We start from the raw sequence: 72,089 nt of genomic DNA on the forward strand, positions 1-72,089 counted from the left end.
AATGGCAGGCGAGGAAGGTGGAAGGTGTGTACTGGGAACCTCCCCCAGCAAGGCTCACACCTGACAGCCGGATAATGCAGGAACGCTATGCACCCGGGAATGCGCGCACAGCCTGCGTACTGCGCATGCGCACACGCCGCGCACCCGCACCTCGGGCACCAGGTGTTCTACCGAGCTGAAGGAGAACCCGTGCCCTGCGCCGTGCCCGCGGTCCCCGAGTAGGGGTAACACCCCCTGCTTCTTGACATAGATAGAGAAGGGCATACCAGGTTAGCTGCACCTGTGCAGGGATCTAAAGATCATAGAAAGAACATGGGTCAAGCGAAGCACTATGTTCTCCTCTACCAGGTTGTTATGGGTGTGGTATTGTTAACATGCATCAAAAGGGGTCCCATATTAATCTTTCTATGGGACCTGCTTGACTCTGAGGTTATTGTCATTAACAAAAATTTGCATATTTAGCAGGCAAGTTTTACTGCAAAATACATTTAACTGTTGCTATTTATGGATTTATTGAAGATAGAGATCAATTCGTTATTACTTTCTAGGATGTACAAACTGGCCAGTGGTGGTCCGGGTACTAGGTATCATTCCTTTTATGAACCATACATGACCAACTTATGGTAGATGGCAATGTGGAAGTTTCTTCTATCACAGATGGCAATGTGGAAGTTTCTTCTATTCACTTATTATTCATAGCACACATGTTTTCAACAGGTGAGTGCATATGCATCGAAGAACGCGCAAGATTTATGACTTCACCGTCACATTCTGGAAAGAATTGCCTTTGCCTGTTAGCAGTAGAGGAAAGAGTAGGCTTAACTCGGCTTCTCCTCATCTCATTGCTGCTTACTTGGTCTGCAGCTACTGTAGTATGTTGCCAAATGGGACATGAAGAATGAGACATTTATCTCTGCAGGAAAGAATAATTAAGTACTTTTCCTCAATTGGGGGTGATGAACATTAATTTGATTTTGTTTTCTTGAGTATCTGCCAGAAGCTTAAATCTCCATGGGCTTTTCACATCTGTCTGTTAAATCAAATCTGAGAATTTAAGCACAGGTTTGTCTTTATGTACCCATCTGTTGGTAAACTATAGGACAACAAGAATGGAAGGAATTAAATGGAAAATTGCTGTTATGTAGTATTAAATGAAAGTCTATCTCATGTACCAATATATCCAATTATTATTGACATGGTTGTCGATAGGGCTGTATGTCTTCCATAGTACATTACTCACTCCAGCCCTCAGACATAACTCTCTGGAACATTTCTATGATCCTTATTAAGTTTTTAATAGTAAATACAGATACACAACAAACTTAAAAGAGACAGAGTGACCTGGAACCGCTATTTTGATATTCCATTTTTGCCACCAAGGACAGAAGGGCTCAGTGTTTGCTTACCCCTCCATGCGTTTTTCATGACCCTGGGGCCAATTTTCCAGTGCAATGTAGAAAAAAAAACTGCACAAGTTCACACCACACAATAGCAAAGGCAATGAAGCCAATCACTTAGTCTTAGGGCTCTATTTTAACCACCTGTATGTTACAACCAAGGGTAGACTAACAGAGTATTTATTAAACTAGCATATACAGTGCCTTGTAAAAGTATTCACCCCCCTTGACTTTTTTTTATATTTTGGTGCCTCACATCTTGGAATTAACAGCTCCTTCAAGTTGGATGGTTTGCGCTTGTGAACAGCAATCTTTAAGTCTGACCACAGATTTTCTATTGGATTGAGATCTGGTCTTTGACTAGGCCATTCCAACCCATTTACATGTTTCAATAAACATCCAGCAAATTGAGATAGGGGTTATAGTGATGGGTTAAGTATTCAAAATTAGTCAAGTCCAGCTAAGGCCTAACCCTAACAAAAATATAAATGATTAAAGTTTAATATTACTTATAACAAACACATTGTCCACATAATGTCCAGGCCCACACCAGACCACCCAGATAACCAAGCTTTTGGGGATGTTGGAGAGAGCCCTAGGCTATAATCCCTAATACTAGGCCCTGAGCCCAGGGGCGACTCCTGATGGTGGAGGCCCCCTGTCCTCGAACCTAACTGGACACTCCTGATGTGCCCTAACAAGTAAGGTGGTTAAGAGTCAGGGTCAAAATGTGGCGGGCTGGTGTGGGCGTGGACAAGGAGGATCAATAACACGCAATGCACGGTGTATACAGCCCTGTTGATGCAGAGGACCAACAGGTACACGGTGCAATAAACTAAACTACAATTACAAAAGGACACCGAATGAAGGATAATCAATTATGTCACAGAACTAGTCTGTGTAAAGCCCCGACGCGTTTCCCCCACAGTATGGGATCATCAGGGGGTGGATACATATAAGATAAATCACCAATAAGGATAAAGCAAAGACCATGTCAGACGGGTGGAGACCCAAACAATGTTGGCATCCCTATAAAATAGCCGTCTAGCAGGCGGTGTCACACGACATATATAGTTAAAAAAAAAAAAAAAAAAACTATATAATAACTATATATGTCGTGTGACACCGCCTGCTAGACGGCTATTTTATAGGGATGCCAACATTGTTTGGGTCTCCACCCGTCTGACATGATCTTTGCTTTATCCTTATTGGTGATTTATCTTATATGTATCCACCCCCTGATGATCCCATACGGTGGGGGAAACGCGTCGGGGCTTTACACAGACTAGTTCTGTGACATAATTGATTATCCTTCATTCGGTGTCCTTTTGTAATTGTAGTTTAGTTTATTGCACCGTGTACCTGTTGGTCCTCTGCATCAACAGGGCTGTATACACCGTGCATTGCGTGTTATTGATCCTCCTTGTCCACGCCCACACCAGCCCGCCACATTTTGACCCTGACTCTTAACCACCTTACTTGTTAGGGCACATCAGGAGTGTCCAGTTAGGTTCGAGGACAGGGGGCCTCCACCATCAGGAGTCGCCCCTGGGCTCAGGGCCTAGTATTAGGGATTATAGCCTAGGGCTCTCTCCAACATCCCCAAAAGCTTGGTTATCTGGGTGGTCTGGTGTGGGCCTGGACATTATGTGGACAATGTGTTTGTTATAAGTAATATTAAACTTTAATCATTTATATTTTTGTTAGGGTTAGGCCTTAGCTGGACTTGACCCATTTACATGTTTCCCCTTAAACCCTCAAGTGTTGATTTAGCAGTGTGTTTGGGGTCATTGTCTTGCTGGAAGGTGAACCTCCGTCCTAGCCTCAAATCACGCGCAGAGTGGTACAGGTTTTGCTCAAGAATATCCCTGTATTTAGCACCATCCATCTTTCCCTCAACTCTGACCAGTTTCCCAGTCCCGGCTGCTGAAAAACATTCCCACAGCATAATGCTGCCACCACCATGTTTCACTGTGGGGATGGTGTTCTTTGGGTTTTGTGATGTGTTGGGTTTGCACCAGACATAGCGTTTTCCTTGATGGCCAAAAAGTAACATTTTAGTCTTAGCAGACCAGAGCACCTTTCTCCATACATTTTTGGAGTCTTCCACATGCCTTTTGGCAAACTCACAACGTGCCTTATTGTTTTTAGCTGAAAGTAATTGCTTTCTTCTGGCCACTCTGCCATAAAGCCCAACTCTATGGAGCGTATGGCTTATTGTCACCCTATGTACAGTCTCTGCTGTGGAACTCTGCAGCTCCTCCAGGGTTACCTTAGGTCTCTGTGCTGCCTCTCTGATTAATGCCCTCCTTGCCCGGTCCGTGAGTTTTGGTGGGCGGCTGTCTCTTGGCAGGTTTGCTGTTGTGCCATGTTCTTTCCATTTGGTTATGATAGATTTGATGGTGCTCCTGGGGATCATCAAAGATTTGGATATTTTTTTATAACCTAACCCTGACTTGTACTTACCAACAACATTGCCCCTTACTTGTTTGGAGAGTTCCTTGATCTTCATGGCAGTGTTGATGCCTCTTGCTTAGGTGTTGCAGCCTCTGTGGCCTTTCAAAAAAGATGTGTATATGTAATGACAGATCATGTGACACTTAGATTGCACACAGGTGGACATCATTTCACAAATTATGTGACTTCTGAAGGCAATTGGTTGCACCAGAGCTTTTTATGGGCTTCCTAACATACGCACATGCTAATTTTCTGTTTTCTATTTCTAAACAATAGTTTTATTTACCGTATATACTTTTCTCATTTCACTTCACCAATTTAGACTATTGTGTTCTGATCCATCACATAAAATTCAGATTAACAAAACATTGAACTTAAGGCTGTAATGTAACAAAATATGAAAAAAGTCAAGTGAATACTTTTACAAGGCACTGTACAGTCACTCATCTGGATTTCAGAACGTCCATCATTTTTATGGTGTTGACAGCCAAAACCCATATCTTGCTATAGATTTATGAAGGGTAATTCTCATGATAATCGTAATTGTAGAATTGGGAAAGCAATATGATAGTATATAGTAGTATAGTATAGTAGTATGGTATAGTATAGTAGTATTGTATATAGTAGCATAGTTCTCTTGATAGGCTTAGATAAAGTATAGTGTGATGCTCTGAGTTACTCACCCCCCTCCTCTCTCTTGCCTCAGTGAATGGTCATATGGATGAGTGCAGGAGATGAAGAAAAAGCTGAATGCAATTAGTCCGAGGGATCTGACATTTCATTTTTTGTCAAACAAGGACAGTGCCAGAAAATAAACAACCAATCATTTAACCATGACAATTAGGGAGCACTATAGTGGTTGTCTGGATTAGATAAAATATTGGCAATGCCATATTGGGGTATTCTGAGTTAATTAGAAAGGAAAATCTCATGCATGACCTCACACTTTTTTAGCTTTTAAAATGACCCATTGATCTTAATGGGTGTCATGCATATTGAGTGTTTTAACCTACAAAAAAAAAAAAATTAAACAGACAATCAAGAATTGAACTTGATGAACGGGAATTCTTGTTGCAGCACAGAAGGAATAAATTCCGTTTTTTTTTTTTACCTTCTTGAGATCAAACCAAATAATGAGAAAAAATCCCTATTAATGTGTGTTGTATATGCAGAGTACAGATTAGTGTTCTCAAAAACACTTGAACAATTTTCCCAGATGTATAGCTCAATAAAAGTAAACCAGTACACTAGATCTGGTTACAAATGGTGTTTGGTAGCTTTCTTGCCAACATGAAGAAGGCCAGGCTGGGGAGGTCACAGAGAGCACAGCGTGTATTGCCAGGAAAAAGGAGTGTCAGTAAAATACAGAGCCACACAGATGATCTGGGGATTAGCGACTTAGTAGAGATGCGTCAGCATGGTTCTGATTCATATACTGGATCCACAATTTATTGCCCTCTCTTTACCTCTGGTTGGTCCTGCCATGTCATTGCTCCCATTTGCTATTAACCCTATCGCTGCTGTAGGAAGTTTTTTTTTTTTTTCCTTTGTATATATCTTTATTTTCATCTATACAAGAAGAAACGTATACATTCCAATCACATCATAGGTATAAATATCTTCAAATCACATCTTAAACAGTACGTTTCCAATTTTCCTAAACAATTGTTTTAAACTATTTTTCTCCCCCTCCCTCATTAGCCCCAATCTTTTCCCCCCCTTTTTTTTTTTCCCCTCTTTTTTTTCTTTCTTTACCTTTGCCCTCCCCCCAGCCTTATGAGATGGGGGGAGGGGGACGTGTATAATAAAAAAAAAAAAAATTTAAGTTACTCCTGCCCTAAAGCATCAATTTTTTCCAGAGATCCTCAATATTTTTTTTTCCATGGCGCTCCATCATTCGTTCTTCCTTAATAAAATTATCCACCATTTTCCTCCATTGTCTCACCATCGGGGGATCTGCCCCCACCCATTTCTTAAGTATAAGGAGTCTAGCTTGAAATAGCACTTTACAGAGAACCACACGTGTATCTCTATTTAAATTTAGATGTTTAGTTGCCCCTAAAATGCAGATCGCCGGGTCTTCTGGTATATAAACCTTCAAAATTACTTGTACTGTCTCCAGGATTTCCCTCCAATATCTAATCAACCTTGGGCATCTCCAGAAACAGTGTATTAGATCAGCATTTTCTCCCCCACATTTTGAACATGCTCCCATTTGCTATTAACCCTATCGCTGCTGTAGGAAGTTAGATGAGTTTACACTTAAGGCCCCTTTACACTGGTCAAGCATTGGCCAGTTACTCTCTAACAAGCGTTCGTAGTAACGCTTGTTAGCTATGATCAGCTGGCAAAAGGTTCCTCTGATTACTCTATGAACAAGCAAAACACAAGTTTATCGGGTAATATGATCATTTGTGCAGTCGCCTGACAGGGGCGCACCAACGGGGGGGGGGGGGGTCCAGACCCATTGAAAATGATCATATTACCCCTAGAACCATTCATATAATATTTTTTTTATCCCTAAGATCTAATTGCGGGTGGTGATGGTGGCGGGCAGTAGGAGATGAGCACTTCCATTGTGGAAAAGCTCATCTCCACATTCATCTCTATTGCCTGATAGCACTAATGGGGCATTTTTTTGCTGGCCCATTTTTTGGGGGGCATCTGGGGGCATATCTTACTGGCCTATTTTGGGGGGCACTATGGGGGCATTTCTTTTTGTCCCATTTGGGGGGCCACTATGTGGGCATTTCTTACTGGCCCATTTTGGGGGGCACTATGGGGGTATCTGGGGGCATTTTTTGCTGGCTCATTTTTTGGGGGGAATTTATTACTGGCACATTATGGGGGAAAGGAGTACTATGGGGGCATCTGGGGACTCTAAAGGACCATTTTTTTATTGGCACATTTTGAGAGCACTATGGCATCTGGTGGCACTAAGGGGGCATTTTTTACTGGCACATTATGGGAGGCACTAAAGGGAAGCGCGGCACTATGGGGCATCTGGTGGCACTATAAGGGCATTATTTAGGGGCACTATGGGGGAAAGAAGCACTATGGGGGCATTTGGTGGCTCAAAAGGGGCCTTTTTTTTACTGGCTCCTTATAGGGGAGAGTGGCACTATGGGGCATCTTGTGGCACTATAGGGTCATTATTTACTGGCACATTATGGGAGGCACAATGGGGCATCTGGTGACACTATAGGGGCATAATTTACTGGCACATTATGGGGGTCACTATGCTGGAGAGGAGCACTGGTGGCACTAAAGGGGCATTTTTTTTACTGCAAACAAAAGTGAATATTCAGAGAAGCTCCACCAGCAAGCTACTGGAGCCCAGCCTTTCAGTTACCAGCTGACAAACAAATAAATTATTAATGAATCAAACAGGCTGGCTCACAGTATTTTTGCATAAATATAATTTATTTCCCTACTAAAATATTAAAATATAGACATACCCTAATTACATGTCATATTATCAGCATAAATATATAGATAAATACAATGCGGAGCTCACGCATACATCTATATAATAGGAGTACTCCAAATGAATGAGACCTCTTAGTTTGCTATATGGGCATCTATTTGCAAAAAATCGTTCGATTATATGCTATATAACTATACGAAACATCCGAGTGATATAATCGAACGATTTTTTGCAAATAGACGCCCATATAGCAAACTAAGAGGTCTCATTCATTTGGAGTACTCCTATTATATAGATGTATGCGTGAGCTCCGCATTGTATTTATCTATATATTTATGCTGATAATATGACATGTAATTAGGGTATGTCTATATTTTAATATTTTAGTAGGGAAATAAATTATATTTATGCAAAAATACTGTGAGCCAGCCTGTTTGATTCATTTTTTTACTGGCACATTATGGGGCCACTATGGTCATATCTCGTGGCACATTATGGGAGGCACTATAGGGGAGAGCAGCACTATGGGGCATCTGGTGGCACTGTAGGGGCATTATTTACTCGCACATTATGGGGGGCACTATAGGGGAGAGGAGCACTTTGGGGGCATCTGATGGCACTAAGAAGGGGCATTTTTTACTGGCACAATATGGGGGCACTATGGGGGAGAGGCAAACTATGGGGGCATCCGGTGGCACTAAGAAGGGGGATTTTTTTACTGGCACATTATGGGGGCATCTGGTGGCACTAAGAAGAGGAATTTTTTACTGGCACATTATGGGGGACACTAAGAAGGGCCATTTTTTTTCTGGCACATTATGGGAGAGAGGAGCACTATAGGGGCATTTGCTGGGGGCACTAAGAAGGGGCATTTTTTTACTGGCACATTATGGGGGGCACTATGGGGAAGGGGGAAAGGAGCACTATGGGGGCATTTACTGGGGCATTATATAGGGGTATTTTATACTGGCATACTTTATGGGGACATTAGCTCAACTGCGAGGTATGGGTACACACAAAACCTGTCCTAATCACTAAGAGGGGATATTTCTTGCACTGTCATATTATAAGGAAAATTATTACTACTACTACTGAGCTTTACTACTACTGGGGGGCTATGGAGAACATGAGTACTAGTATGGGCACTATGGGGGCATTATTACTACTAAGTGAGCTCTGGCACAGATTTATTTCTATTGGTGGGATTTTGGGGAGCACTGTTACTTTGGTGGGCACCCTGGCACAGTATCAGCTTAGCACAATTATTTTTGGGGGACATAATGTTTATACTATTAGTGTCCAGGACACTATTTTCTGGGCGCAGTTATATTTTTTAGAGCACTGTGTGCCAATAATTGTTGAAGGGGGCACTATCTGTGTGGTATTAGTATTTTCAGGGGGACAGTTTCTGCAGTACAGTATAGGGGAGCACAGTATTAGGGGTGGCAGGAAAGGGTGTTCAGAAGATGATGGAAAAGTGAGAAACTAATGTTTGTTTGTCAATCTCTGCAGAGAGGAGAGATGGCTGAAAAATCATCATGGCGGTCTGGTCTGAATGGAGAAGATAAGGAAAGAGAACGTCTACAACAAAGGTGACATCACTGGATGTAAGAGGTATGCGGCGCTATGTAGGAGAGGAGATGCTATGGCTCCTCCCCCTGCCATTTGCAGAGGGAGGATTCAGAGCTGGGCAGCTATAAGCATGGTGGCTGCAAATGGGGCAGCAGGCCACAGGCGGGTGGCGGATGGTAGGGGGAAACACAGGCCTCGAGCAGGATCTGGGGAGGGAGGAGAGGAGTTTCCTGGCTGTAGCCTGCTGTTGTCTATTGCATAATGCGAAGCAGGCAGTGCAGCCAGGACACACCCTCCCTCTCTGTATGATGTGTAATGCTGGTCTCCTCCACCCAGACCTACACACCTTAACTATCACACAGCTCCTCCTCCACTCCTCTTTTGGCGCCTTTAGGACTAGGAGGGAGGAAGTGAAACTGCAACAGCTTCTGCCATGGAGCTACATGGGGGGCAGTGTGTGAAACAGAACTGGATGGTGAGTCCAGTCACAGGAAGGAAAGAAGTTGAGTTTGAGTACAGGAGCTTTATGTCGAGGCCCTGAGTATTGAGTACAGTTTGTCTATGGAGGATGAGAGTGAGACTCTTTCCTTCATCCTCAATAATATAATTTCAGCTAATTTCAGCTGTATGGTCTTTGTTAGGAGTAGCCTATAACAATGGAGGAGGGGCCCTTTAACAATGGGTGGGGCCAAAAATTTGGCACAGCGCTCTGCTCGCCACATTTTTGTTTGTGGAGGGGACTTAGAATAATGGGCAGGGCCCCCAAAAAAATTCTCTCCAGACTGCCCCTAGACAAAATTTCTGGGTGCTCCCCTGAATACAGTAGTCTCCTTCACTGACGAGCAGGCATTTGTCAGGAAGGAACACTTTCTTCCCGACAAATGCATGCTCTATCGAGCAGTGTAAACTAGAATAAGCACTATTTCTTGATTACACAAACATCTCCATTCATCAAGATAAGTTCTGTTTACTGCTGTCGGTGACTACTAATTGGATCAATTAAGTTTAGTGGATGGGAAGAAAACAAGAGCGAGTACCAGTCTGAGTGAGGAAAATTGTCAGCAATGACAGGTGTTATATCACAAAGACTCTACTAATAATAAGATATCTGGATAGCTGGCTTCTGCTGTCTACGTTGCCTAATTATTGTGTCTATAAGGAAAAAAAGACACACATATTAACAGTAATGTGTCTGTCTTATAACATGGGCAGCACTACATTTGCCCAGCTGTGATCTGCAAATACATAACACCTTCTGGTGCCCATGGCATAATTTCCTGCAGTAGTCATAGAATTCCGTCATCATGATCTATTATAATAGTCTGCCAAGAGTGTATAAGGATAGAAGTCTGATAACAATTATTTCTTACTGACGGTCCCCGCACATATGAAATTGACACTGGCGTTCTTTTTACCACTAAAACCCCACCAGAATAAGTGCTTGTGTGGTTTTTAGGCACTTACCGTATTTTTCACTTTATAAGACGCACTTTCCCCCCCAATAGTGGGGGGAAATGGACGTGCATCTTATAAAGCGAATACTAGTGAGTGCTTCCATTATGGAAGCGCTCACTAGTATGAATTACAGTAGGCGCCTGGAGTTAGGAGTGAAGTGCCGCAAGCGCTTGTAGTACTCCCCTTCCTGGTCTTCCTTGCTGGGGCCGGCGCTTCACTGTCCTGACCGTGTATAGCATCAGGACGTAGTGCGTGCACTATGACCTGACGCTGCACGCAATCAGGTGACAGAGCAGCGCAGGCTGGGAAGACAGGGGAGCGCAACTTCTGCCGGAGGTGAAGAAGAGCCGCGGCGCAGGATAGGTAAGAGGAGGTTTTTATTTTAATATGATCTGAGGTCTGATGGGGTCTAACATTGAGGGCTGATCTGAGGTCTGATGGGGGTCTGACAATGTGTGCTGATCTGAGGTCTGATGGGGGTCTAACATTGAAGGCTGATCTGAGGTCTGATGGGGGTCTGACAATGTGGGCTGATTTGAGTTTTGATGGGGTCTGACAATGTGGGCTGATCTGAGGTCTGATGGGGGTCTGACATTGTGGGCTGATCTGAGGTCTGATGGGGTTCTGACATGGAGGGCTGATATGATATCCTGATAAGGGGGTCAGATGTGATGTCCTGATATGAGAGCCTGATCTGATGTCCTGATATTTATGGGGGCCTGATCTGATGTCCTGATATTTATGGGGGTCTGATTTGATGTCCTGATATTTATGGGGGTCTGATCTGATGTCCTGATATGAGGTCTGATGAAAAGTATTTTTTTCCTATTTTCCTCCTCTTAAACTTGGGGTGCGTCTTATCATCGGGTGCGTCTTATAAAGCGAAAAATACTGTACATTTTTGTTGCTGTTTGTGGTGTTTTTTTCTGTTTTTTGTGTAAACACCTGGGCTGTTATCAAACTGTCTAAAAAAAAATGTCTTTGTTGCCCATAGCAATCAATCTCAGCACAGCTATCATTTTTCAACAGCCTTCAGGAAGATTTTAGCGCTAGTGTGAAACTAGCCTTACCATTTTTGTTCACTACAATATGGACAGTACTGTGTAGTTCCAGCAATGGCTTCCAGTACCAGAATCTCAAGGAATCAGCTCACTTCACATACAGTAGTTCCTCAGTAATGTGACCTCTACCAGTGACATAACACGAAGCTCATGATCCAAAATCTATGCCAGGGCCTCCACCTATGTGCTATTTATATTACTGCTGAGTTGAGCAGAGGACTTTGGGCCTTCCCATGCATATACAGGGTGTGACTTGCACCTCTGCACCCATATAACTAGAGAGATGAGCAAAGTTTTCAAAAATTCAATAAGGACGTTTCGCCAAATTTTCCCCCAAATTTGTTTAATTCTGAATAAATTTGTCACAGAGCGCATTAAATCAGCTATATTCTGACCTGCAGGGAGAGTGTATGTCGGTGTACATCCCTGTGCATTGCAGTAACACACATAGCTAGTTATTTCTTGTAAGGAAACAGTTAATGTGACAGGCAGGTGGACACCCCAATAACAGTACAATTAGACAGCTTTTTCACCCCAATTTGAGAATCAAGGAGTAATAGGATTATCTATTAAACAAAGTGGGCACCCCAATAACAGTTAAATTAGACAGTTCATTCCCTCTAATTTGAGAATCAAGACCTAATGGAATTGCTTATCTATTAAACAAGGTGGGCACCCTAATAACAGAAAAATTAGATAGGTAATTTACCCCAATGTGAGAATCAATGCCTATTGGAATAGCTTATCTATTAAACAAGGTGGATACCCCAATAACAGTAGTATTAGACAGCTTTTTAGTGATCATGATTGCTTTCCAAGAGTTATAACTTTTTTGTTTTTTCATCACTGTACCTGTATGTATTCTTTGCAGGACAAATTATATTTTTAATGCACCATTTTGGGTATGTATAATTACTGATTAAAGCGAGCTGTCTAGCTTAAACCCCCTTTGTTTATGTCAGTAAGAAGGCATATTGGTGGTCACGAAAGGGTTAAACAAGGTGGACACTGTTCAGTGACATAGCTCAGTGCCCTACACAGGGATTGATTGAAAGTGGGCTGTCTCCCATGGATCCCATCAGCTTCAGATTACTGTCCCTGGACTGTCCCTGCAGTCTATGCTCTCTCTATGCTCACCCTACAGTGTGTAAAAACTCTCCCTATGATCTCCCTACACTCTCCATATCCAATATTCCACAATTAAAGGCTTCATGAACACTTTTCCTAGCACTTGTCATGTCCCTATGCTTAGCTCACAGTGAATGAGGCTTTTAACAGCCTCCGGACCGCCTAACGCAGGATTGCGGCTGACTCAGGCACAATCACATGCCGGCGCGTCATCGCGCGAGACGCGAGATTTCCTCTGAACGAGCGCACACAGGCGTGCGCGTTCACAGGAACTGCAGGTAAGCGAATGGATCTGCAGCCTGCCAGCGGCGATCGTTCGCTGGCAGGCTGTAGATGCAATTTTTTTTAACCCCTAAAAGGTATATTAGACGCTGTTTTGATAATAGCGTCTAATATACCTGCTACCTGGTCCTCTGGTGGTCCCTTTTGCTTGGATCGACCACCAGAGGACACAGGCAGCTCTGTAATAAGTAGCACCAAACACCACTACACTACACCCCCCCCTGTCACTTATTAACCCCTTATTAACCCCTGATCACCCCATATTAGACTCCCTGATCACCCCCCTGTCATTGATCACCCCCTGTAAGGCTCCATTCAGACGTCCGTATGTGTTTTGCGGATCCGATCCATGGATCCGCGGATCCGCAAAACACATACGGACGTCTGAATGAAGCCTTACAGGGGGGTGATCACCCCATATAGACTCCCTGATCACCCCCCTGTCATTGATCACCCCCCTGTAAGGCTCCATTCAGACGTCCGTATGTGTTTTGCGGATCCATGAATCGGATCCGCAAAACACTTACGGACGTCTGAATGGAGCCTTACAGGGGGGTGATCACCCCATATAGACTCCCTGATCACCCTCCTGTCGTTGATCACCCCCCTGTAAGGCTCCATTCAGACGTCCGTATGTGTTTTGCTGATCCGATCCATGGATCCGCGGATCCGGAAAACACATATGGACGTCTGAATGGAGCCTTACAGGGGGGTGATCAATGACAGGGGGGTGATCACCCCATATAGACTCCCTGATCACCCCCTGTCATTGATCACCCCCCTGTAAGGCTCCATTCAGACGTCTGTATGTGTTTTGCGAATCCGATCTATGGATCCGCGGATCTGCAAAACACATACGGACGTCTGAATGGAGCCTTACAGGGGGGTGATAAATGACAGGGGGGTGATCACCCCAATATAGACTCCCTGATCACCCCCCTGTAAGGCTCCATTCAGACGTCCGTATGTGTTTTGTGGATCCACGGATCCGCAAAACACGGACACCGCGAATCCGCAAACCATGGACACCGGCAATGTGCTTTCCGCATTTTACGGATCCGCACATTGCCAGAACTATATAGAAAATGCCTTTTCTTGTCCGCAACAATTGCGGACAAGAATAGGACATGTTCTATAGGCTCTACAAAAAACGCAGTGTTCGCCCGATCAGGCCTGATCTTGTGCGCACACTTGGGTTCAGTCCACCCCACGGCAGTGACAGAAATTTTATTTTTATCTAATCACTGCAAAAACACCGTAAAATCGCTGCGGCGCTATAAAAAGATCACTTTTGAGGGGCATGGAGAGTTCAAAGAAGATTTTTTTTGTCAAAAGTTTGCAGAAATTGATTTTTTTTTTCTTACAAAGTCTCATATTCCACTAACTTGTGACAAAAAAATAAAATTTCACATGAACTCACCATACCCCTCACGGAATCCAAATGCATACATTTTTTTAGACATTTAGATTCCAGACTTCTTCTCACACTTTAGGGCCCCTAAAATGCCAGGGCAGTATAAATAACTCACATGTGACCCCATTTCGGAAAGAAGACACCCCAAGGTAATCGCTGAGGGGCATATTGAGTCCATGAAAGATTGAACTTTTTGTCACAAGTTAGCGGAAAGGGAGACTTTGTGAGAGAAAAAATAAAAAATTTCCGCTAACTTGTGCCAAAAAAAACAAAAAACTTCTATGAACTCGCCATGCCCCTAACGGAATACCTTGGAGTGTCTTCTTTCCAAAATGGGGTCACATGTGGGGTATTTATACTGCCCTGGCAAATACCCTTCTAAAAGGTACTCATTGGAATTTGGGCCCCTTTGCCCATCTAGGCTGCAAAAAAGTGTCACACATGTGGTATCGCCATACTCAGGAGAAATTGGGCAATGTGTTTTGGGGTGTCTTTTTACATATACCCATGCTGGGTGAGAGAAATATCTCTCTAAAATTACAACTTTGTATAAAAAAAATGGGAAAAGTTGACTTTTAGAGAGATATTTCTCTCACCCAGCATAGGTATATGTAAAAAGACACCCCAAAACACATTGCCCTACTGCTTCTGAGTACGGCGATACCAAATGTGTGACACTTTTTTGCAGCCAAGATACGCAAAGGGGCCCAAATTCCAAAGAGCACCTTTAGGATTTCACAGGGCATTTTTTACGCATTTGGATTCCAGACTTCTTCTCACGCTTTAGGTCCCCTAAAATACCAGGGCAGTATAAAAACCCCACAAGTGACCCCATTTTGGAAAGAAGACACCCCAAGGTATTTTGTGATGGGCATAGTGAGTTCATGGAAGTTTTTATTTTTTGTCACAAGTTAGTGGAATATGAGACTTTACAAGGAGAAAAAAATAAAAATAAAAAAATCATCATTTTCCTCTAACTTGTGACAAAAAATAAAAAGTTCTATGAACTCACTATGCCCATCAGCGAATACCTTAGGGTGTCTACTTTCCGAAATGGGGTCATTTGTGGGGTGTTTGTACTGTCTGGGCATTGTAGAACCTCAGGAAACATGACAGGTGCTCTGAAAGTCAGAGCTGCTTCAAAAAGCGGAAATTCTAATTTTTGCAACATAGTTTGTAAACGCTATAACTTTTGCGCAAACCAATAAATATACACTTATTCCATTTTTTTAAATCAAAGACATGTAGAACAATAAATTTAGATAAAAATTTATATAGAAATGTAGTTTAAAAAAAAATTACAACTGAAAGTGAAAAATGTCATTTTGTTTGCGAAAATTTCGGTAAATTTCGATTAATAACAAAAAAAGTAAAAATGTCAGCAACAATGAAATACCACCAAATGAAAGCTCTATTAGTGAGAAGAAAAGGAGGTAAAATTCATTTGGGTGGTAAGTTGTTTAACCAAGCAATAAACCGTGAAAGTAGTGTAGTGCAGAATTGTAAAAAGTGGTCTGGTCATTAAGGGGGTTTAAAGGGAACCTGTCACCATGATTTTGCGCATAGAGCTGGGGACATGGGCTGCTAGATGGCCGCTAGCACATCTACAGTACCCAGGTCCCATAGCTCTCTGCGCTTTTATTGTGTTAAAAAACAGTTTTGATTGATATGCAAATGACCTGATATGAGTCCTGTAGCCAGAGATGAGTCAAGCGGAAAGGAGCCCAGCACCGCCCCGCGTCCTCCGAATCTCCTCCTTGCTGGCTGACGTCACAGAGCTGGAGCGCCGAAATCTCGCGATGCGCGAGATAGCGCATGCGCAGTGTCGGCATCATGTTCATTCTTCCCTGCACTGCATCAGCACAGGGAACGAACTACGCATGCGCTAGTTCGCGCATCGCGAGATTCCGGCGCTCCAGCTCTGTGACGTCAGGCAGCAAGGAGGAGATTCGGAGGACGCGGGGCGGTGCTGGGCTCCTTTCCGCTTGACTCATCCCTGGCTACAGGACTCATATCAGGTCATTTGCATATCAATCAAAACAGTTTTTTAACACAATAAAATCGCAGAGATCTATGGGACCTGGGTACTGCAGATGTGCTAGTGGCCATCTAGCAGCCCATGTCCCCAGGTCTATGCGCAAAATCATGGTGACAGGTTTCCTTTAAGCTAGGGGAGCTGAGCTGGTTAAGGGCTGTGACATCAAAGGGGCAGGCTATCTGCTGATTGGCTGTCTGAATGGCTGTCATGCCCTGCTCAGGCTATGTGCGGAGGTCTGCCAGGTTAGCAGCACGTGTGTAGCCTTTTTGTTTTTGTTTTGGAATTGAGCTATATCCGCCTCTCTTCAGGTGCACTGGGTGGGGTCATTGGTTTGAGTTTAAATTACGCCCACTCCCAGTGTCCTGTGCGGGTTATAGCGTCTGTCTGGCTCAGAGGAAGGAAGGAAGGATTTGCTGTTCCTGCTCAATAAAGATGAGTTGGTTTTGTTTTCTTGTGGTTGTCTGTCTAGGCTATTAGAGAGACGCCTGCCCCCTCCAGGTCCTGAGGGAGCAGGCTGCCTCTTTTCCCATTTCACCATCTTAGGGATTCTAGGGAATCTTCAGCCTAGGCACAAGGACACTTTTTTTCCCACCTTCAGGGTCTGAACGTGGGCATAGAAGTCTAGGAAGAGCTGGTAGGGATTTGTCAGGAGGTGACCTCTATCCCCAGCTTCTTGCCTAGACACTTGTTTGTTTATATCCTGTGTATCTTGTATCCTGTCTGATGTGACATTGGCATTATGGGTGATATCGCATATTCCTGGGCTTCTTACTTTCACTTTGTAACACGTATAGCTGCCATTTTAGGGGCAAAAAATGATTTGTTACCATGAAGCGTGAGGAAATTCAGATTTGTTGCGAATCAAATTTTTCCTAAACTTCGGATCAAATTCCGAATGTTTGCTTCAAACACTAGCCGTAATTAAACCCTGTGCTACCTACCAAAGAAGGATGACATTTTGTTTGCTTACTGGAGCAGCAATATGTCTTACAGAGCAGGTGGAATAAGCACTATGATGTAATTCACACCTCAGTGCCGGCCAGGACAAGACATTTCTAGCACTTTTCACCTCCAAGTATGCATCCTGTCTTGTCTACTGTATTTCCAGCTCTTTTAATTCTACAATGTGGAAAGCCTAAGTACTTGTTAATAATACATAACAATCACCAGGCGACAAGATTGTATTTCCAAGTTGAATAGAAGAGAGGTGAATATTATTTTCAGTGTTTTTTAAGTTGGTTCATACACTGATGTTCTAAAAGGAGTCTTATGCAAAATGTCAAATGGCTCTCCTTTGCCTTTTCCTCCCCAGGTTTATTAATTTGTTGAATATTAGGCATATTTTTTCTTTTTCCTCTTGTTCTTCCACATAATCCAGCCAAAGTTGTCTGGAGGACTTCCAGTGGAAATTTCATTGCTACCACAACGCACACATTCTACATGTGTTTATTTAGCTTGAGACGGTTTCCCTCAAACAGCATTTTTCCAGAGGGAGAAAAAGAATCCCGAAGCCAAAATATTACAAGATGAGTCTGCCATCCGTAAGATGGGCATTTGTATACAATGAAAGTGATATGGCAGAACACGCAGCATACCAAGCTGAAATAGAAATGACATATATATTCCGATTTCCTCTTATACAACCTCAGGAAATAACTTTGTGGTAAATTTTTATAAGTGTTTATTATGAACACTTTTAGGGGCAATTTTTTTATGATTGCATTTTACAAATTTTCAGCTAAAAAAATCATTTTTAAGCTGGTCTTTATTTACGAATTTCAGCAGTTTTTTCCCTACAGAGTTGTTTTATTATATCTGCAGACTGTCACTTTCTGACAGCTGGATCTGTTGCCCTCATCTCTGAACTCCTGACAGCTCATAAACAGTCATCATAGCTAATTCTTATCAAACTGATAATAACATGGCTTAAATGAATAGTTATGAGCTGTCATGAATTCAGAGATAAGGGCTGAAGATCCAGCCGTCAGGACAGCAACATGACAGATGTCCTTTAAAAACAGAAAGTGACAGTCTGCAGATATACTTAAACTGGTTTCTAAAATCAAAATGAGCAAAATTGTCTACGAAGGTATTCATAGACTTTAATGGAACACTTCCATCAAATTTTTTAACCACGTATGAGCAACCTTTATGTGACTATTCAGTATAATAAAAAAAAAAATGGATGGCTTGTTTTCTGTATATATTTTTTTGAAGTCAATCCATGTATTTTACTTCTTGTCCTCTCGCTTTAGCTTCCTTTAGACTTTTAGCACAGCAAACAGTCTCACTAACCTCTGTCCTTCAGACCATCACTGCAACCAGAGAGTCTCCATGTACTGACTGACTCAGACCATCACACATTACACTGATAAGTGCACTGCTCTGCTGTGGACATCTTTATCTAAGCCTATCAAGACAACAACAGAGGTGTCATACTGTTATCGCAATTCTACGCCTAGAATAATGAGGATTACCCTGCAGATAACATCACCCCCTCACAGCAGCAATAAACTGATAATAGCTACCCATCTCTATAAGAGGTTTTACCATTTGTGTCACAGAAGGACAGTTGCAATAACTGCATCTGCATAAGTTTATACTGAGTATTTTGATTTTCTGCCACTTGTAAAAGAAAAATACTGATATGTTAAAGGGAACCTGTCACCTGGATTTTGGCTATAGAGCTGAGGACATGGGTTGCTAGACGGCCGCTAGCATGTACGCAATATCCAGTCCCCATAGCTCTGTGTGCTTTTATTGTGTAAAAAAAACTATTTGATACATATGCAAATTATTTAACCTGAGATGAGTGAGAGCTTGAAAATATGACTCTTCTCTGGTCACACAAGTAAGATATGACTCTTTTATGTTAATTTGCATAAAAAGCGGGAAGTACAAAAATGCATAATACTTATTGAATTCATCTGCAAATGAAATAAAAGTGTAATTTATATGTTTAGGGTAACACAATGAACATTTAGAAACGCTCAGTGAGGGTAACATAGTAGAGGTGACAGGTTCCCTTTAATAAGTGGTTTCCCTTAGAATTGCCCTTTGCTTGGTTTGAGACAGTAAGAATGATTTGAGCGAGCCACAGAAGACCAGAATAGATTAAGCGATGGCAATAACTGTACAGCGCCGTGGAATATATTACCGCACTGCGGATCCTGTGTTCACTTTTGGCCAAAACATACATATGTAAGTGAATGGAACGTTTCAAATTCTATGTACGAGTAGTGGAATATTTCTCATCAATTTTTGTAATATTCTGCAGAAATTAAATCTACAGCATTTCCTGTCTGTACCAGATTTCTTGTGGTCATACTGCTGATATTGTAACTCATGAAATCTAAGATAATAAAAATGTACATGTAGGTCAGCAGGTTGATGCCTCCTGTATTACGTGTTGCTTTTACTGGACTCTTGTAGAGAAGTGATCTTTTCTTTCCACCGCCTACTATTGACTTTGTCTGTTGTTACCTTCTGTGTCTCTCCAGTGTCCAGTGTGTGCTCAGAAAGAACAGTGAGGGAGCCGCTAGCTCGTGAGCTGGGGAATGGCATCTGTGGTGATAGTGTAGAGGTGCCACACATCATGGCTACTGCCCTCAGCATACTGCCCTCATATTTTCTTTACTGATCCAATGATAGGACTAGTAGCAAGTAGTACAAAGAGCAGAAAAAAGAATGGTTCCTAAATGTATCACAGTGTAGTCTTTCTCCCAGCGGTGTATAGGCAACAATGATGGCAGTAATAGCACTCACTAACCAAAATAACCATAGGCATGTATTTAAGTTCTTATTAACTTCTTCTGCAATTTCTGGATTGAGGGGTGCAGATCTTAGACGCGGATCTCCAATCTGTTTCAAAGTGTGGTAGGTGCTGGAGGAAATGGGCCTTTTTCCACAGTAGTGAAGTCTCATGTTATAAATGACTGAATGCCATAATGACGTTAGCTTGCAGGGCCTGAATGGTTTTGGACCTTCTATAAAGTATGCTCTCTTTCCTTCAGGGGTACTCCGGTAGTAGAGTTGCTTCCTTGGCAGTTGTAGTCTCAGAGACAGAAGTTCTATGGACTTGGGCCTGGTCTGCAGGAACTCTCTCATACATGTTATTCCTGTAGCTCTGCAGACACAAGCCTCACTAATCAAGTAGCGGGCTAAGTCCATGACTCTGGTAACCAAAACAATCTGACAGTATTGTCTGTTGCCCATCCATTGACGTTCGGATCACACAGTACATAAAGAGGTGAGCGTTTTAACAATAAATCACAACATTTAACTTGGCAACATTAAATTAACCTTTATGGCACCCTTATAGTGCGGGAGGTCATTAGTTAGGGACAGCTGCTGCAGTCTGATGTTGAGAGTGAAGATCCTTCTTGTGTCTATAAGAAAGTAGTGTCAGAAACATATGTTTGCCTGCCCTGGAACGAGGGAAGTGTAGGGCTAAGGTGAAGTAGCAACGCTGGGAACTGAGCGGCCCTGAATCCTGTGTGAGGTCTTCTGAAAACTGCATGAGGCTGCATTTCACTGGAGCTCTCCTGTCTGCACCACGTGAACCCCTGGAAGTTGAGTATTGACCATATTGTATTCCATGTTCTTTAAAATATCTAAACCCGAGTCTGATGTTCACTTGTGTTGCTGAGGACTTCACACTGAAGTCTCATGAATGTTGGTTCCATTTGACTCTGTTATACAACTGTTATATCACTGTCTTAAGCCACATGCACATGGCAAAAGGCTTGCATGGAGTCCTGTATGGATGCCCGCAGGTTTCCTGATGCTCTGTTTCACAAAGCCATAGGCACTGACTCCATGTGCCATCTTTGTTTCTCCCTGCAGCACTATATTACGGTGCAGCTTCATATGGAATCTGATGGAGCATGTCAAATTTTATTTCTGTTGAATTCAGAATACATAGCAATGGCCTCATAGACTTCTGTGAGCACCAATACAGTTCGGATACATTGGTGTACATGAGCACTCAGATATAACATGGAAAAGAACAGTTAAAATAAAGTGATTGCCAAGAATCAGCGTTTATACCAGTGTACCTAAACTTTTGTGTATACTTTATTTAAAGGGACTCTGTCACCAGTTTCTAACCCCCCCTTTTATAACTATTGTTCTCTCCATGGTGCCCTTGTCATTACAAAGCTGTTGTTATAAGATAAATCCGCCGTGTAGTTTTGATAAAAATCGCTTTTATCTAACCTGTCAATCCTCTGGATAAGGTGCCCAGGGCGTTTCTGAAGGTCTGAATCTGCCGCTTTTCGCCGCCGCCGTTGGTGCCCAGCTCCTCCCATGATCCTTTCAGCGCCACCTCGATGTAATGAAATCCACCTCCGGCTCTCCTCAGTGCCCCCTCCTCCTTTTCAAAGATCTCGCGCGTGCGCACAGGCCTGTGCCTGATGCGCCCGTGCGGACTTTTAGATTCTGCCTCGTGGAGCGAAGTGCGCATTCGCGCATTCGCGCGCGTTCGCTCAACGAGGCAGAATCTAAAAGTCCGCACGGGCGCATCAGGCACAGGCCTGTGCGCACGCGCGGGATCTTTGAAAAGGAGGAGGGGGCACTGAGGAGAGCCGGAGGCGGATTTCATTACATCGAGGTGGCGCTGAAAGGATCATGGGAGGAGCTGGGCACCAACGGCGGCGGCGAAAAGCGGCAGATTCAGACCTTCAGAAACGCCCTGGGCACCTTATCCAGAGGATTGACAGGTTAGATAAAAGCGATTTTTATCAAAACTACACGGCGGATTTATCTTATAACAACAGCTTTGTAATGACAAGGGCACCATGGAGAGAACAATAGTTATAAAAGGGGGGGTTAGAAACTGGTGACAGAGTCCCTTTAAACCTATTCTAAATGCCATCAAATGAATATTTTGAATATTCTTTAATTATTGATTTTAATGTTTTTCCTTGAAAAATAAGCACCTGATGTTCAGGTGTATACAGTGCTTTGGGATTGCTACACTCATACACCGCTGACATTTAAAATAGGTTTTAATAAAGTATATGTAAAAGTTTAGTACACTTTAAGACCCAGTCATACCACATTTATTGGATAAAGTTGTGTAAAGGAAGAGTGATATCTTGGTCTTGTCTAAACTTCGATACTGTTTCACAAAACAGATTTAGTAGATGTGAAAGTGCACAAGGACAAGGAGAAGTAAGTACATGGGAAGATAATTTGCTGACTGTAGGTAGTATCTGCATGCCTACCCAACAGAACCTGCAGGATGAAGCCTACAATTCAGGTGGGATTGCATAAATATCATCATGTAAAATACAGCTACTATCAGACAAATACCCCTGAAAATGGGGACAGAGCAGAATTGGATGTACAGCGTGCCAGTCCACAGGGGTAGAACACGTGAGGTTCACGGTGGGCCGAAGTGTACAAACAGTTCATCGGTTACTCACAGTTTAGCAGATGCCTCCCTGGGCCAGCAGTGCAGTGAAGGGGAGAACAGCACTGGATTCTCCGGGGCACACTCTATTACAGGGGACACCGGCCAGGTGGTGATCGAGGTGCCCTTGATGGTGATTGGGTTTCTGAGTGCTTTCGCGGCTGGGCCCCTGAATTAAGTAATGTTGTGATGCCAGCACCTTGATGGTGCAAAATGTTGAGAGTGGTAGTAGTATGGAGTTAGAAGAATTAGACAGGTTAAAATCCAACTGAGAACTTCCAGGTTCTTGATAACAATTTGCATCCAGTTATATAACAGTCTCTGATACACATGCAAGTTAGATGTGATGAATCCCAGTAACAGGCTGTACATGTAGTTATGCCTCAGGCTATAGTAGGTAGTTATGTACTCACTGATATTTCAGATCCTTGCCTTGCTTTAGTCTCAGTAGAGGTAGTTCAAGTCTTAGTCTTCTACACAAGTGATACAACAGAACCCTTATCTGTCCTTAAAATAACGGTGAGGCTGCCGGAAGCTAATAAATCCTTCACTTGGTTACAAAGGTGCCTAGAGCCCAGAATAATGACTTTGCCCTTCCTTTGTCTTTATTCACAATAAACTTGAAAAATCCACTTGCTACTTCGGAAGAGTGAATGGTAGAATACAGACTTCACCTCTGGCTTTCCTCCTGGCTTGACACTGAGATACAAGTTGGCTCCTCTGGGCCGTGGAGCCCAAGAGAGAGCTGAGAGGAGAGGGGTCCTCTCCTTCCCCCTTGCTCCTCACTCCATCTCCTTCCTCCTCCACACTCTAAACTCAACTCCTACATCTTCTCAACTCCCTAACTAGGCCTGAACTGAGCTATATATACTGTGGTGCTACCCCCAGCCTGGTAACAGGGATTTCACATAAGGATGAAATACAGCATGATATAACAACATGTGACACAAAAAGCTTTTGCAGTGCCCACGTACACAAGTGGGATGCTGCAGAAGCAAACAGAGAGTCCTGAATTAAACCCATAATGGTACAAAAGAGCAGGAACGGGATCAAAGCTAGTAAACAGGACAAAAGGGCCCCTGAACGATTGGAACCCAAGGCATGAGCCTTTCATTTTAGTAAGTTTACATACATGTATTGCAAAGACCTACACCAGTGACCCTCCCCCACTAGAACATTTCCCATGAAATTAAATCAACAGTGAAGTGCATGAGTTGTCTACAACCTTCAAGTTGTTAGAAACGCTAATTGTAAGTTATTGGGAAAGCTGAGTAACAACCATGGCTGCCAGCAGAATTAATAAAGAAAAGCTTCATGATTGGAGGCACATATATATATATATATATATATATATATATAAAAACACTTGGTATTGTACCCTGGCATGCAAATGGCCATATACATTGATTGGCAGATAACCTACCGTAGCTGTTAGATCCTCAGCTGAAGGTTTCCCTTGTAGAAGCAAATCCAATTATTTTGTTTCCCTTGGTTATATCTAGGGATTTTAAATAAACTTCCTTAACAAGATGAAGAATCCAGAAATAATTTTGCTGGGCTCCTGGGGATTTTAAACTCCTCACTGTTGACCCGTAGGTGCCATTAGTGTTATATAGTGATGATCGAGCATGCTCGGCACATGGTGGTACTTGGCCGAGTACCACATGTGCTTGAGCGCCATGCTCAAGTCTCCTCCCCTTGAGCGCCATGTTGGCTACTGGCATTACAGTGATTGGCTGGCCGTAACACGTCATCGCTCGATGAAGCATGTTTGGCTCATTCATAGTCAGGGAGAGCTGTGCATAGGAAGGGACAGAGAGTGTAGGGAGAGTAATAGGAAGATTTGTATACAAAAAACTTTTCAAGGACCCAAAAGTCCTTTTAAGGACTATTGTTAGCGACAACAGCAATACTGCGCTAAATACCGTGTAATAGGACGCTGCGGACAGTTAAATTATTTGCGCCACATCTCCTGTTTAAAGTGTGTGCATCCCTAAAATATCAGTGACATCCAGTGTACTTTTTCTGTAGACGGTGTTCGCTGCGGACAGTTAAATTATCCGTGCCGCATCTCCTGTGTAAAGTGTGCGCATCTACAAAATATTTATGACATCCAGTGTACTTTTTCAATAGACGGTGTCCACTGTGGACAGTGAGATTAGCTGCTCCACATCTCCAGTGTAAAGTGTGCGCATCCAAAAAATATCTGTGACATCCAGTATACTTTTTCAATAGACGGTGTCCCTGCGGACAGTGAGATTAGCTGCTCCACATCTCCAGTGTAACTTGTGCGCATCCCTAAAATATCAGTGACATCCAGTGTACTTTTTCCGTAGACGTTGTCCGCTTCTGACAGTGACCTTACCAGGGCCACATCTGCAGTGTAACGTGTGAGTTTAAAAAATGTATCTGTGACACACAGTGTACTTTGTCAATAGACGGTGTATACTTCTGACCGTGACCTTACCAGGGCCACATCTGCAGAGTAACGTGTGCGGTTAAAAAAATTATCTGTGACATACATTTTAATTTTTCCGTAGACGGTGTCCGCTTCTGACAGTGACCTTACCAGGGCCACATCTGCAGTGTAATGTGTGCGCTTCAAAAATGTGTTAGCTTTGAAACCTCCCCCCTACCCGGAACCCATAGACTTTGGTTTCCCGGAAACATCCCAGCAGGTCATGGGAATAGCGCCGCCAAATCGCCGGTCGTCATTGTTTATGGTCGGAACTATGACGATATCTGATCATCTTTGAACCTCCGACTTTCGTTTTTGATTAATGAAAACATTCTTGGCAAATGCTTTCGCTTTGGTTCGTCTTGCGGCGCAATAGATGCCCCCGGCCGTCCCTCTTAATCATGGCCCCAGTTCCGAAAACCAACAAAATAGAACCTGAGTCCTATTCCATTATTCCTAGCTGAATTATTTAGGCGACCCGGCCTGCTTTGAACACTGTACATTTTTTCAATGGTCAGCTAAGCAGCAGTCCCTCAACCATAATGTTTTAGAGGGTCAGCTCAGCAGCAGGCCCTTACCTACAATCTTTTACAGGGTCAGCTCACCTGCATGCCCTCACCTAATTATACCCAATAGGTAATTTGTGCGCATGCTGCCTTGCTTGGATGTGGTAGCCATAGCCATTTCTCAGGCTCCCTCTCCGGAATCGAACACTAATTCCCCCTTACCTGTGGTCACCGTGGTCGGCGCTTAAAATAACATCGAAAGTTGATAGGGCAGACATCTGAATGGATCGTCGCTGTCACAGGGACGTGCGATCGGCCCCAGGTTATCTAGAGTCACCAAAGCGGCAGCAGGCCATCGCCCATAATGTTTTAGATGGTCAGATCAGCAGACGCTTGCTTATAATTTTTCAAGGCTGTGTATGATGCCCTCCTTTATGTGTAACAAAGGGTGTATTGTAGTGCCAGTTCCTTTTTTTTCCAATTTTTCGCAGCCCTTTCACTTAGTTCATAGGCATTATGAGTGTAGGAGTCCCACTACCTGAACAATTGTACCACAATGTGAAGGAGTCCCTTCTTTATGTGATATACAGGTTGTATCAGAGTGCCTCTCCCTTGTAATTTTTGGCAGCACTTGCACTTTATATACAAGTAAATATACAGGAATGAATGTTTCCTAACAATGTTTCCTCTAAAATCGATTTTATCTTCGGTTTGGTGTATATTATTGTCAGTCTGTAAAAGTGGCGTACTACTCGGACAACATCGTTCCCAGCAGCGACCTGGGAGTCCAAGATGCATCCAGAAATCTTCCCCATGCTGTTCCCGAACCATTTTGGTGGTGTTTCCATCAATTTCTGATCTTTTCCTATGAACCAGACATCCTCCCCTCTTCAGAGCAGGTGGTGCCTGGTTTAATGCTTGGGTTCTCCCATTGACTTCCATTATACTCGGGTGCTCGGTAGAGCACCCGAGCATCCCGATGTGTTCGGCCCGAGCCCCCTAGCACTTGAGCAATATGGTGCTTGATCAACAAGCTCCATTCAAACACATGGTCTCCAAAGCTTATACAGTAGTTTATGGAATTATTATCTACAAATCAGAAAAGGAAATTTGTGGGGGGGTGGAGCTAGCGCCTGAGCTGTATGGCAGCGTCCGGCTGAAGCTCCTGCTTTCAACCTGTCGAGGGGACGGCAATCTATGACCTAGAGAACCAAAAATGGTAAAATATGGTGGCCAGAAGCAAGGGGATCAGGCCCCACAAGCTAAATCATCTCCTGCGGTCTCGGACCTGACGAAATACCTGAAAAAACAGCAAGCAACCGGCCCGGCCAAAGAATCGCAAGCTTCTCAGAAGGAGAGGAGGACGAAGATGAAGAGGGTGAGTCCCGCAACCTCCCGGTTTCTCGCCGCTTTATAAAACAAGCCTTAGAGGAGGCGATGCTCCCCATTTATACTAAGCTACAAGAGGTAGCCCATGATGTACAGCAGATAGGCCACAGAGTGGACTCACTGGAGGCTATGCAGGCTGCGACGATAGAACACAACGCTGCAGTTAATAACTCTTTGTCTGCTTGTCAGTTCCACATAAATCAGCTTTATTCATCCCTGGAAGACCAGGAAAACCGTGGAAGACAAAACAATTTACGGTTCAGAGGGATACCAGAGTCGGTTCTACCCTCCGATATCCCGAACACTATTGCAAAGATTGTTGCTTCCTTGCTAGGAGACTTTGATCCAGCCATGCTGATAATTGAAAGGGCCCACAGAGCTCTTCGCCCTCGTCCAAAGGACAATGACCCTCCCAGGGACGTTATTTGCAGATTTTTAAACTTTCAAGACAAGGAAGCAATTTTAAAAGCAGCCAGAATCGCACCCTCGATTCTCCTGGAGGAGGCTCCGATACAAATCTTCCAGGACTTATCTCCCTCCACACTGCAGAAAAGGCGATTTCTGAGGCCTCTCACTGCCCTACTTACAGAAAAGAAAATCTTATACAGATGGTCTTTCCCATTCGGACTCTCTTTTCTTGTAGCTGGAAAAAGGATCACGGTTTCCTCTTTTTCTGACCTTTCAGAAGCTTATACAGCATTAGACTCTCCCCCACTGAACATTCCAGATTGGGACAAAGTGCAGGATATAGCAGCGTTACCGGCTCAACCTGTTTCACAGCCATGGGAGCTTACTACAACGCCGAAGAAACAGAGATCCAAAAAATCAAAGGACCTAACAACTCATAAGAAGACCCACTTCAACCAAGAAGAACCCTGAGATCTCTGTGGTTTTTCTTTTTTCTTTTTCCTTCATCTACTCTCATCAGATAAGATGGAACTCTATATATACCCTAGTTACTCACTCTAGCTTTCTACCATGCATATTTGCTAAAGTCATGTAGTTTATAAGTCTCACCTATGTATTTGCCCATTACTCCTATTCTCTTTTTATCCTGTCTGACTCCCTATTTACATTACTCTCCTCTGTACCCCTCAATATTTTACTACTTTCGCTGTAATTCCACCTACTTCTCAAACCTCTAGCCCAGGTTCTCATTTCTAATGATTTTTATTTTTATTCTATCTTCTTTGCCTGTTCCCTCCTCGAAACAGGTTACATGTGAATTCGTTTCACTTTCCCCCCACTCTTTTGTAGTAGCAGTCGCTTCACACGCGATTCTCTATGATGTTACCATCCCACTTATTGTGGTTCCAAGTTATTGTCCCCATGTTACTATGTTATTATGATGGGTTTCCTGCCTCCAATGCGCTCATTACATCTAGATTTGCTTGTTACCAAACAGTAACCAAGACATGTCTGATCTAACAATTGTTTCATATAATGTAAAAGGGCTGAGATCTCCCTCTAAACGTAGCCAAATTTTTTCTCTTCTCTGGAAAGAAAAAAGTACAGTAATTTGCCTACAAGAAACGCACTTTAAGCAAAATAACTTCCCTGATCTCTCATTCTCTAAATATCCCATATGGTATCATTGTGGAGCAGATGGGGCGGCATCTAGAGGGGTCAGTATTGGTTTTCGGCGTGGTACCCCTTTCACTTATCTAAGCCATACTCAAGACCCTGAGGGTCGTTACATCATACTAAAAGGTAAAATTGGTCAAATATTATACACCTTTGTTAATGCCTACGCCCCCAATACAGACCAAACTGGATGGATCGCAAACCTTCTGTCCCTAGTAGAGAAGCAGAGTGAAGGTATCCTAATATTAGCTGGGGATCTGAATATGTCATTTAACCCCCTAATAGATACGTCCTCAAAAAAATCAGCTCTTCCCTCCAAGGCAATCCGTGCTACTCTGGCTAGACTGTATAACCTAGGCCTTATAGATGTTTGGAGATGTCTTAATCCTAACAGCATTGATTATTCTTTTTTCTCTGCAGCCAACAACTCATATAGCAGAATTGACTACATCCTTATATCAAAAGATCATCTGCAACTTTGCACCTCAGCAAAAATAGGGTCCATGATGCTGTCTGACCATTCACCAGTTTTTTGCTCCATCCGTCCTCCTCAGGAACTGGGTAAGAAGGGTGGCTGGAGGTTCAACGAGTCCATCTTGAATAATGCTACTCACAAAAAACGTATATTGTCACTCCTAAAAGAATACTTTCTTATTAATCATTCCTCTGACATCTCCCCTAATACCCTCTGGGATGCTCATAAAGCATACATCAGAGGACAACTAATAAGCCTTTGTTGTTATCTAAAAAAAAAAGAGTCTGACAGGAAAATAAACTCCCTACTTCTCAAGATTAATACACTAGAGAAGACCCATAAAATATCCCTACTGCAACTTCACTTAACAGAACTAATTACGCTCAAAACAGAGCTAAAAAACTTGCTAAATGAACGTTCTGCAAAATATTTTCTTAGCTCTCAACCAAAAATTTTTGCCCATGGCGATAAGATAACAAAATTTCAAATGCAAAGAATAAAACGTAGGAAAATGTTAAGCTATGTACAAAACATAACTTCTCCAACCGGCTCCATGTTACTCAAAACAGAAGAAATCGCAGAACAGTTCAAGCTTTATTATGAATCCCTTTATAATCTCCCCAGAGCTCCCCTACCTAACCCTGAATTGGATAGAGTGCAAAATGTCTCCTCTTTTCTTAGTTCACTGACACCTCCCAGCCCTCTCAGAAAGTCAATGTACCAAGCTTGCTGCTCCATTTACCTATTAGATATTCAGGAGGCACTAAATTCCTCTCCAATCGGGAAGAGCCCTGGCCCGGACGGATTACCTCTGGCCTATTACAGAGCTTTCTCTGATGTTTTACTCCCCCATCTTCTTCCTATCTGCAATAATGCTTTACACAACACCCCTGTATCGCCTGACATGTCCAGAGCTACAATCACTATCATACCCAAACCCGGTAAAGACCCTTCACTGTGTTCGAATTACCGTCCCATATCCTTGCTTAACACTGACCTTAAACTATTAGCTAAAATGTTGGCTACTAGACTGCAAAAATACCTCCCCTCCCTAATTCACCCGGACCAGGTAGGGTTTGTTAAAGGGAGAGAGGGGAAAGATAATGTTATGAAGATTCTAAATGCATTATACTTCTCCTCCTTCAAAGAGATCCCTATAATCCTACTGGGTACTGATGCTGAGAAGGCGTTTGATAGAATAGACTGGCTGTATATTGATCTTACGCTTGCTGAATTCAATATACCTGTCCAGTTTTCTAACGCGATTAAGGCTATGTATCACTCCTCCTCAGCATCAGTACTAGTTAACAGCACTCTATCCCCTAGTTTTCGTATACAAAATGGCACTAGACAGGGCTGCCCCCTTTCCCCGCTTATATTTGTATTGGTTATGGAGACGCTATTACAGGCCCTGAGACAACAAAAGGATATTGTGGGACTTAAAGTTGGTGGCCAAGAAATTAAATTGGCAGCTTTTGCTGACGATCTACTGATCTGCACAACCAATCCAAAAAAATCCCTCCCTTCCATATTATCCATATTAGATTTATTTGGAGCACTTTCTAATTTCAAAGTAAATCCTGCTAAATCACAACTCCTACATAGAGGCTTCTCCCCTTCAGCAATTAGGTCTCTCAAGCTCCACTCTCCTTTCAACTGGTCTACACAACTGTTAACATATTTAGGCATAAAGATATCTCCCAATACTGCAGACCTTTATAAGCTGAATTTTATTCCTCTTTTACATTCGGTCATTGCCCAGATGGACTCGTTGGACCTCCCATACCTATCATGGTTTGGCAGAAAAAATATGGTATCTGCCCTGATCTTGCCCAGATTAACATATGTCATGCAGACTCTCCCTATCAAAATTCCGAGGTCCTTCTTTAATAGGTTTAACAAAGCAGTTCGTAAGTTTATCTGGAAAGGACGTCGACCTAGAATCTCCTTTGACAACCTTACTAAACCTAAACATCTAGGAGGTATCAACCTTCCTGACCCTGAATTATACATGAAGGCCATACATCTAGCCAGAGTAGTGGATTGGATTAGAGCTCCCCCCCATAAACTCTGGGTTCACATGGAAAACAATTTTCATCCCTCTTCTCCCAGGGCTATATTACTTGCTGGGAAACCCCTTCCTTTATCCCACCAAATTCAAAACCCCCTAATAAGGTGTTCATTGACAATATGGGATTGGTTTTCGTCCCAAAACAATGCTCTTTCCACCCCTTCACCACTTCTGTCCATTAAAGATGTGATAGACTTAGCACCTTTAGATCTCAAAGAATCGTGTTGCCCCCAAATCAGACACTCCAACTTGCTTGTCTCTGAAATTGGGGATAAGGAAGGAACTCTCACCCCCCTCCCGCACCTTTTTGATAATTTAAAGGAGTCTTTGTCTCTCTCTTTCATACATAAATTTATTGCGTCTGAAGTGTCTTCTATAAACAACTCCCCCCCTAGTCCGCCTCAGTCTTCTTGGTTTGAGGATCTAATTAGATCCAAACAACCACCTCAGAGGTTGATCTCTTCAATATATAAAAGATTGAAATCCCCCGAGACTGTCGCTAAACCTGCAATAGTGGGTGTCTGGGAAAAGGATCTTAACCGTTCCTTGACACCCTCTGAGATCAAAACGATGTTCTCTATTCCTCACAAAGTCTCAAGATGTGTTAGAATCCAAGAAAATGGATATAAAGTCATGATGAGGTGGTATAAAACGCCAGAAAACATTGCACTATACTTTCCTACTGTCTCCAATGTTTGCTGGCGTTGTAAATCTTCCAAAGGCACTTTTTATCACATATGGTGGGGCTGTTCAATTATACAAAACTGGTGGCGTTCTATAGTAAACAAATGTAATAAGATTTGTAATACCTCTCTCCACTGCTCTCCCGAACTGACCCTTCTCAACCTAGGGCTTGACAAGATTAATAAAAAGGTCAAGTCTCTACTCCTCATCCTCCTAGCCGCAGCTAGAATCTTGATAGCTTCTGCGTGGCTTTCCACTGAAGCTCCAGAAGACGCTAAGTGGATTCAAAAGGTAGATCAATTATATAGATTAGAAGAACTCTCCCATTGGGAAACCCGTACTAGAGCTACCTTCTTAGATGTATGGTCTCCTTGGAAGATATACAGAGCCTTTGATTAGGACTTACCTTTCACTCCTCCTCTTTCCCTAAACACTCTCTCACCCTCCCTTTATAGTTTAAATTTTGTCTTGGTACTCCACTGTTTGTTGATGCAATGTATGAGCTATATCATATACTCAGCTTGGACTTTGCCGATTCGTTTAGTCCAAACCTTGTTACCCCCATTTCTTTCCTTTGTGTTAATTTAATGACTTTGAAACTGACATATTTTTATGCTCTATAGGTATGAATGAATACCATATATCTTTTATTTTGTATATTTCATGCAGATACTACCTTATTGCTGTATTAAGCTATACTTTGCTTATAAAACAATAAAATTTGTTGTTTAAAAAAAAATTGTTGTTTAAAAAAAAAAAGAAAAGGAAATTTGTATATATACAGGTATACACATAAATAAATAAATATATATATATATATATATATATATATAAGATAAATCATTTCAGAACCTTTTCCACCTTTAATGTGACCTATAAACTGTACAACTCAATTCAAAAACAAACTGAAATCTTTTAGGTAGAGGGAATAAAAAATATAAAAATAAAATAATATGGTTGCATAAGTGTGCACACCCTTAAACTAATACTTTGTTGAAGCACCTTTTGATTTTATTGCAGCACTCTTATGGGGAATGAGTCTATCAGCATGGCACATTTTGACTTGGCACGATTTGCCCACTCTTCTTTGCAAAAACACTCCAAATCTGTCAGATTGTGAGGGCATCTCCTGTGCACAGCCCTCTTCAGATCTCCCACAGATTTTCAATCGGATTCAGGTCTAGGCTCTGGCTGGGACATTCCAAAACTTTAATCTTCTTCTGGTGAAGACATTCCTTTGTTGATTTGGATGCATGCTTTGGGTTGTTGTCATGCTGAAAGATGAAGTTCCTCTTCATGTTCAGCTTTCTAGCAGAAGCCTGAAGGTTTTGTGCCAATATTGACTGGTATTTGGAACTGTTCATAATTCCCTATAGCTTAACCGCCTCCGGACCGCCTAACGCAGATGTGCGGTCCGGAGGCGGCAGCGCTGCGCACGACGCATATACGCGTCATCTCGCGAGACGCGAGATGACGTGCTATGCCGGCCCGCGCATGCGCAGTTCGGGCCGGCATTTCGTCGAGGACTATTTCGTCATCAGCTTGCCAGCCAATGATCGCGGCTGGCAAGCTGATGATTTTTAAAAAATCCAATCAATCAGAGAGCCAGATAACAGATCATATTTGTAAATATGATCTGTTATATGGCTGCCTGCTCCTCTGCTGGTTCTTTTCGTCGGTTGGATCCAGCAGAGGAGCAGGCTACACAGTGAGTACACCAACACTACACTCTTAGCCCCAGATCACCCCACTGAACCCCAATTAACCCTTTGATCACCCCTTTGTCAATCACTAGTGAAAGGAAAAAAGTGATCAGTGTAAACTGTCACTTTTTTTTTTCACTGGTATTGACCGTTAGGATTTAGGTATAGTTTAGGCCCCTTGGTTAGGTAGTTAGCGATCAGTTAGCGCACAGCCCACCGCACCGCAGTCCGTTATTCGCTGATTAGCGTATCGCTAATCAGCATTTGTACTTTTATAGTATCTGGAAGTGATCAAAACTGATCACGGTCAGATCTATAATTGTATTAGTGTCACTTTAGTTCGCCCTCCACCCAAAACGCTGTGTTTGCCCGATCAGGCCTGATCGGTCGCCCACACGTGCGTTCACCCACACCCACCCCACCGCAGTGACAAATTTTTTTTTCTTTTTGATCACTGCACAATCACTTTACACGCACTGCGGCGATAAAAAAATCAGTTTTGATATTTTTTATCAACCGCAGCGGCCTCCGGTACTTCGCTAGCCTCCCCTTTGTAAGACAGGCTTGCTTTTTTTTTCTTGGGTAGTCTCAGGGAATACCCCTAAATTTAGTTGCCCAAAATGTCAAACAGGGGGTATTCTTCTGAAGAGGCCTACAGGCTTCTGACCCAGTCGGATGAGGAATGGGAACCCTCATCTGATGAATCCAGCGGGTCAGAATACGAACCTGTAGAAAGCAGTGGCTCTCTGACCCAAAGTTCGGACGAGGAGGCTGAGGTCCCTGATACCACCAGGCGTACCCGGCCCCGTGTCGCTAGACCACAGGTTGCGCAGGATCCGCTTCAAGAGCAGCAGAGTGGGGCTGGTGCTGTCGGATTACGTGGTGAGGCATACACCAGCAGCCCAGCCCTCCCTGGACCTAGTACCAGCACTGCCGTACAACCTGGTGAAGTAGCGAGCACCAGAAGGGCAGTTGAAGCTGGTACGGTGGCACGTGCAGTAGTGACCCCGTCGCAGCCACCGCAAAGACGTGCCCGTAGAGCCCCTAGAATCCCAGAGGTGCTGGCAAACCCTGATTGGCAGTCCCCAACTTCAGCCGCACCTGTAGTTTTCCCTTTCACTGCCCAGTCTGGAGTTCGGGTTGAGACAGCTCAGATCGGTTCGGCCCTGGGATTTTTTGAGCTGTTCTTGACTGCGGAGCTCTTAGACATTTGTGGCCGAAACAAACAGGCATGCCACACAATTTATAACCGCTAACCCGGGAAGCTTTTATGCCCAGCCTTTCCGGTGGAAACCAGTCCAAGTTTCCGAAATTAAAACTTTTCTGGGCCTCCTCCTCAACATGGGTCTAACTAAAAAGCATGAATTGCGGTCATATTGGTCCACGAACCCAATTCATCACATGCCCATGTTCTCTGCTGCTATGTCCAGGGCACGTTTTGAGGCCATCCTGCATTTCCTGCACTTTAGCGACAACACCGCCTCCCGTCCCAGAGGCCACCCTGCTTTTGACCGGCTCCACAAAATTCGGCCCCTCATAGACCATTTCAACCTGAAATTTGCAGATTTGTATACCCCAGAGCAAAACATCTGCGTAGACGAGTCCCTGATACATTTTACCGGGCGCCTTGGCTTCAAACAATACATCCCAAGCAAGCGCGCCCGGTATGGGGTCAAATTGTATAAGCTCTGTGAAAGGGCCACAGGCTATACACACAAATTTCGTGTCTATGAGGGAAAAGATCAGACCCTGGAGCCGGTCGGTTGCCCTGACTACCTGGGGAGCAGTGGGAAGACAGTTTGGGACTTGGTGTCACCCTTATTCGGCAAGGGGTACCATCTTTATGTGGACAATTTTTACACAAGTGTGGCCCTCTTTAGGCATTTGTTTCTAGAACGGATTGGCGCCTGTGGTACCGCGCGAACTAGTCGCGCGGGCTTCCCCCAACGGCTCGTTACCACCCGTCTTGCAAGGGGGCAGAGGACCGCACTGTGTAACGAAGAACTGCTCGCGGTGAAATGGAGAGACAAGCGTGACGTTTACATGCTCTCCTCCATTCACGCAGACACGACAATACAAATTGAGCGAGCAACCCGTGTCATTGAAAAGCCCCTCTCAGTCCACGACTATAATTTGCTCATGGGAGGGGTGGACTTCAATGACCAGATGTTGTCTCCGTATTTAGTTTCCCCCAGAACCAGACGCTGGTATAAGAAGGTGTCTGTATATTTAATTCAATTGGCTCTGTATAATAGTTTTGTTCTCTACAGTAAGGCTGGGAGAACTGGATCCTTCCTCAAATTTCAGGAAGAGATCATCGAGAACCTCCTGTACCCAGGAGGTTCCGTGGCCCCATCCACCAGTGTAGTTAGCCGTCTACACGAGCGACATTTCCCCAATGTCGTTCCTGGTACCTCAACCCAACCGTCACCCCGAAAAAGATGTCGTGTCTGTAGCAGGAGTGGAATAAGGCGTGACACCCGCCATTTCTGTCCTGACTGTCCTGACCACCCTGCCCTATGCTTTGGAGAGTGTTTCCGGAAGTACCACTCACAGGTACACTATTAGCATAGGGATCATCTCACCAGGACAGGCACACAGGGCTTTTAGGGCCCATTCACTCACACAGCTGCTGCAAACGTCTCCTTTCACCTGGGACAAAGTGCATAACGCACTTCGCCACATCTTTGGGCGATTTGCGCTTTGCACATTGACCCATGGGGAAGGAGAGGTTTGTTCTATAAAGGTAAAAAAAAAAAACACCAGTAAGCAAAAAGGTTAATGTTCAGTTAAAAAAGTTAAAGTTTATATATTCTGTTCCAAAGTTAATAAAATTATTGCGTTGCGGCCTGGTTTCTTCTTTTTTTTTTACCTTCCAGGTGGACCAACCGATCGATTAGCTGCAGCACTGATGTGCATTCTGACAGAAGCATTGCGCTGCTGTCAGATTACACGCAAGTCGGTGTATGCGGCGCTGCAAGACGAGATTTCTACTCTGCAGTAACAGATACGTTTGCCGAAGCATACGAGCTGAGGAGGAGGCGGCGTTCCTATGCTTTGGCAAACACTTTGTATGTAAAAAAAAAAAAATCCCGGCAATGATTTATTCATCCACATCGATTGATGTGAATGGAGAAATCTGGTTTGCCAGGGCATACGAGCTAAGTGGGTATGGATGTAGGGCGGAGCTCCTATGTCCTGGCAGACGCCTTTCCCCTCCTTTTTTTTTTTTTTGATCGATTGATGATCAATGGTCCATTGATCGATGCGAATGAAGAAATCTGTGCCGTTCATTTTTTTCTTTCAGCCCAGAGGCTGAACGGAAAAAAAAATCTCATTACCTGTATGCTCAATATAAGGAGAATAGCAGAAACTCCTAATGCTGGCCATACATGTAATGATTGCGGAGACCCTCAAATGCCAGGGCAGTACAAACACCCCACAACTGACCCCATTTCGGAAAGAAGACACCCCAAGGTATTTGCTGAGGGGCATATTGAGTCCATGAAAGATTTACATTTTTGTCCTAAGTTAGCGGAAAGTGAGACTTTGTGAGAAAAAAACAAAACAAAAAATACAATTTTCGCTAACTTATGCGAAAAAAAAAAATTCTATGAACTCCCAGGCCCCTCATTGGATACCTTGGGGTGTCTTCTTTCCAAAGTGGGGTCACATGTGGGGTATTTATACTACCCTGGCTTTTTAGGGGCCCGAAAGCGTGAGAAGAAGTCTGGGATCCAAATGTCTAAAAATGCCCTCCTAAAAGGAATTTGGGCACCTTTGCGCATCTAGGCTGCAAAAAAGTGTCACACATCTGGTATCGCCGTACTCAGGAGAAGTTGGGGAATGTGTTTTGGGGTGTCATTTTACATATACCCATGCTGGGTGAGATAAACATCTTGGTCAAATGCCAACTTTGTATAAAAAAATTGGAAAATTTGTCTTTTGCCAGGATATTTCTCTCACCCAGCATGGGTATATGTAAAATGACACCCCAAAACACATTCCCCAACTTCTCCTGAGTACGGCAATACCAGATGTGTCACACTTTTTTGCTGCCAAGGTGGGCAAAGGGGCACATATTCCAAAGTGTACCTTTCGGATTTTGCAGGCCATTTTTTACACATTTTGATGGCAAAGTACTTCTCACACATATGGGCCCCTAAATTGCCAGGGCAGTATAACTACGCCACAAGTGACCCCATTTTGGAAATAAGACACCCCAAGGTATTCCGTGAGGGGCATGGCGAGTTCCTAGAATTTTTTATTTTTTTGTCACAAGTTAGCGGAAAATGATGATTTTTTTTTTCTCTTTTTTCCTTACAAAGTCTCATATTCCACTAACTTTCGACAAAAAATAGAAAATTCTAGGAACTCGCCATGCCCCTCACAGAATACCTCGGGGTGTCTTCTTTCCAAAATGGGGTCACTTGTGGCGTAGTTATACTGCCCTGGCAATTTAGGGGCCCATATGTGTGAGAAGTACTTTGCCATCAAAATGTGTAAAAAATGGCCTGCAAAATCTGAAAGGTGCACTTTGGAATATGTGCCCCTTTGCCCACCTTGGCAGCAAAAAAGTGTGACACATCTGGTATCGCCGTACTCAGGAGAAGTTGGGGAATGTGTTTTGGGGTGTCATTTTACATATACCCATGCTGGGTGAGAAAAATATCTTGGTCAAATGCCAACTTTGTATAAAAAAATTGGAAAAGTTGTCTTTTGCCAAGATATTTCTCTCACCCAGCATGGGTATATGTAAAATGACACCCCAAAACACATTCCCCAACTTCTCCTGAGTACGGCGATACCAGATGTGTGACACTTTTTTGCTGCCAAGGTGGGCAAAGGGGCACATATTCCAAAGTGCACCTTTTGGATTTCACCGGTCATTTTTTACAGATTTTGAATGCAAAGTACTTCTCACACATATGGGCCCCTAAATTGCCAGGGCAGTATAACTACGCCACAAGTGACCCCATTTTGGAAAGAAGACACCCCAAGGTATTCTGTGAGGGGCATGGTGAGTTCCTAGAATTTTTTAATTTTTGTCGCAAGTTAGTGGAATATGAGACTTTGTAAGAAAAATAAATAAATAAAAAATCATCATCATTTTCCGCTAACTTGTGACAAAAAATAAAAAGTTCTATGAACTCACTATGCCCATCAGCGAATACCTTAGGGTGTCTACTTTCCGAAATGGGGTCATTTGTGGGGGTTTTCTACTGTTTGGGCATTGTAGAACCTCAGGAATCATGATATGTGCTCAGAAAGTCAGAGCTGTTTCAAAAAGCGGAAATTCACATTTTTGTACCATAGTGTGTAAACGCTATAACTTTTACCCAAACCATTTTATTTTTTGCCCAAACATTTTTTTTTTATCAAAGACATGTAGAACAATAAATTTGGCAAAAAATGTATATATGGATGTCGTTTTTTTTGCAAAATTTTACAGCTGAAAGTGAAAAATGTCATTTTTTTGCAAAAAAATCGTTACATTTTGATTAATAACAAAAAAAGTAAAAATGTCAGCAGCAATAAAATACCACCAAATGAAAGCTCTATTAGTGAGAAGAAAAGGAGGTAAAATTCATTTGGGTGGTAAGTTGCATGACCGAGCAATAAACGGTGAAAGTAGTGTAGTGCCGAAGTGCAAAAAGTGCTCTGGTCATGAAGGGGGTTTCAGCTAGCGGGGTTGAAGTGGTTAACTAAGGCCCCAGTTCCAGCTGAAGAAAAACAGCCCCAAAGCATGATGCTGCCACCACCATGCTTCACTGTGGGTATGGTGTTCTTTTGGTGATGTGCAGTGTTGTTTTTGTGCCAAACATATCTTTTGGAATTATGGCCAAAAAGTTCAACCTTGGTTTCATCAGACTATAACCGTTTCCCACATGCTTTTGGGAGACTTCAGATGTGTTTTTGCTAAATGTAGCCTGGCTTGGATGTTTTTTTTGAAGAATATGGGGGATTGTTGTCACATGTACCACACAGCCAGTACTTGCAAGATATTCCTGAAGCTCCTTTAATGTTGCTGTAGGCCTCTTGGTAGCCTCCCAGACCAGTTTTCTTCTCGTCTTTTCATTAATTTTGGAGGAACGTCCAGTTCTTGGTAATGTCACTGTTGTGCCATATTTTCTCTACTTGATGATGACTGTCTTCACTATGTTCCATGGTATATCTAATGCCTTGGAAATTCTTTTTTACCCTTCTCCTGACTTTTAACAATGAGATCCTTCTGATGCTTTGGAAGCTCTCTGTGGACCATGGCTTTTGCTGTGGGATTCGACTAAGAAAATTTCAGGAAAGACCAACTAGAGCAGCCAAACTTTATTTGGGGTTAATCAGAGGCACTTTAAATGATGGCAAGTGTATGCTGACTCCTATGTAACATGATTTTGAATGTGATTGCTTAATTCCGAACACAGCTACATCCCCAGTTATAAGAGGGTGTGCACACTTATGCAACCACATTATTATTTTTTTGTTTGTAACAAATGGGATTAAGGCGGCTCAACTGCTCAGTAGAATGGCTGAGGTGCTGAACTGCTGATTTTGACTCACCCAGTCAAAAAGGAGAAAATTTAAAATAAGAAGGTAGCAGGCACACTCATAAATGGGATATAATACGGTAGTTTTTTATTTGGTTAAAATGCTAGATAAATTAAAATTGGGTAAAGATATTAGAAAATAGGTGGGTGTGGTGGTCTGGCACTTGATACGGGTGCCAGATAGGGGGTTGCTGGCAACAGGTATTCCTGAAGTGAATCCGTGGAGAATAGGAGGGAAAAAATGGGTGGTATTTAGTCCATTGAGGTAGGTGGTATAGTGTGGTGGGGAAAAGAAGGGGCAGTGGAGAAGTTAAGTCCTTTGTAGTCGGCTCAAGTAGATGGGATAACCTTTCCCAGCAATTTGTGAATAATATAAATAGTGTTAAATTGGATGGATTAGGCTAAAAAGAAAAAGATATGGAAAAAAGTGCAGTCTTATATAATATAATTAGGCATCAGGTGGTCCCATAGGTAGCGCTCAAAAGAAAAATTCAAAATAGTAAAAAGGTACTATACAATAAGATTATGTATCATGTGGTCCCATAAGTAGCGCTTAAAAAGAAAAATGCAGTAGATAGAAAGAGACACTGTCCTGTATATTGAAGGCCTTGTACATGTAGAAAAATGTATGGTTCCTGTGGGGGAATTGGTGCTCTGGACCTCGGTACGGCGTCCCGTACTGTCTTAGGTACAGAGATCACTTACCCGCCACATAGTGATGTCTTCCTTCGGTGCTCCGACCAGTTGTTGCTTGCAGTTCTGTCCTCCGGCTGTCGGCGTCCCTCGTGGTCTCTAGGCGCGCGCGCTTGTAGTTAGGTATGTGAAGTCCACGTGACCTAGTGTTGGTCACGTGATCGGGATCTGCCGGGCTGGTTTGAAAGTAGCAATAAAGCTGGGGGAGCGCTTTTACTTCTTTATCTATTATTACTGCTCCGTTGGCAAAGTTCCTCCGTACTCCTTAAACGCGTTTCGGGACTTCACTTGGTCCCTTCATCAGTAAGTGTAGGACTTGCGGCGTCTGTCTGGAATTTATTGGCTGACCCAATTTGAGTTAATCAATTAATTTAGGGTACAGCCCATCATTTAGGATTAATTGGAGAGTGGGTTGTTCCTTGATTAATTGAGGTGAATGTTTCATTCTAGAACATCAGGATTGGCACTGTGGAACCAGGAATAAGGTCCAATAGAAAATGATAACCGGAATAAAAAATTGGAATAAAAAATTTAAGTTAGGGATGAGATAAAAGTTGGAATGAGATAAAAATTTAATTTAAAGGGAAAATGGTTGGGAATGATTGGGAATAGTGGTAAAGCACTGACAGTTTTAGGGTATAATTACATCCGGTGTGTATGTTATATATAACAACTTGGTGGGGATGTGACTGGTGTACATATTTTTGAGTACATAAGTCTAGTATGGGTATATGTATGTATCTATGTTTCTGTATATGCATATATATAACGTATAGTGTGGTTGACAATCTTGGGGTATAGTTGCATCTGGTGTGTGTGTTATGTATAACAATTTGGTAGGGATGCAACTAGTGTACGTATTTTTAAGTACATAAGTCTAGTATGAGTATATATATGTATCTATGTTTCTGTGTATACGTATATATAACAGATAATGTGTATACGTATATATAACAGATAATAATAAAAAAAAAATGTTTGTTTTCTTCCCTCCACCTAAAAGATTTCAGTTTGTTTTTCAATATAAATTGGTACAGTTTATAGGTCACATTAAAGGTGGAAAAAGTTCTGAAATGATTTATCTTTGTCTCATTTTTTTTACAGTACAGAAACCTGACATTTTACCAGGGTTGTGTAGACTTTTTATATCTACTGTATACAGTATATGTGCACAGTCTCGCACCAGCAGAGCCAACCAGCACAAAGAACGGTGCTCAGCGAATGTTGTCTTCTCCCACCACTGGATTACAATGAGGGCTCCATTGTCTATCAGTGTTCATGATCATGAACACTCAAACCTTCAAAGTATATGAAATCTTCCTACTTCACCAATGTCTCCATTTATCCCATTTACATTACTTGTATCCCTCCTGGACATTTTTACTAGATTCATTGATTACCTTTGAAACAAAAGGATAAGCTCTTTTACACTAATGCTCATTAGAAACTGAAAGCTATGCACAGACCATAAGGACAACATTGTGATCTTTAGCACAGATGCGAAGGAGCTATAATTTCCAAGAAAATAGGAAAACAGTTCATTGAGGTTTTTGTGTAACAGACATAAGTCCAAGCATGGAAAATCTATTAAGTAAAAATTTTAGCATTTGCGTTTTTCAATATATGTGTGGGAGTCCATTAAAATGTTTACTTACCAATAAAATCTACCTATCTAATTTTAATATGTTTTTCCTTACTATTCTGCTGTGAGGTGGCAGGTCGAGCCAACTAAAGTGTGGCCAACTGAGAAATGAATAATCCATAATACATAAATACCAAAATTTCCTGATATTTTGTTCCTACAGGGATTGTGCTGATGACTTTACCATATTTTGCTTTGTTTAAGTTACAAAATGTGCTGTATACAAGTGTCTGAGCCTCCAACCGGCCAACAAGTAACCACCGCCGTGTCCTTCCTGTCTCCTCCAAGAACATGCCATGCAAGTTAGAGGCAAGGAATCAGCGCTGTTCCATATTTATGTATTGAACCTCTGCAGTCCTCCTACCATTTTGAGCAATGACCACACAAGCTTAATTTCCTGCATATGTTGTATGACAGACCCCATCATCACACTGTACTTATTTATTTCCTCCTGGGTGTTTTTATTTGTGTATTTAACAAGCTTTTTTACGCTTTGTGCGGCAGGCTTGAAGTACAACATTTTATTGTTGCCTTGTTAAGCAGAATTATGGCAGCAAAAGAGTCCTCGAGGAATTTGTTAGGTAGCTAATAAAATGGTTGATGAGAATAGATGTTGTATGTCAAAGGGGTTTAGGGAAATTTTCTTCATGCGTTGATGTAATGTCTCAGGAATGTATAGCTACTAGATGTGTATAGATTATAGTGTAATGATCAACCTGTCTGGCTAAGCAATAGCTTACTAAATTATAAAAATCTCCATTAATGGGGTTATCTGACTTCTGCGGTGGCCACCTTCAGGATCACGTGACGTACAGTACAGACCAAAAGTTTGGACACACCTTCTCATTCAAAGAGTTTTCTTTATTTTCATGACTATGAAAAATGTAGATTCACACTGAAGGCATCAAAACTATGAATTAACACATGTGGAATTATCATAACAAAAAAGTGTGAAACAACTGAAAATATGTCATATTCTAGGTTCTTCAAAGTAGCCACCTTTTGCTTTGATTACTGCTTTGCACACTCTTGGCATTCTCTTGATGAGCTTCAAGAGGTAGTCACCTGAAATGGTTTTCACTTCACAGGTGTGCCCTGTCAGGTTTAATAAGTGGGATTTCTTGCCTTATAAATGGGGTTGGGACCATCAGTTGCGTTGTGGAGAAGTCAGGTGGATACACAGCTGATAGTCCTACTGAATAGACATATTTTCAGTTGTTTCATACTTTTTTGTTATGTATATAATTCCACATGTGTTAATTCATAGTTTTGATGCCTTCAGTGTGAATCTACAATTTTCATAGTCATGAAAATAAAGAAAACTCTTTGAATGAGAAGGTGTGTCCAAACTTTTGGTCTGTACTGTACATTTGGCTTATGATACTAGCTTGGGGATAGAACCCACAGAGCATGCGTGAGAATGAAACTCGATAATGCCCAAGCAAAATACCAAAATACCATAGTGTAGCACAGCATAATATCCCAGCTGAAGTTCTTCTTGGACAGTAAATTGTGCTGCACTGTGGTATTTGATTTAGCTCGGGTATTATTTTGCTCTGGACTCTGAAGCAGTAGCAAATACCATAATGCAGCACAAAATTCTCACTCAGCAGAAACAGTTACCACAGTGCAGCACAATATACTGCCCAAGCAGAACCATATATTACAATGCAGTACAAAATTCATTGTGCTGCAAAGTATTTTTTGCTTCTGCTGAGGTGGTAATTAGGTCTGCTGGGTTGGTATGATATTCCATTGCACAACCAACTGCCAAAGTGCAGCACAATATAATGCCCCAGCAGAACCAAATACCATATTATAGCACAATATACTGCTCCAGCAGATCCAAATATCTATCAACGCCCATATGGTTGAGGGGTGAGATATTGGACACAGCATAGAAACAGACCTTCTGTCAGCATGTTAGAGTGCTGTCCTACCTACAGTCAGGTCCAGAAATATTGGGACATCGACACAATTCTAACCTTTTTGGCTCTATACACAACCACAATGCATTTGAAATGAAACGAACAAGATGTACTTTAACTGCAGACTGTCAGCTTTAATTTGAGGGTATTTACATCCAAATCAGGTGAACGGTGTAGGAATTACAACACTTTGCCTATGTGGCTCCCACCTGTTAAGGAACCAAAAGTAATGGGACAGAATAATAATCATAAATCAATCCTTAACTTTTTAATACTTGGTTGCAAATCCTTTGCAGTCAATTACAGCCTAAAGTCTGGAACGCATAGACATCACCAGACATTGGGTTTCATCCCTGGTGATGCTCTGCCAGGCCTCTACTGCAACCGTCTTCAGTTCCTGCTTGTTCTTAGGGCATTTTCCCTTTAGTTTTGTCTTCAGCAAGTGAAATGCATGCTCAATCGGATTCAGGTCAGGTGATTGACTTGGCCATTGCATAACATTCCACTTCTTTCTCTTAAAAAACTCTTTGGTTGCTTTTGCAGTATGCTTTGGGTCATTGTCCATCTGCACTGTGAAGCGCCATCCAATGAGTTCTGAAGCATTTGGCTGAATATGAGTAGATAATATTGCCCGAAACACTTCAGAATTCATCCTGCTGCTTTTGTCAGCAGTCACATCATCAATAAATACAAGAGAACAAATTCCATTGGCAGCCATACATGCCCACGCCATGACACTACCACAACCATGCTTAACTGATGAGGTGGTATGCTTAGGATCATGAGCAGTTCCTTTCCTTCTCTATACTCTTCTCTTCCCATCACTCTGGTACAAGTTGATCATGGTCTCATCTGTCCATAGGATGTTGTCCAGATCTGTGAAAGCTTTTTTAGATGTCGTTTGGCAAACTAATCTGGCCTTCCTGTTTTTGAGGCTCAACAATGGTTTACATCTTGTGGTGAACCCTCTGTATTCACTCTGGTGAAGTCTTCTCTTGATTGTTGACTTTGACACACATACACCTACCTCCTGGAGAGTGTTCTTGATCTGGCCAACTGTTGCGAAGGGTGTTTTCTTCACCAGGGAAATAATTATTCGTCATTGACCACAGTTGTTTTCCGTGGTCTTCTGGGTCTTTTGGTGTTGCTGAGCTCACCGGTGCGTTCCTTCTTTTTAAGAATGTTCTAAACAGTTGTTTTGGCCACGCCTAATGTTTTTGCTATCTCTCTGATGGGTTTGCTTTGTTTTTTTCAGCCTAATGATGGCTTTCTTCACTGATAGTGACAGCTCTTTGGATCTCATCTTGACAGTTGACAGCAACAGATTCCAAATGCAAATAGCACACTTGAAATAAACTCTGGACCTTTTATCTGCTCATTGTAATTGGGATAAAGAGGGAATAACACACACCTGGCCATGGAACAGCTGAGAAGCCAATTGTCCCATTACTTTTGGTCCCTCAACAAGGGGGAGGCTCATATGCAAACCGTTGTAATTCCTACACCGTTCACCTGATTTGGATGTAAATACCCTCAAATTAAAGATGACAGTCTGCAGTTAAAGAACATTTTGTATGTTTTATTTTAAATCCATTGTGGTGGTGTATAGAGCCAAAAATGTTAGAATTGTATCGGTGTATTTATGGACCTGACTCTAACTGCACAAGCTGACTGGCAAATATATTTTTTCTTTTTCCGCTAATACACGCCACAAAAGGCTTTAGAACATACTGTATAACTGCACTCCTGAGCGGCAAATATATTTTATTTTTGTCAATAATACACGACAAAAAGGGCTGTAATTTTTTCACTTCACCACACAACAGCTGATAATCCCTTTTTTCTGTAGGGGTCTGGAGGTGCGACTGGGGGGTCTGGAGGTCTGACTGGGGGACTGGAGGTCTGACAGGGGGGTCTGGAGAGGTCTGACTGGGGGGTCTGGAGAGGTCTGACTGGGGGGTCTGGAGAGGTCTGACTGGGGGTCTGGAAGTCTAATGGGGGTCTGAAGGTCTGATTGAGGGTCTGGAGGTCTAATGGGGGTCAGATATGGGGGTCTGGAGGTCTAATGGGGGTTAGATATGGGGGTCTGGAGGTCTAGTGGGAGTCTGGAGATCTAATGGGGGTCTATAGGTCTGATATAGGGGTCTGGATGTCTAATGGGAGTCTGGAGGTCTAATGGGGGTCTTATATGGGGGTATGGGGTCTTATCTGAGGTCTGATATTTGGTCGGGGTCTTACATGGAGGTCTAATGGGTGTCTGATCTGAGGTCTAAAACTGGGGTCTTATATGGGGTCTGACAGAGGTCTAAAGGGGGTTTGGTCTGAGATGGGGGATCTTATTTAGGGTTTTATATGGGGGTCTATTCTGAAAGAAAGGGGGGATTTTATATTACTAGCGCACAATATAAAGGGGTGTTTTTGGACTGATGGACTATCTGTGTGGTACCAGTATTTTGTGCAGAAAAGTATTGGGAAGCACAGTGGGCACAGTATTGGCGGTGGCAGGATGGGGTGTTGAGAAGGTGAGGAGGAGGATGGAAAAGTAGGAAAGTAAGATGTCTGTTTGTTAAACTCTGCAGAGACGAGGCGCGGCTGAAAGAAGTCACCATGGCGATCTGGTCTGACAGGAGAAGAGGAAAGTGTATATCTACATCAGAGAAGAGAAGTCACTGGAAGTAAGAGGTACTTATGTGGCGCTGTATTATCCTGTATGTTCTGTAATGTTTTCCAGGTATGTCTTTAAATGGGTTGTCAGTTTTTTTTGAGGGGGGGAATGAGCGCTGTCTACTCTTCTATGTTTACCTGCTCATCACTGCAAATGCTACAGCGAGCAGTTGAACACAACAGAGAAACCAGCTCTCATATGAGCGCTGCCCTCTCTTCAAATAGCTGATCGTCAGGGTTACGGAGGTCCCCGGCTGATCTGATATTGATGACCTATCCTGAGGATAGGTCATCATCAGTAGTAAAAAGAGGACAACCCCTTTAAGAATAGGACTGGAGGGAAGGGGGAGGGGGGAGCATTTCAATATTTGCCTTGGGCAGCAGAAAAGCTAGGTGCACCAGCACTGAATGAAGAGGGGGGGGGGCAAAGCTGAACTCTTGCACCAGGGCCCATGAGCCTTTAGCTATGGCCCTGTGGAGAATGACATAAATCACTTCATTGCAGTGATTGCCTTAAAAGTTTGTGCAACAAAATATTAAGTTAAGGGAACCATCATTTTTCTCCGGGTCAGTTTTTTATTAGTTTGTTTTATAAATTATTCAGTTGAACCACAATTCCAAAGCAATGTCTGATTTTTAATAGTTGATTTTCAGTAAATACAGGGAGTGCAGAATTATTAGGCAAATGAGTATTTTGACCACATCATCCTCTTTATGCATGTTGTCTTACTCCAAGCTGTATAGGCTCGAAAGCCTACTACCAATTAAGCATATTAGGTGATGTGCATCTCTGTAATGAGAAGGGGTGTGGTCTAATGACATCAACACCCTATATCAGGTGTGCATAATTATTAGGCAACTTCCTTTCCTTTGGCAAAATGGGTCAAAAGAAGGACTTGACAGGCTCAGAAAAGTCAGAAATAGTGAGATATCTTGCAGAGGGATGCAGCACTCTTAAAATTGCAAAGCTTCTGAAGCGTGATCATCGAACAATCAAGCGTTTCATTCAAAATAGTCAACAGGGTCGCAAGAAGCGTGTGGAAAAACCAAGGCGCAAAATAACTGCCCATGAACTGAGAAAAGTCAAGCGTGCAGCTGCCAAGATGCCACTTGCCACCAGTTTGGCCATATTTCAGAGCTGCAACATCACTGGAGTGCCCAAAAGCACAAGGTGTGCAATACTCAGAGACATGGCCAAGGTAAGAAAGGCTGAAAGACGACCACTACTGAACAAGACACACAAGCTGAAACGTCAAGACTGGGCCAAGAAATATCTCAAGACTGATTTTTCTAAGCTTTTATGGACTGATGAAATGAGAGTGAGTCTTGATGGGCCAGATGGATGGGCCCGTGGCTGCATTGGTAAAGGGCAGAGAGCTCCAGTCCGACTCAGACGACAGCAAGGTGGAGGTGGAGTACTGGTTTGGGCTGGTATCATCAAAGATGAGCTTGTGGGGCCTTTTCGGGTTGAGGATGGAGTCAAGCTCAACTCCCAGTCCTACTGCCAGTTTCTGGAAGACACCTTCTTCAAGCAGTGGTACAGGAAGAAGTCTGCATCCTTCAAGAAAAACATGATTTTCATGCAGGACAATGCTCCATCCCACGCGTCCAAGTACTCCACAGCGTGGCTGGCAAGAAAGGGTATAAAATAAGAAAATCTAATGACATGGCCTCCTTGTTCACCTGATCTGAACCCCATTGAGAACCTGTGGTCCATCATCAAATGTGAGATTTACAAGGAGGGAAAACAGTACACCTCTCTGAACAGTGTCTGGGAGGCTGTGGTTGCTACTGCACGCAATGTTGATGGTGAACAGATCAAAACACTGACAGAATCCATGGATGGTAGGCTTTTGAGTGTCCTTGCAAAGAAAGGTGGCTATATTGGTCACTGATTTGTTTTTGTTTTGTTTTTGAATGTCAGAAATGTATATTTGTGAATGTTGAGATGTTATATTGGTTTCACTGGTAAAAATAAATAATTGAAATGGGTATATATTTGTTTTTTGTTAAGTTGCCTAATAATTATGCACAGTAATAGTCACCTGCACACACAGATATCCCCCTAAAATAGCTAAAACGAAAAACAAACTAAAAACTACTTCCAAAAATATTCGGCTTTGATATTAATGAGTTTTTTGGGTTCATTGAGAACATGGTTGTTGTTCAATAATAAAATTAATCCTCAAAAATACAACTTGCCTAATAATTCTGCACTCCCTGTATATATATATATATCAACAAAAGAGAACTGGTACCATGAAATACCCAATAAAATGAATCTTTATTTGACATAAAAACATAGAAAAAAATTATATATAGACAAAGATACATATACATAGAGACCATACAGGGTGCCTACAGGGAGCGGTCCACAATAGCTGCTATATTTGTGTTAACTCATCGTGTAATATTATATATTTAACGTGTGAGACGCTGCTTGTGGTTGATATCCAGGTCAGCATGCCATATGTAAGCTTTCTCTAATCATAAATGCAGCTGTCTCTCACTTTAAATACACATAGCATCACTGTGATCGGGGTGTAAGTACAACTATGTTTGCAGGGTTGGTGCCATATATTATTCACAGCCTATTGCATAATCTATCATCTAAGCACCAACACTAGTCTGCGTTTGTCTCTTACCCCAAAATCCAGTGATTCAAATGTGGTCCGTCTCTGTTAGGCAATCCTCAACGCACGTTTCGCTTATTGCTTCCTCATTATGTATTATGAAGCTGAAAGATGAGTTAATAAAAGGATTCCAGAATTCCAGCTTAAAAAAATCTCAAAATAGGAAATAGGGCATTCACACTTTTTGTGCTTACTTGCTAAAAAATCTTAAGCGATTTTACATTTATACTCCATCCACTTCAGTTTTAAAAAGTGGGTCAGAAAGTGGGAGTGGTTAGCCTGTCCAGATGATTTAAGCCAGATTTATCAACTGAGACTTTTTTTAAAATTCACAAAAATTATCTCAATCTTACTCCAGTAAAGTGGTGATGTGAAAACTGGAGTAACATTCTAAGACAGAAATGTTAGCCTTAAGGTCTATAGATACCTTTGAGACATTTTTTGTCCTGACAGATCATAAAGATCATTTAACCCCTTACGGATACATGACGTACCGGTACGGCATGGTTCCGATCACCGCCCGCCCATGCCAAATCATTGAGAAGGCACCTCGGCTAAATGCGCAGGGGGGTCCCATGTCAATTCAGACCTGCGGTTTGCGGCTTTTACCTGGTGCGGTGGTGGTGCCATCGGGTCCCCATGGGGCTGTGGGGAGGACGCGATGGCATGGAAGGCAGCGCGATGCCTTCCTGAGGCATCTGCGCTGCCTTCCGGTGAAGAGCCTGTGAGATTCAGCCCCCTGGATCTCACAGGCCCCGGAAGCTGTATGAGTAATACACAAAGTATTACTCATACAGCCAATGTATTCCAATACAGAAGTATTGGAATGCATTGTAAAAGGAATATACCCCCAAAAGTTCAAGTCCCAAAGTGGGACAAAAAATTAAGTGAAAAAAAATGTTGAAAAAATAAAGTTTCCCCCCCCCAAAAAATAAAAATTTTCAAGTAAAAATAAACTAAAACGTCATTTTTCCCAAATTAAGTAAAAAAAAATGGGTAAAAAATAGGGGGAAAAAAAAGTATACATATTAGGTGTCACCGCGTCCGTATCGACTGGCTCTATAAACAAATTACATGACCTAACCACTCAGATGAACACGGTAATTTTTTTTTGTCACCTTACATCACAAAAAGTACAACAGCAAGCGATCAAAAAGGCGTTTGCCCACCAAAATAGTACCAATCTAACTGACACCTCATCCCACACAAAATGAGCCCCTACCTGTGACAATCTCTCAAAAAATAAAAAAAACTATGGCTCAGAATATGGAGACACTAAAACATCATGTTTTTGTTTGAAAAAAGCTGTTATTGTATAAAACTTACATAAATAAAAAAAAGTATACATATTTGGTATCACCACGTTCGTATCGACCGGCTCTATAAAAATATCACATGACCTAAACTCTCAGATGAACACCGTAAAAAAGTAAAAAATAAAAACTGTGCTAAATAAACCTTTTTTTTTTTTTTAAAAACTTAAATAAATAAAAAAAAGTATACATATTAGGTATCGCCGCATCTGTGACAACCTAGTCTATAAAAATATCACATGATCTAACCTGTCAGATGAATGTTGTAAATAACAAACAATAAAAACGGTGCCAAAACAGTTATTTCTTGTTATCTTGCCTCACAAAAAGTGTATAGAGCAACCAAAAATCATATGTACCCTAAACTAGTACCAACAATACTGCCACCCTATCTCGTAGTTTCTAAAATGGGGTCACTTTTTTGGAGTTTCTACTCTAGGGGTGCATCAGGGGGGCTTCAAATGGTACATGGTGTAAAAAAAAACAGTCCAGCAAAATCTGCCTTCAAAAAACCGTATGGCATTCCTTTCCTTCTGCGCCCTGCCGTGTGCCCGTACAGCTGTTTACGACAACATATGGGGTGTTTCTGTAAACTACAGCAGCTCCTGGGGGGCTGATATGAGGCACTGTGGGGCTGATATGGGGCATCAGGGGCTGATGTGAGGCATTGGGGGGCTGAAGAGTGGCATTGGCGGCTTATGTTGTCAAACTATATATTTTATATAAAATATAAATTTTTTATACAAGAGATAAAATGTCAAAAATATGGAAATCAGTCAGGAAATCCACTAGGCGGACATAAAAACACTTTTTCTTTTATCTTGATATTCTAAATTAAATTTATGCAATTAATAAAAAATAGGGCAATCAATTATGCAAAAATATAAAATGTATTTATAGAATGCATATAAATCCAATATAAAACAGACATAAGATAAATGGATAGACAAATTGACGCAGTACCAACAAACCACCACTAGATAGTGGTGTAACCCACTATTGCTTTCTCACCAGCATAAAATTATCTGAAGACTAATGAAATATACCGTATATCATACACAATTGAATATCAAAAGGATAAACACTGATTAATACTGGAAGCATAACTGATCCGATGTCTCCTTATGACCATCAAAAATATATATATGATATTAATATGATATTATATCCCACTCGGCAATCATACTATGGAAATATAATTTCCCAAAGGTTTTTCCTCTGCTCAGATAATGTCCAATCTCCCATTAGCAATATGCATCTTTGCTAAGAGGACAACTAGCATTAGGGAGGTGTTTAATACTATATGTTCCCTGAGTATGGGGACTCTTGACTATATGCCGAGAGGAATATCTTATTAATACCACAATGAGTAAATGCAAATATACGTTACCGGGTCAAGGATGAACAGGGTTTCGGGTGTGATCAGTTCTCAAAACTCTTCCAGTAGACAAAAATTGATACAAGTTTCTTTTTGTTGTTGAAGTAAGTTGTTAGTTGCAGTTGTTTCAGTTGAAGAGTAGATCCTGTCTAACCTTTTACATGCATACTTTATACCCCATTTTATCTAAGAACTCATCCCCTTCTAGATTAGGGATCTCCAACCAGACAAGGTGGGTATATTCATATGCAGATAATAATGATGTCATTTTAACCCCCGAAATACTGGTGAAAATGACATACTATTATCCATCCACCTCTAGATGGCACTGTTGTACCACATAACAATTTCAAACAATAATTCTAAATACCTAATAATACGTTCACATGACCTTTTTAACCTCTCCAATATACATCAGTATTAAGGATTTCTTCCTGACATTTTACTTATCCATAATCTAGACATGTTGGAGTCACTATCCTCTACTGTCCTTTAGGGACAATTGCTCTTTTACTTGGCATCCGGGTTCACATATTTAACTCGTCCACATGAATGAGTAATAATATTCAGCTCTGCTCATGAAACCCAATTAGTAGGAGGATAACTTCAATACTTTCTAAACGTTCTAAAGTTATATCCAGTCAGTGAAATGTATATATGGCATAAAATATATATTCTAAATTATATATATATATATATATATATATATATATAGAGAGAGAGAGAGAGAGAGACACACTGTTACACATAGATTACATATTATATAAATCATTGTTTAAGATATGTTGCAAATCTAAATATACCACACAGAAATATATAGAATATAATCATGCATACATGAATTGGACAGTGCTCACCAAATGTTTCCCCTAAGGCAATTACTTCCTTAATGACTTTGTAAGGAAGTAAAATAATACATTGCTATTAAAATAGTTGTCTCTCACAGATACCTTGTCTGTAGGACCCATTATAGTATTAACAGATACACTACATCTGCTCACAATAATTTTTAAAAGACAATACACTCTATGTTCGCTATAAACATTTTACCCAAACTGAACTCAGCATGAACTCATCTCGGCCTATTTCACTCCTATAGAAAGATTTTAGACTTTGGTTCAGTCTGTCTCATGGTAACGGCATCACCCCTGTCCCTGTGTGAGGTACCGCGGCAACGGTCCTCAAGCCCGATTGTATCGTCGACTACAATCGGTATATGGGAGGAGTTGATCTCTCTGATCAAGTCCTCAAGCCATATAATGCCATGCGCAAAACCTGGGCATGGTACAAAAAGGTTGCAGTCTACTTGGCACAGGTTGCCTTGTACAACTCTTTTGTCCTCAAGGCCCTGATCTTTTCGGACCGGGAAACAGCAGGCCGGAGTACCTCGGGAACTGGAGGCGCCCGGATCGTCCCTGGCCAACACTTTCCAGGTGTGATCCCCTATACTGGAAAGAAGGGACGAACCCAAAAAAGGTGCAGAGTGTGTCGCAGGAGGGGGATACGGAAGGACACCACTACTCAGTGTGACACGTCCCCCGATCATCTGGGCCTCTGCATTATTGGTTACTTCAGGGAGTATCACACCTCTATGGAGTACTAAATTTATGTTCCCCGTCCCCAATTTAGCCATTGACAAATCGGATAAAAAAAACTGGTTCTCAGACTTGAGACACCCAAAAAAAAATTATTAAAAAAAAAGTATACAAATTAGGTAAGAATCTCCTCTATAAAAATACCCCATGACCTAACCCCCCAGATTAACACTGTCCCAAAAAAAAAAGGTGCAAAAAAAGAACTTTTTTTGTCACCTTACATAATAAAAAGTTTCATAGCAAGCGATCAAAAAGTCATATAGCCCCCAAAATAGTTCCCATAAAACTGTCCTCTTATCTTGCAAAAAATGAGCCCCTACATAAGATAATCGGCTAAAAAAAAAAACTAATAAAATGACTCTTAGACTTTAGGCTACTTTCACACTTGCAGCAGGACGGATCCGACAGGCTGTTCACCATGTCGGATCCGTCCTGCGGCTATTTTGCCGTGCCGCCGGACCGCCGCTCCGTCCCCATTGACTATAATGGGGACAGGGCAGAGCTCCGGCGCAGCACGGCGAAAGGCCGCCGGACAAAAATTACTGCAAGTCAGATCAACTGTCCGGAGTTGATCAGCGGTGGGGTGTGCGATGTGCTAACAGTGGCTGGAAGCTAGGAGTGATGGCAAAGGCAATGAGCTCAATACTGTTATGAGACGCACAGGAGTGAGTGAAGCCACAGAAGGAGGTGCTCACAGTAAAAAGGATTCGCCCCTCCTTTACAAGTAAAAACAGTATCAATTAGTATACTGGGCACTCACACTATAGGTAGAACCATAAAATAGCAAAATGTCTTATTGATCAAATGGATAGTTTTATTAGTAACTTGCTGTTTCTAATGATAAAATAAAATACAATAATAAAATACAATATTAATACAGTACACTGGAATATTTATCGGTCAATAGGATACATTAGTATAAATGCGCTAGACATTAGACTACAAATATCTAAAAGTGAATAAATTATATAAATACACAAAGATAAGGGTAGATATTCAAGAATCGCGAATTTAATGGCACTTGCCGATATGTCCTAAACAGGTAAGTGCTGGCCAAGGAAATGAAGAATGATACTGGGACGAAGTCTCCGAAAAGACCAAAGTCCGATGGTGCAATGTGAAGCACGTGAAGCCCCGAAACGCGTTTGATTCAAGACCCCCATCGTATTTCTACATGAACTCTTGTTGCACCTAGCATTGAAAAAAATCCCTCTAGGTTGACGCTGAGAAGCTGGAACATCATCTGGGAGAACCTGCCACGCTGATTCACTGGAAGCTCGAACCTCTTGCAGTCGGAGAGCGAGCACATTTCCACTCTGTGACCGTATATCAGATGCAGCGTGGAAGCAGGCTAACACAGGCTTGGAGGACATCGGCTCTTTAAACTTACGGAGCGATGCCCAGAGCCACTTAAACCGGCAGCGGAGCTAACCTGAGAAGGAGTATTAGGTGACACAGAGAACCGGAATTGCAGCAGCGTAATCCTTACCAGCAATCACCGAACAGTGAGTAGAAGCGGGACGCCGCACTAAAACTCTCACTGTACCAGTACATTGCTTCACATTGCACCATCGGACTTTGGTCTTTTCGGAGACTTCGTCCCAGTATCATTCTTCATTTCCTTGGCCAGCACTTACCTGTTTAGGACATATCAGCAAGTGCCATTAAATTCGCGATTCTTGAATATCTACCCTTATCTTTGTGTATTTATATAAAATTTATTCACTTTTAGATATTTGTAGTCTAATGTCTAGCGCATTTATACTAATGTATCCTATTGACCGATAAATATTCCAGTGTACTGTATTAATATTGTATTTTATTATTGTATTTTATTTTATCATTAGAAACAGCAAGTTACTAATAAAACTATCCATTTGATCAATAAGACATTTTGCTATTTTATGGTTCTACCTATAGTGTGAGTGCCCAGTATACTAATTGATAAAGGCAATGAGCATTGATATTTAGACTATAATAACTTCAGATAAGACTGTACACTTATAATAAATGCATGACGAATCCCCCTTCATTCCAAAATGTTTCATAAAGTATGACTTTATTTGGAATGTTCAAAAGGGCTTTTCATATGTCTTCTTCATGTGTCACGGTGCGTAGACCTTGTCTATGGTGTTTTAGCCATAGTTTACCTAAAGTATTTTTGAAGAACCTTATCCAATGCATTGCTTTGGATGGTCAGCAAACTCAACCATCCCATAGATCCTGTAAAACAGTATATAAGTTCGATAAATGTTTGTTTTGATTCTCCATCTCTGCATGAATGTTTATTAGAGAACCAACTTCGAGTTCTAATGTCTTGATAGAGATGGACTTGACCACTGTTACACCGGTAGCAATAACAGCGCCAACTACGCCAAAGATTATGGCGGCAACAATGGCAGAAATAAACCGTCTCGGTCTTTGACTCGTAGAAAACTGCTCTCTGGTCAAGGTCTTTCTCGCTTGCTCCAGGGTCTGCGGATTCCGTTTTTGGGGATATCCGATGTGTGTCTGGTACCAGGCTTGGATCTCTGGTGACAGGATCTCGGACACGTTGAATTGTTTTTCGATGAAGACGCGTGGATCCAGGCTGTTGTAAATCTTCTGGGACAAAATTCTCTTGTTTGTCAGAATGAACCCTGCGGTGTCCTGCAGCATGATTCCAGACGAAGGACCTGGCATAACAATCAGCTCGGCGTGGAACTCCTTCCCCAAGATCAGGATGATATAGATGATGGCAATCATCTTAGTTGGCATCTTGCGCCTAAAATATTGTATGACAAATATAAGTACATACATCTTTCACTTTTTATCCTGCAAGAAAAGAGGTTAATGCTATCATATATTTTTGATTGGCATAGGTTATTTTCTTGAACAGGGTAAGTCCCTTGTTTTAGAGGTCAGTTAAGAGATGTTTAGTTATAGAGGAAACACACGTGAGGATGGGTTAGTATACACATTTGTTCATACAATACCAATCCTAATTTCTGTCTTTAGCTGGAGCTGTAAAATCTCTTTACCTCTCCTCATCCGACTCCTTCTATCTCTCGAAGTCGTGAGCTAGGATGACATACACGTAGTTGATTAATGTGCACCTATTTTTCCACAAATTCACCCCCCTTAGGGATTTTTATCTTGTATACCACTCGTGATAACGTGTCAATGATGACATAAGGTCGTTTCTATGAATGTAAGAATTGTCTCTCCTTCACTTGATCCCAAGCGAAGTTATAGAGATAAACCTGATCGGAAATTCGATACTCCTTCTGAGTAGTTTTCAGATCGTAATATGTTTTAGCACTCACTGCGGTTTTCTCTATATTCTTCTGGGCAAATGCAAAAGCATGCTGAAGGTGCTTGCGTAAATTTTCCACATATTAATGCGATGTTGTAGCATTTATCAAATTATGATCTGTTGTCCGGTATAATAAATGCTGGGGTAACACACTCTTCCTTCCTGTGAGCATCTAAAAGGGAGAAAGTTTGGTTGCTGCGCTTGGGGTGGCTCTGGTGGCCATAAGAGCCAAAGGCAACTTGACATCCCAGTCCTTACCGGATTCATTGACAAACTTTTTCAGAATATTCACAATGGATTGGTTGTAGCGCTCCACTCCACCACTAGAGGCTGGCCAATAAGCTATATGCAGCTTCCTTTTTACCCCCAGTATCTCCCACATCTTTGTCATCGCTTCACTAGTGAAATGACACGATCAGACTCGATGCGTTGGGGAAGACCAAACCTGGAGAATATGTGGTTAGTGAGCAGAGATGCACATACGCTTAAACTGCATGTTTTGCACGGCAAACATTCCACCCATTTTGTGAACAAACAGTGAACAAACAAGTTACAGTTAACATGTATCTGTTGCCTTTTGATGACGTGATTACTGGCCCAATGAAATCAATTTGGATGTCTGACCATGGCATGGACATCCCCTTTTCATCAGCGGTGCCCGATGAGTGGGTCCTTGTGGCTGGAATTGAGGGCATTTTAGACATCCTTGGCAATATGTTCACAAGTCTTGTAACATATGTGGCCAGTTAGCGCAGTTCCGTAGTAATTCGTATGTTAGTTTCTCACCTCGATGTCCAGCTATTGGGGCATCATGGGCATGTTGTAGCATCAGATCTCGATACGCTGTGGGTGCTACCCATTGCGTGATATCGTTCTTTGAGGTCCTTATCAGCAATCCATCCTGTAATGAGAATTTGGACTTATCCTTCATCAAAATCCGTAACTCCTCTTTGCCTTTATAGTCTTCTGTATTTATGGGACAATTCTGTGGATCTTCAATGTGTTTATAAAGATACCAATAACTGGATCCCGATTTTGTCTCGCAATGAGATCCTCACTAGGGGAATCTTGGCTCCATTGCAACACATTAGCTTCGGTCCCCTTTTGGGCCTGACTCCTTGTCGTTGCGTCCACTTGGATAGTTCCCATGAGGTCATCAATGTCCAAGACTTCTCCATCAATGGCTGCTTGTTTGGCGAGGGAATCTGCTAGATCATTCCCTTCCTTATCCTTACCTGGATATTTTGAAATGACCCTTTACCTTTTTCCAGTAAATTGTAAGACTGTTGGTAATAACCATCTCGTCGATTTTGCAAAACATCTTACCATGCTTGACTGGATTGTTGTTGCTTCTCATCATGTCGGATCTTTTCCATCCGGTGAAATATTCCACAAAGCTATTTAGAATATGTGAATCTGTGATTATGACAAACTCTTTAATATCCTATTCGATAGCCATTTGTACAGCTTTGTACACAGTGGTAAGTTCTGCGACCTGGCTACTTTTGGACCGATTTTGTATCCGACGGACATCTCTGGGAACATATTATTCCACACGATTCCGACACCTGCAACCAGCGTACGCTAAGTTCCTATATCTGTATGGGAAGAACAACCATCTACATACACACATGGTAATGATTTGCAGTACTCCTCTTCGTAAGATTTATATGGAGATGATGATCGTTCCTCCAGGAAATCATTCTCCTGTGACTCACTTTTATGTTCCACATTGGTACAATCATGGAGTTCAGCTAATCCTTGAGCAACTGGGTTCTTATTATTTCATTTATACCTGATCTCCAACGGCCATCCCATTAAGGACATCGTCCAGGCGGTTATCCTGCTATTTGACATGTTTCCGTCCCTTATCTGATCACTCTGTAAGTATTGCAGCAGTTGGTGTGCAGTCTCCACAATGATCCTTTCACCTTGGATAAAACTCCTGAAATATTGCAAAGCCCACACTGTTGAAAATAATGCTTTCTTACAGCTATTGAATTTTACCTCTACTGGTGACAAGGACTTGCTGGCATAGGCAATGATTTTGTTCTGGTTTTCCTGTTTTTGGAAAAGGACTGCACTCATGCTTTTGTCAGTAAAACCTTTTTCCACGAAGAAGGGTTTTCACCCTTCTGGATAGGAAAGGCATGGAGCCTGGATAAGTTTGGCCTTGAGTTCATTCACAGCTTGCTCATGATGCTCACTCCATTCCCATTTTACTCCTTTCTTCAGTAACTGTAAAAGAAGCTTTGTAATTTTGGCATAATTATCTATAAACTTACGTGAATAATTCATCATGCCCAAGAATGATCTCAAGTCCTTGAGATTTGTAGGTGACTTGGTATTGATCACTGCTTCCACCTTCTTCTTCTGTGGGTTGATTCCATCAGCAGTGATTTCGTGACCTAGGAAATTAACCTTGGCACGACATCATTGAGCCTTCTGAAAAGAAAGTTTCACACCAGCTTTTCTCAGTTGGGTTAGTACATGCCTCAGTTCTGCAACATGTTCCTCAAAAGTCGTGGTTTTGATTAGAATGTCATCCACATAGGATAAGTTACCTCATTCAGTGGCATCAGGCATTGCCTTATGCATGAACACATCAAATTCATGGCCCGCCTTTATGTACCCGAAGGGCAGTCTGGTCCATGCATATTGTTGCTTTCCAAATGTGAAGGCCAGTTTGTACTGATCCCTCTCATCAACTTTAATTGTCCAATATCCTTGTGCACAGTCAAGGGCGGTGCAAATTTTTGATCCTTGAATTTGTGCCAAACATTGGTCAATATACGGCACAGGCCATCCGGATATATAAACACGTTTGTTTAATTGTCTTAGGTCCGAGCAGAGACGAAATTGACCATTGGGTTTGAGGACTCCAAGTATAGGATGGTTGAACGAGCTATGTATTGGATGGATAATGAACCTCCTCTCCAGGTACTTAACGATTTCTGATAGTGACTCGTAAGCTGCCAGCAGAAGTCGGTATTGTTTGACAAAGACAGGGGGTGCAACGGGATTCTTTCAACATGTATATCTGTTTCTCCACAGTCATAAGAATCCTTGGCAAACATGTCCTGGAACTCTGTGAAGAGCTCTTTTAACTGTTGACGCTCTGACTCATTGGAGCATGCATCAGCTATAGAGACTTGTTCTTCCACCCGCTTCTGAAATTCTGAAAAGATTTCAGGCTGACTTAACTCATAAGCTTCTTCAAGCTTACTGGTTATGTCATTTTGGGTGTAGCATACCTTATCCTTTCCTTGTTGGCAGGACTCGTACTCCTTCTCATCGATTTCATGGTTGAAGACCAATGATGACTCTTCGATGTGGCATGTACCTTCTTCAGAGCTGAAAGGATAAACAGAATGGATATTGAATAACCCCTCAGGGGTTGAGGAAAAATGTTGTTCCACTACCTGTTCTTCCGTCAGGTATTCATCAGGAATAAGTCTAATAACACCATTTTCCAATCCAAAAGTATAGTATTCAGAATCCATAGCTAGATCAATTATGGTGTCCTTTTGTAGGGATATGCAATGGGGAGCCATGTTATGGATTACCATCTGTATTGGAACCTGATGGACGTTTATCATGTGAGTAGGTTTTACCTTCAGGCAGAGTTGTTGCATCCGGTTGGACAAACAGATCAAGGCATTTGCGTTCTTTAGTTTCTGTCCCTTCTTTACTTTAATGGGGAGAAGAAATGGTTTGCATCCTTCAGGGATTTCAACCTCTTCAGCAACCTCAATACTTACGGCATAGGGCATCTGTTGTCCCCATCTTAAGGCTTGCTCTACATCCTGGAATCCTTCTGGGTCTCCTGGTAATCTGGACCATGAGGTCTTATTCACCAGATCAATCTGCACAGCAAATCGGTGTAGAAGGTCATTACCTATATATATTTGGTACCATGGTTCATTCAACACAATGAAAACGTGTTCTGTGGTTTTACTTCTTATGGAGATAGACGAAAGACATCTTGCAACCTCATTATGACTCTGGGAATCTCCATCCAGATCATGAACCCATTGTTCCTGTGGAGAGAAACTTTTAATCATTTTAGAATTGGTGACCTGTTTTAAGAGTCCTAAGCTTATGTAGCTGGCTTCGGATTTCAGATCCAATTTGGCATATTTCACCCGGGCTATATTGTTCACCTGTATGGGAATCAATAAATTGTAATTGACCTTTTCAATCCGTACCATGGATTGAGTATGTTTGGTCAGGTCCGCGACTTTGTGAGTTCCTCCTTCAAGAGAAATAGTCAATACATCATTATCTAAGGTTACCTTCTCGATTCTGTCCCTCTGGATGGTAATGATATGAGTGGCACCGTTGACAGCTTCCTCAGGCTTACCATTTTTTTAGGATCGTGACATTCTGCGTTTTACTGTTCCTAAAATTAACTTCAATAGAATTAGACTTCTCTTTAATTACATGACAACTATGTTGGGTTTGTGCATTGCAAGAGTATTTATAGGCAATAGCTGCCTTCACCTGAGTCCAAACTGCTTCATTAATGAAGTCTATTATGGAACTCAACCTTTTCATAAGGGCAATTCCTATGATCAGCCGATTATATGGAAGATCCACAATCAATGTGTGGTGTCTACCGGTCTTTTTGCCAATTCTAAATGTCAACCATGATGTACCTCTTACCTGTAAAGCATCTCCACCTACACTTATCAGAGAGCCATCGAACGATTTCAATCTTGGCCTTTTTGGTGTTAAATCCAGAATCTTTTGGAAATAACTATAAGATAAGATAGTGGTCTGTGATCCTGTATCAATTAAACCCCTTATTGGCCCGATATGTTCATCTTGAATAGAAGAATCAACAAAATATCGGCCTTCAACCTGAAATAAATCACACAGGAAATTAGAATGTTTGCTCATTTCATGCTGTCTGAGAGCGTGACCTCTCTGCAGCTTCATGACCTCTGCATTCCTGTGTCTCACAGGAGAAGTTGGAGGAGTAGCGTCAGCCCCCACCCTTGGGGAAAACTGGATTATATCACAGTTTACAGCTGGTTCATGACTAGAGGCTGGAACGATGGGATCACACACTGGAACAGACGCATGGTCGCAGGGATCAACATGATTATACTGCAAGACAAATAACATATCAGACACCTCCTCCCTGGCCCCAATCTCAGGGTCAGGGGTACTGCAAGGAGAAATGGTATTGGTAATCACATCAGATTCTTTCACATTCATCTTAATAGCCTTGCAGTGGCCTGGGTTCTGACCCGGCCCAATCTGCTTTATGATGTTGAGCTGGGACCTGGAGCCCCTAAAAAAGGTTCAGGCCGTTTTCCTGGGGATACCTGGGACAACGTTCTCACAATGTCACTCAACTGGGCCACTTGTTCTGCCAGCTGATCAAACCTGTTTGGTTTGCTCATATTTTGGTTTTTAAATCTTCTCTCACCTGTTGCATGGCATTAACTGATATTATACAGCGTGGTGGCAGCCGTCACCAATCTATCCAAGGGAGGTTCAATATCCAGATCTCTGGCTAGGCTAAGTTCGATCTGGGTTGGCATAGCATTATAGAACAACTGCCTAAACTCTTCAGTTTCCCAGTTTGGGGACCTATATGCTAACCCATAGGCATTTTTAAGGACAGAAAGGAATTCACGGGGACTTTGATTGGGCCTACATGTAAGCTTATATATGTCCCGTTTTGCAGCAGTAATGGTTCGGTATGGTCCGAATTCCAGTTTAACTTCATGCAAGACACTTGGCCAATCCTGAATTTCTCTCTCCCTAAATGAGGTAAAGTAATGACGATACTTATCATCAAATGCATATGGAAGGAATCTGATCCTGTCAGCATCAGAGTACAATTTTAAAGAATCCATAGTGGCTTCATACAGTTCTAAGTGATTCGCTATCTGAGAAGAACCTTTCTTAGAGAACTTGGACACAGTGGCATTTAAAAACTTAATTATGCTGGATGAACTTTGATCTTTTCTGAATATTGGTAATTTTTCTTCCTAGAGACCACCTCAGCACATGATGGTCGCCTGGGACCCTGATCCTCTTTGTGGGCAAACTCTTGCCTGCGTGGCAGGGAGTAGGATACACACTTTCCCACATCACTATCAGACTCACATCCGCTTTCCCACTCTCATGAGACACATATTGCACAGATGATTTAACCCTAACCCTAACATCTCTATACAGGGGATTATGAGGAGAGACATTTCTAGGGGCTTCCGTGTTACTGGCACCTAGTAAGGCGCTTACAGTTTGGAACGCCCGACTCAATTGGGTTAATACCTCCTGTGTAATCACGCCAATACTTTCAGGTTGCTGAGTGTCTTGCATGGGGTCTGCTTTAAGAGCATGTGATGACATGTCTGGATATTGGGGAGTAAGAAATGGAGGTTCAGGAGATCCCACAGTGTTAGATGGATCCCTTTCAGCATTGACTATATTATGGGCTGATCCATTTGTCTGCTTAATTTTGGAATACTGGAGATGTAAATCCTCTAAATCACTTTTTGCCTTTTGGTATGCATCATGGCTGTGATCAAGGTTGTATTTTAAGTCCTTAAGTGTGGCACCTGCGGTTTTTAGATCTGCTTCTAGCTGGGCTATATAGTGCTCCATTCTGTTCACAGACTCTTGTCTCTTTTGTGAAAGAGTATTGACTGCCAATAATGCATACAAAACAGGTGGCAAAGCACATAACAGGTGTTGGTCCCTCTTGGTATTACTTTGTGTTAAATCTATGTATGTCAGGTATCTATCAACCATGCCACCTAACTTCCATATATCACCACGTTCTTCATAGGCTCTTACCTGCAGCTCATTAGTCCATTCGGTCATCTCATTATCCAATTTATCCCGTAAATATATATATATTCGATAGTCTTATGGACTATCTGTTCCGGGTATGATGGATTATCTGCTATAGCCTGGCTATTGTCTGGGTCGCTGCATGTTGCACTCATGATTCTGATCAATAATCAATATAGATAACAATCTGGCAAGCTAAGAAGAAGTGTAGAATTTTTCACTATTTGCATAAATAATTTATAGAAATATCTCAAGATCTCAGCGGTGCCTCCATAAATGTCAAACTATATCTTTTATATAAAATATAAATATTTTATACTGTACAAGAGATAAAATATCAAACATGGAAATCAGTCAGGAAATCCACTAGGCGGACATAAAAACGCCTTTTCTTTTATCTTGAGATTAAATTTAATATTATGCAATTAATAAAAAAAATAAGGCAATCAATTATGCAAAAATATAAAATGTATTTATAGAATGCATATAAATCCAATATAAAACAGATATAAGATAAATGGATAGACAAATTGACGCAAAACCAACAAACCGCCACTAGATGGTGGTGTAACCCACTATTGCTTTCTCACCAGCATAAAATTATCCGAAGACTAATGAAATATACCGTATATCATACACAATTAAATATAAAAAGGATAAACACTGATTAATACTGTAAGCATAACTGATCCACTGTCTCCTTATTACCAATCAAATATATATATATGATATTAATATGATATTATATCCCACTTGGCAATCATACTATGGAAATATAATTTCCCAAAGGTTTTTCCTCTACTCAGATAATGTCCAATCTCCCATTAGCAATATGTATCTTTGCTAAGAGGACAACTAGCATTAGGGAGGTGTTCCCTCAGTATGGGGACTCTTGACTATATGCCGAGAGGAATAATACCACAATCAGTAAATACAAATATACATTACCGGGTCAAGGATGAACAGGGTTTCAGGTGTGATCAGTTCTCAAAACTCTTCCAGTAGACAAAAATGGATCCAAGTTTATTTTTGTTGTTGAAGTAAGTTGTTAGTTGCAGTTGTTTCAGATGAAGAGTAGATCCTGTCTAACCTTTTACATGCATACTTTATACCCCATGTTATCTAAGAACTCATCCCCTTCTAGATTAGGGATCTCCAATCAGACAAGGTGGGTGTATTCGTATGCAGATAATAATGATGTCATTTTAACCCCCGAAATACTGGTGAAAATGACATACTATTATCCATCCACCTCTAGATGGCACTGTTGTACCACATAACAATTTCAAACATTAATTCTAAATACCTAATAATACGTTCACAGGACCCTTTTAACCTCTCCAATATACATCAGTATTAAGGATTTCTTCCTGACATTTTACTTATCCATAATCACATATTTAACTTGTCCACATGGATGAGTAATAATATTCAGCTCTCCTCATGAAACCCAATTAGTAGGAGGATAACTTCAATACTTTCTAAACCTTCTAAGGTTATATCCAGTCAGTCAAATATATATGGCATATATTACATATTATATAAATCATTGTTTAAGATATGTTGCAAATCTAAATATACCACACAGAAATATATAGAATATAACCATGCATACATGAATTGGACAATGCACACCAAATGTTTTTCCTAAGGCAATTACTTCCTTAATGACTTTGTAAGGAATTAAAATAATACATTGCTATTCAAATAGTTGTCTCTCAGATACATGTCTGTAGGACCCATTATAGTATTAACAGATACACTACATCTGCTCACAATAATTTTTAAAAGACAATGCACTCTATGTTCGCTATAAACATTTTACCTAAACTGAACTCAGCATGAACTCATCTCGGCCTATTTCACTCCTATAGAAAGATTTTAGACTTTGGTTCAGTCTGTCTCTATACTTAAAGGCAATGAGCATTGATATTTAGACTATAATATCTTCAGATAAGACTGTACACTTATAAAAATGCATGACAAAGTGAGATACTGGGGGGCTGAAGAGGGCCATTGGGAGCTGATGTGAGGCACTGGCGGTTGATGTGAGGCACTGGGGGGCTAAAGAGAGGCTGCTGGGGAGCTGAAGAGGGGCACTAAGGGGGCTGATATGAGGCACTGGGGGGACTGAAAGGGGGCATTGGGGCTGATGTAAGGCACTTGGGGCTGATGTGAGGCACTGAGGGGCAGAGGAGAGACTGCTGGGGGGTTGAAGAGAGGCTGCTGGGGGTCTGAAGAGAGGCTGCTGGAGGGCTGATATGAGGCACTGGGGGGCTGAAGAGGGACACTGGGGGTTGATATGAGGCACTTGGGGTCTGATATGAGACACTGGGGACTGATATGAGGCACTGGGGTGCTGAAGAGGGACACTGGGGGTTGATATGAGGCACTTGGGGTCCGATATGAGACACTGGGGACTGATATGAGGCACTGGGGTGCTGAAGAGGGACACTGGGGGTTGATATGAGGCACTTGGGGTCTGATATAAGGCACTGGGGAACTGAAGAGATGCACTGGGGGCTGAAGAGAGGCACTGGGGGGCTGAAGATGGGTACTGGGGGGCTGATATGAGGCAATGGGGGGTGATATGAGACACTGGGGACTGGTATGAGGCACTGGGGGGCTGAAGAGGGACACTGGGGGCTTATATGAGGCACTTGTGGTCTGATATGAGGCACTGGGGGCTAATATGAGGCACTGCGGGGCTGATATGAGGCACTGGGGGGCTAAAGAGGTACACTGGGGGCTGATATGAGGCACTTGGGGGCTGATATGAGGCACTTGGGGCTGATATGAGGCACTGGGGGCTAATATGAGGCACTGGGGGCTGATATGAGGCACTGGGGGCTGATATGAGGCACTGGGGAACTGAAGAGATGCACTGGGGGGCTGAAGAGGGGCACTGGGGGGCTGATATGAGGCACTGAGGGCTGATATGAGGCACTGGGGGGCCAAAAAGGGAAACTCGGGGGCTGAAGAGAGGCACTGGGGGCTAAAGAGAGGCACTGGGGCCTGGAGAGAGGCTGCTGGGGGGCTGAAGAGGGGCACTGGGGGCTATGAGGCACTGGGACCTGATATGAGGCACTGGGGGCTGAAGAGGGGCACTGGGGGCCGATATGAGGCACTGGGGTTCTTATCTGAGGTCTGATTGGGGGTCATTCACATTGGAGTCTGATCTAAGGTCTTATTAGGGTCTTATTAACATTGGGGGTCTTATTGGGGCTGTCAGCTGAGGTCTGATTAACATTGGTGGTCTGACCTTAGGTGTAATGAAAAATATTTGTATCTTTTTGTCCCTCTTAAAAAACCTTGGTGCATCTTATGGGCCGGATCGTCTTATAGGGTGAACAATACAGGTAAGTTTAAAAATGATTTCTTCTCCCGGGTCTGTATGTATGTATGCAGAGTGTAGTGTATTTGTGTATATATATATATATATATATATATATACACACACACACACACTCAGCTAAAGAATTATTAGGAACACCATACTAATACGGTGTTGGACCCCCTTTTGCCTTCAGAACTGCCTTAATTCTACGTGGCATTGATTCAACAAGGTGCTGATAGCATTCTTTAGAAATGTTGGCCCATATTGATAGGATAGCATCTTGCAGTTGATGGAGACTTGAGGGATGCACATCCAGGGCACGAAGCTCCCGTTCCACCACATCCCAAAGATGCTCTATTGGGTAGAGATCTGATAACTGTAGGGGCCATTTTAGTACAGTGAACTCATTGTCATGTTCAAGAAACCAATTTGAAATGATTCGAGCTTTGTGACATGGTGCATTATCCTGCTGGAAGTAACCATCAGAGGATGGGTACATGGTGGTCATGAAGGGATGGACATGGTCAGAAACAATGCTCAGGTAGCCCGTGGCATTTAAACGATGGCCAATTGGCACTAAGGGGCTTAAAGTGTGCCCAGAAAACATCCCCACACCATTACACCACCACCACCAGCCTGCACAGTGGTAACAAGGCATGATGGATACATGTTTTCATTCTGTTTACGCCAAATTCGGAGTCTACCATTTGAATGTCTCAACAGAAATCGAGACTCATCAGACCAGGCAACATTCAGTCACTTCGGTCCGAAGTTCTGAACTCATGTCCGCGCAGCCTGCGAGTAGCGGAACAAGTACAAGGGGGGTTGATGGGTTCCAACTTCTGTGATTAGTTTTAAAGTTGGGGGGTTTGCTTCATTTTAAATTAGGCTGACCATAGGTTAAGATGAACTGTGGGGATGCCCAGACGGCTAGGCCCTTAACTGTAGTTATTAACCCCTTTCAGCAGTCCTCCATTCACTGAAGGGGTGACTGCTGAAAGGGGTTATTAACTACTGTGAAGGCCCCCGATGCTGATGAGGGCGTGGCTTCATGGGATGGGGGCATGGCGTCACATGGGCACGTGCCCCGGGTGTCTTCAGACCCTAGCAACGCCCCTGCCTATGAGTAAAATGCATTGGCGAGAAAGAACATCCTGAGAAAGCATCCATGGTATTTAAAAATTCACCAAATGTATCAAACACCCTGTGAAATTTGGGCCAAATTACAGCAATTCAGATTCCTAAAAAATGCTAAAGGGGTTGTACAGTAGGTTAATATTCATGATCTACACTAAGGATAGATCATCCATATCAGATTTGCAGGTGTATGATCCTAGGCTGGTCAGCTGTTTGAATGGGTAACAGCGCTCAGGTAATTTTGAAGAGGACGTATTACTCTAACAAGTGTCACTACCCCTTAAAACAGATGATCGGCGGGGATGACAGTTTGAGATGAGGAAACAGCTCTCCTTGTCTGAACACTGTTTGAGTAGATTAAATTAAATGATGACATTCTGGACTGACATTCTGCTGTTTGGCCACAAGATGCCGCTGTTTCCGAAGTACAGCTACAGACTGCATATATTTCCATATTCATGAGAGGTGGGGTTACACAGAGCCTGGAGTGGAAGAGAAAGGGAGCAGCCATCTTAGAGGGAGCTGAGACTAAGGAACTGTGTCAGCAGAGGATCCTACGGCATCCAGGTGTGGGAACATACATCAGTGACTAGAGCTGCAGCTAAGTGAAGCTGATTGTGTCCAAGACCCTGATCCTGTCCAGAGGAACAAGTATTACTTTCAGGAATGCTGATGACAGCTGAGGAGCAAAGCAACATAAACTGCGGTACCGCATGCTTGTTGGAGAGGCATTTGTTCGGTTCAGAGTCACCAGCGGATGCAGAGAAGACCCAGGTCGGTAAGATCGTGCACGCACCTCATTACAGTGTTGGCGTCTAGAGACTGAGACCAGGCCTGTAGTTATTAGTTAGGGTTTCTGTTTGTGTCAGACCACAAGTGTTGCTGGCTGTCCATTGCAAGGACTCCATAACTTAAAGTGACATTTCACATTGGAGACCTGATAAACTTCCCACAAACTCAAGCCAGGCTGACGTTTTGCTCAGAAGGAATACTCAGGCACGTGCTACAACACCCTTTATGGGAGGGGTAATCCTGTAGAGCGTTGTAAGATTGTCAGCTGTTTACACCCATACAGTTATTCTTGGTTTTTTTAGGGTAATAACAGATAAGGTGTGGCAGTTAAGTCATGCCTGCCAGTAGGTAAATTACCACGCTTTCCTCCTGCATCCATCAGAGGGCGCTGCGCTGTGCAGCACAAGGGTCTCAGCCTTCGGGCTGGGTGTATGTAAATTTATTGTATGTTCCCAGCATTTGTGGTTGTGTTCATTACAACATTCAAGTAAAATTCTGTTTTGGCAAAAGCTGGTGGTGGAGTTGTTTTCTTCATTCATGACTTTGCTGTATCCTGTCAGTAGCAGAGATGGTATTATCATATATGGCCTAATAGGGGTACTTTATGAACAGATTTCTATATCACTTTACAAAACAAACGTTCACACAGTGATCTGAAAATAGTTTATCGAAAGCCACTATTCAGAAATTTTACTTTTTATTATACACAGTTAGCAGCCTGTACGCCCACGTCTACAAGCACTTAGTAGTCCATTTCTGTATTCCCACATCAAAAAATTCTCCAGATAGATCAGTAAGGGCACTGATCCATTACATTCTATTTCTGGTATTTTATTATGACAGTATGCCACGTCTTACTGAAGTTTCCCAGTTTTAGAGAAAAGAAAAATAACTTTCCTGTTTTTGTCTGCATGTTTTATGTGTTTGGTGATTTATAATTACTCAAATTTCCTCTGTCAATCAATCTAACGGCAGCGACTCCAAATGACAGATTCAGTTCGGAATTGACATTGCATGTTCAAAAAATTCTGCTCTAGACGATTAGAGATCTGCCGTCTACAGGTCATAAAAGTGGAGTTGATAATTTTGGTCTACAGAGTTGTATGAGGGCTTTTTATTTTGCTGAACAAACAGTTGTTTTTACTGTTACAATTTTTTTGAGAGGACAATATGACAAAAAAATGGCAAATCGGGTGTTTTTCTTTTTTTTTCATTACGGAAATAAGTTCACAGCACTGGAATTTTTTGAAAAATATTTTAATAATTCAAACATTTTCGGATGCTGCTATACCAAATGTGTTTTTTTTATTGTTATATTTTTATATGCAACATTGGGGAAGGTGGTTAATACACCTGGATTTAACTAAGCAAATAGGAGCCTCCTATTGGATAATTGCTGCATGGGCGATTATCCTTCAGCTGGCAACAAGTTATTTAACCCCAACTGGTGCAATGAGTTGCTTCTCATTTCTTAAACAACCATGTCGAAAGACACATCTCGTGGACGTGGAAAAGATGTTAGTCTGTTTGAGAAGGGTCAAATCATTGGCATGCATCAAGCAGAGAAAACATCTAAGGAGATTGCAGAAACTACTAAAATTGGGTTAAGAACTGTCCAGCGCATTATTAAAAACTGGAAGGAAGTGGAGACCCATCGTATTCGAGGAAGAAATGTGGCGGGGAAAAAATACTGAATGATCGTGATCGGCAATCACTTAAACATTTGGTGAAATCAAAGCAAAGGAAAACAACAGTAGAACTCAGGGCTATGTTTAATAGTGAAAGTAAGAGCATTTCCACAGGGAACTCAAGGGATTGGGACTGAACGGCTGTGTAGCCGTAAAAAACCACTAATCAGTGAAGCAAACCAGAAAAAAAAGGCTTCAATTTGCTAGGGAGCATAAAGATTGGACTCTGGAGCCGTGGAAGAAGGTCATTTGGTCTGATGAGTCAAGATTTACCCTGTTCCAGAGTGATGGGCGCATCAGGGTAAGAAGAGAGGCAGATGAATTGATGCACCCATCATGCCTAGTGCCTACTGTACAAGCCTGTGGGGGCAGTGCTATGATCTGGGGTTGCTGTAGTTGATCAGGTCTAGGTTCAGCAACAGTATGTGCTCCAAGAATGAGGTCAGCGACTATCTGAACCTACTGAATGACCAGGTTATTCCATAAATGGATATTTTCTTCCCTGATGGCACGGGCATATTCCAAGATGACAATGCCAGGATTCATTGTCTCAATTTGTGAAAGAGTGGTTCAGGGAGCATGAGACATCATTTTCACACATGGATTGGCCACCACAGAGTCCAGTCCTTAACCCCATTGAGAATCTTTGGCATGTGCTGGAGAAGGCTTTGCACAGCAGTCAGACCCTACCATCATCAATGCAAGATCTTGGTGAAAAATTTATGCAACACTGGATAAAAATAAATCTTGTGACATTGCAGAAGCTTATTGAAATAATGCCACAGCAAATGCGTGCCGTAATCAAAGCTAAAGGCGGTCCAACTAAATATTAGAGTGTGTGACCTTTTTTTTTGGGTGGCAACTGTTTTTTGGACAGGCAGTCTATTTATTTAATAACTATTAGCCCCCTTAGGGGACTAAAACCTGGGATATTTTGATCCCCTGTCCTATTCACCCTAATAGATATCTATTAGGGTGAGGGTTCATGCACACAGCAGTGTTTTGCGGCCTGAAAATTGGGGATCTGCAAAATACAGAATCCTGGCCGAGTACATGCCGTCATGTTTTTTTTTTTTTCCTCAAGCAAAAAATGTCCTATCCTTGTCCACAAAACGGACAA

The sequence above is a fragment of the Bufo gargarizans genome, chromosome 2 (assembly GCF_014858855.1).
Source record: "Bufo gargarizans isolate SCDJY-AF-19 chromosome 2, ASM1485885v1, whole genome shotgun sequence".
NCBI classification, from domain to species: Eukaryota; Metazoa; Chordata; class Amphibia; order Anura; family Bufonidae; genus Bufo; species Bufo gargarizans.